Source organism: Cupressus sempervirens, chromosome 3, assembly GCF_028749045.1.
Source record: "Cupressus sempervirens isolate cs-2001-9-10 chromosome 3, ASM2874904v1, whole genome shotgun sequence".
In the NCBI taxonomy this organism is placed as follows: domain Eukaryota; kingdom Viridiplantae; phylum Streptophyta; class Pinopsida; order Cupressales; family Cupressaceae; genus Cupressus; species Cupressus sempervirens.
The window spans coordinates 976,324,604-976,393,599 of NC_143120.1; the positions used below are offsets into that span (position 1 = coordinate 976,324,604).

Here is a 68,996-nt window from a genome sequence, read left to right on the forward strand (position 1 = left end):
AAGGAATTTGAAAATGCAAAAGTCTAGAAAAGGTAGCCATTCCATAACTACAATGAGTTATCCTTTATTGTGGGCAATGACATTGCAGAAGGTACTACAACTACCACACCTCATGAAACTAAAGAAGGGAACATAATGGATGAGGTCGTCGATCTCGATGATGATGTGGCTTTTACTATAGTAGCTGATGTTAATGATTATATGGATGATGACTTTGTCCAATCTAACCAATCATCAAAAACTACTAGACAAATAATTTCTCCACCCTCATCAAGGAAGGGCAAGAAGAAGAAGGCGAGCATGGCTGGCTCAATGGATACCATTTTCAAAGCCTTGAATAAGATCCATGAGGGCATGTCAAAGCCTTACATGATCATAGTGGATCAAGAGGATTTTGATTCAGTTTCAAAGAAAATGTATGATGCCCTTAGAGCCATTCTTGTAAGCGAACATATTTTCCTTCAAAGAAATACATATGATATATTTTTATTTGAAACTTGTAAGCGAACAAATTTTCCTTCAAAGAAATACATACAAAATCACTCTAAATGCCTAAGTGAGAAGACTAATCAGCACTAATAGTTGGGTCACTTCACTATTGAAGAGTGTAAGCGCCCTCTGAATTTATTTGGGTACAACTCTCCGTACATGATTTACAATGAATTAAATATGGATGCTTTTAACTAGAAAGCACAAAAGGATTACAAACATCTACCTATAAACACTAATTAGATGCAAAAAAACTAAATGACTACAAGAAAATAGATGACAAATGACACAAGTCCATTTACCTCAACATATTACAAAGGACGAAATCAAGAAACACATTTTCCATCTTCTTGAGAAAGTGCAGAAACAAAGTTATGAAGATATCTTGCAATAAGAATGTATACAAGAAACAACGACAGTAAAGCACGTTTTGGAGAAAACTAAATTGACACAAAGATCATGATTAGTGGAAAGAGGATCGCTCAAACTCTAGGTTTTGATATGCAATCAAGTTCCAAGTCTCCCTTCCCTCAAGCATAAAAGATACAAGGACCTTATTAAACATTTGCAATTACACTCACCATTAAATAAAGTTGACACTCCTTCTCTATATTACATAAACAAATCAAAACTCTCCTATTTTCTAACACATAGTTCAGAAAAGAGAAAATAAACACTAACTCTGCTTCCCATAACCTTCGCAAGAAAAATGGAATAAATCTAAAAACCTCTCCTCTTATTGTAGCCCACAGTCTGCAATCTTAGACAGAAAAGATGGAACCCCCTCTTTTATCCTTTGTTTGCATATTTATCATCTTCCCTTTTCCTGTGGCTTTTTAGTTACGTAACTGATTCTTGGAAGTATCTTATTTTCATGTCTTTACATAATTTAAAATAACATTACATATCTCATCGTTAGGGAAAACCAAAGATGTGAAGGATAATTATAATGTTTTAATAAAACATTATAACAATAAGATTCTCTCCCAATTTTATTCACGGGCTCCTATGGTTGATAAATTTATACCTCACGATCTGCATTTGAACAATGGGTTTGATTTTAAAAAACTAAATTCATTTGCTTCATCTAAGAAACTTGAACTCAAGCTCTCCCTTTAAGCACTTCACATTCTTGGCTTCCTGAATTGGAGGGACTCGAGCCTATGCTGAATCTGAAAAAGGTGCTTCTTGAGTCTTTGTTGCACTATTGCTTAAGTATGGTTGATCTTAACTTGGACTAGAATAGTGGATCCTTGTCTCCCTGAATAAGCAAAACCATTTTATTATTGGAGTCCAAAAGATAATTTATCGGAAAAGACAACTTGAGGTCAATTATGCTTTCCAAAACAATCACTACATTCGGATCATATGAAGATCTTGAAATTTCTCCAAGAAACCATTCATCTGCTCATTCTAGATTCATTGGATAGTACTTTTTAAGCAGGCTTCTAGCCATGATCCCTAAGTAGAATAGTAAATAGTGAGAACCCAATAGTAAAATTGTTGAATTGGAAATAGGCTTCATTCTTTATTCATTCTTTCAATCATGAGAGTTCCATACCATTTGAAGTATACTTATAAAATTGAAAATATGTGATTCAAAGGAATACTTGGATGTTATTGTCTGTGAGGGATGACCCGTGTGCCGACATCATGATCCATTGTTAACCATCCACACCCACACCATATGCAAGTCAATTAATTTGTGACCTTGATATTTCTATGCCTCGACATGTGTGGTATCTCGTGGACTTTGCCCAAGCCTTCAAGAATCTTTAGTATCCTTACAAACACTTTGCGTATATTGTCGTCACTACAGCAACAAGGATCAGGCATCACATGACAAGTGTATAGGCTCGACTCTTTTGAATTTGAGTTGACACATTTCAAACTCATGTTCTATACACTTCTCGCTTCTTCTATTTTTTGAGACAGTCTTCTTTAACAGAGCGGAGCTCGATTAAAGAAAATCAAGGTGCCTCTATTTCATGTGGATGTTGATCTGGTAGTCTTCCATACTTTCATTGGCTTCAAGAGATTGATCTTTTAACTGATGGAGGCTTGAGGTTCTTAACTAGTTCAAATATTCATGATGTCTGTTCATTGGCATTTGGTCAAACAACTTTCATACACACTATCGATGCTCCAATAGTTAAAACTCTACTCTTACCCATGTATGTTGATAATTCACAATCGACTATGAGTCTTATCATTCCTTAGACAGGAGGGGATAAAGGCGAACATTCTCCCATATTTGAAAGAATTGGGAATCTGATTGAGAGAAGGTTCCCGTGGTGGTATCACGAACCATGTAAGGATATGTCATTTTTAATGAGTTCGACACCATGTTGTTCTTCAAAATCGATTACGAGGCCACAAATGCTCTATAGTGAGAAATATTTGCCATGGGAAGCCCATGTCTTGCAAATCTTGAGTGCATGCATATTGTTCCAGCTCTACATTAGACATGAAAAATGTATACTTTCATACTCCCACCACTGATATGAAAATATTTGGAATTCATGATCCCCTAAATCATATTTATATTATTAGCGTAGTATTTTGATGAGGCCATGAGAAATTTCAAGTGATGTGCTCACCACTGACACCTACCTCACCCAGTGGCTATGTTTTGCATGTCATGCTTACCCGTGGTATCTTATCAAGGTATTGGAATCATTGCATTGGAAATAGGTTATGAATCCTCCCTTTAGATGCACCGATCTTATTGAAAACCTCTACACAATCATAAAGAGGAAGTGGATGCTTGATACATTTATTCTAATAGTTAGGAGAGTGCCAAGTTTGTTGCTTTTCTATGAATGATATTGACATTCTCTCAAATACTTTACATGTGTCTCTTACGATATATATGCTACCATCATTTTGACTCTAGGATCATACTCTACTTTTATTTGGATCCTATTATGCATTGAATTTTGGCAATTGTCTTTGAGTGTGTATAATTATTGCATATGTGTCACTTGTCTCTGAGTCTGCATATGGTGATTGGTAGGCCATGAAGAATGAGTGCAATCAAACCTTGAACAACTACACATAGAAAAGAAACCTTCATATACCATCTTTGTGGTCAATCACATTTGGCCTTGGGTGTGAAAGATTTCCTTCTGTACATAGAGACATTCTGTTAAACAATTTGTGCATAACTGAATGCTGAGCCTGGATCTATATACTTGGGCCTTAAACATTAGAATTGTGAATACCGTCTAGATCAAATTACACCGATCAAGTTACTAAACTCAGCCTTTGAATTTGTGAATTGATAGATTGCATCTCTAAACTAGAAATGAATCACTAAAACCAAGCCATTAAATTGTACATGTGAACCTTTCAGAATAGACCATTAACCCTGTTTGAGCAAGTTGAACCAATTCGAACAGCTTTGAACTATTCTGAACCACCTTGAACTACTTTGAATTGCTTTGAATCTTAGTTCAAAGAGATTCAAAGCTTGAAACTGAAAGGTTCAAGACTCCAAACTAAAAGTTTAAAATTATGGGTCCATATGTGTACCAACAGGGGCTCTAACTGTAGGACTAATTTTGATGCAAAAGCAGAGCACTCCAGCGATCTCTGGCAAAGACAAGTGCCTTAACCATTGGGCAATAGAGTCCACCAAGAAGAGAAAATTGGGAGCTGCTTGCAGAGAGGGTGAAGGGGAGTAGGGAAAAACTGACAAACCAAATACACCTAAACTACCAGCAAGCACTAAGCTTGCACATTATTCCAACTACCACAATGCACAAAAAAACATATTTACAATATTTACAAAGGTAGGAAGAGAACCTACCATGAGAACCAAAAGAAAGAAGAAGTCATGTGAATCCATTCACTGGTTGGGAGAAGTAGGAGCCTTTATGTACCAACAAATAATACCTTAATAGAGTAGCTCCATGCCATTGATTATTGATGACTCTTTCAATGCCAATCTTCAAATTGAAAGCACACATGCATATGTTGATCCAATGCCCTTTTCTAAATAGCCACACTTCATCATAACATTTTTCTTCACTCGAGAAATGATCCTTCACATCTACACGGTAAGATTTCACTTTAAGTTGAAAAATGTAAAATGTAGACACCTCACCAAGAGATGATGCACGATACCTGGAAATGTTGTCATGAAGATTCAATCCTTGCACATGGTCTTTGATATCATGATCAACTTGTAGCCATAGAGACACATCATCGAACATGGGATCAATCCTTGGATATATGTTTTCTTTATTTCTTTCAAGGAACCAGCTGTCATCAAACATGCCACAAATTCCATACTTTTCTCTTTCCAAAATGCCATCACATGTTTTAGCATTTCTCCCACAATCCAAATCAGCAAAACTATGCATAGATGAATGAAAAGAAAAATTATCAATGAATGCTTAATTCTCAATCTGATTTGAACAAATACCTGAGATATCATCAAAGAAATGATCCAGCTTGAGTGATGATAAGAATGTATCTATGATTTATTCTTCCTTATTAAGAGGAGTATCTTTCAACATCTCAACTGAAACACCACTATATTGGAAGCCAACTTCATACCTCTTTTCTTCAAGAAGAAAATCAGCACAAGGAGTTTCATCCAAAGGCATTCTCACCTCATCTTCATGAAGAATTGGATCATCATCAAATGGACTGACTTGAGAGAGGTCTTTCAGCTAAAGAGATAACAAGAATTCATCAATAATTTCTTCTTCTTGATCAAGTGATGTTCCTCTCCATGTTTTAGCTGGATAGTTTACAAACTGCGGATTAATTTCAACATCTTTATCATGAGAAAGAAGCTCTTCTTCATGCACTTTCATCTTGTCATAATTACATATTTCATCATCAAACTGAACAAATCTTTGCATGGGTTGATTACTGGTTTTCAAGCATGAGGAATCATCTTTATTTTTTATGAAAGTGGGAAGTTCACTTTCAGGGTGCATGTTATTCTAGATCCTTTCATCAAGAAGACTTTTCAAAGAAAGATGATCAATATCAAAGGTGAAAGATCAAAATTCCAGCAACAAATTATCTACTTTTTCACCAATAGGAACTTGTGAAATGAGATGACTATCAATATTCTCAAAACTAAAACTTTCAAGATATGGAAAAAAAGATTTAGATGCACCTCCATTAAAATCAGCATTACCTATAAGGTCTATTGGTGCATTATTTTCAAAGTAAAAATATCCTAGAATAGGGTTGTTTTCAGCATTCATGTACAAAGAATTACTATTTTCACGATCTCTTATGACATTTAAAGATTCATTTTCGGACAAAGCATCACTAGAAAGGATTTCAATGGAATTATTAGCAAAAGAAGGATCACCATGATCTTCAATTGGTAAACTTTCTACATGAGGTGAAGAAAGATCTTGAGACAAGATTTCATCATTATTGCTTACCCTTTCTCCATTGTTGACACATATATTCTCATCCATTGAAACAAGACCAACATGAGGCTAGAGAAACTCTGGCTGTACTTCTTGGTTACTCATGATAAGGTGATTGAAGTACATGGGTGAGACTGAGATAATGGGAGGTTCATCATCATCTACCTTCAAACGCTTCTTCAACTAAGCCACTTTCTCTTCAAGTTCTTGCAAGTCTTTCAACTTGTGAAATCTTGTGCAGAGGCCTTTCCATAGTAGCTAAGATCTTGCATCATCTTCAAAGCTTATATTTTTCCAGATATCCCTAGAAATGTTTTTTTTAAAACTATCCACAAAGTCACATAACACTTTATCATCAATTTGATAAAGTTCCAAGAGAGAAGGGTCTGACCTTGGTCTTCTTATGACTTTTGTATCCGGCATGGTCTTTGTATAGAGTCACCAAGCTCCTGCACACAGAGATAATCATAAAACTGAGGAAGAAAATGTTAGGCACTTAAATCTTCTAAGTTCGATCTCCAGTAGGGTTGCCAAAAATTTATTAGTGAACAGATTGTCCTTCAAAGAAATACATACAAAATCACTCTAAATGCCCAAGTGAGAAGACTAATCAACACTAATAGTTGGGTCACTTCACTATTGAAGAGTGTAAGCGCCCTCTGAATTTATTTGGGTACAACTCCCCATATATGATTTATAATGAATTAAATATGGATGCTTTTAACTAGAAAGCACAAAAGGATTACAAACATCTACTTGTAAACATGAAGTAGATGCGGAAAAACTAAATGACTACAAGAAAATAGATGGCAAATGACACAAAGTCCATTTACCCTGACATATTACAAAAGACAAGATCAAGAAACACATTTTCCATCTTCTTGAGAAAGTGCAGAAACAAAGTTATGAAGATATCTTGCAATCAGAATGTAAACAAGAAACAACAACATTAAAGCACATTTTAGAGAAAACTAAAGTGACACAAAGATCATGATTAGTGGAAAGAGGATCGCTCAAACTCTAGGTTTTGATATGCAATCAAGTTCCAAGTCTCCCTTCCCTAAAGCATAAAAGATACAAGGACCTTATTACACATTTGCAATTACACTCACCATTAAAGAAAGCTAAAGCTCCTTCTCTATATTACATAAAAAAATCAAAACTCTCCTATTTTCTAACACATAATTCAGAAAAGAGAAAATAAACACTGACTCTGCTTCTCATAACCTTCGCAAAAAAAATGGAATAAATCTGAAAACCTCTCCTCTTGTTGTAGCCCATAGTCTGCAGTCTCAGAAAGAAAAGATGGAACCCCCTCTTTTATCCTTTGTCTGCATATTTATCATCTTCCCTCTTCCTGTGGCTTTTTAGTTATGTAACTAATTCTTAGAAGTATCTTATCTGCTTGTCTTTACATAATTTAAAATAACATTACATATCTCATCGTTAGGGAAAAATAAAGATGTGAAGGACAACTATAATGTTTTAATAAAACACTATAACTATTAAGCTTCTCTCCCAATTTTATTCAGGGGCTCCTATGGTTGATAAATTTACACTTCACGATCTACATCTAAACAATGGGTTTGATTTATAAAAAACTAAATTCGTTTGCTTCATCTAAGAAACCCAAACTCAAGCTCTCCCTTCAAGCACTTCACATTCTTGGCTTCTTGAATTGGAGGGACTCGAGCCTATGTTGAATCTGAAAAAGGTGCTTCTTGAGTCTTTGTTGCACTACTGCTTAAGTGTGGTTGATCTTAACTTGGATTGGAATAGTGGATCCTTGTCTCCCTGAATAAGAAAAACCATTTTATTATAGGAGTCCAAAAGATAATTTATAGGAAGAGACAACTTGAGGCCAATTATGCTTTCCAAAACAATCACTGCATTCGGATCATATGAAGCTCTTGAAATTTCTCCAAGCAACCATTCATCTACTCATTCATTGGGTAGTACTTTTTCAGCAGGCTTCCAACCATGATCCCTAAGTAGAATAGTAAAAAGTGAGAACCCAACAATGAAATTGTTGAATTTGGAGTAGGCTTCATTCTTTATTCCTTCTTTCAATCATGAGAGTTCCATACCATTTGAAGTATACTTATAAAACTGAAAATATGTGATTCAATGGAATGCTTGGATGTTATTAATTGCCTTCGAGGGATGACTCATGTGCTGGCTTCATGATCCACTGTCAGCCATCCACACCCGCACCATATAGAAGTCAATTAATTTGTGACCTCAATATTTCTATGCCTTGACATGTGTGGTATCTCGTGGACTTTGCCTGAGCCTTCAAGAATCTTTAGTATCTCTATAAACACTTTGCGTATATTGTCGGCACTATAGCAATGGGGATTGGGCATCACATGACAAGTGTATAGGCTCAACTCTTTTGAATTTGAGTTGACACATTTTGAACTCATGTTTTGTACACTTCCCGCTTCTTCTATTTTTTTGAGACAATCTTCTTTAACAGAGTTGAGCCCAATTAAGGAAAATGAAGGTGCCTCTATTTCATGAGGACGTTGATCTACAGGTCTTCCATACTTTTATTGGCTTCAAGAGATCGATCTTTTAACTGATGGAGGCTTGAGGTTCTTAACTAGTTCGAATATTCATGATGTATGTTCATTCGCATTTGGTCAAACAACTTTCATACACATTGTCGATGCTCCAATAGTTAAAACTCAACTCTTGCCCCAGTACGTTGATCATTCACAATCAACTATGAGTTGTATCGTTCCTTAGTTGTATAGTGAAAGAATTGGGAATCCGACTGAGAGAAGGTTTTCACGACGATATCACAAACTGTGTGAGGATACGTTATTTTTAATGAGTTCGACACCATGTTGTTCTTCAAAATCGATCATGAGGCCACAAATGCTCTGCAGTGAGAAATATTTTCCATGGGAAGCCCGTGTCTTACCAATCTCGAGTGCATGCATATTGTTTTGGTTGGACATGAAAAATGTATACTTTCATACTCCCACCATTGATATGAAAATCTTTGGGATTCACGATCCCCTGATTCATATTTATATTATTAGTGTAGTATCTTGGTGAGGCAATGAGAAATTGCAAGTGATGCGTTCACCACTAACACGTAACTTACTCAGTGGCTATATTTTGCATGTCGTGCTAACTCGTGGTATCTTATCAAGGCATTGGAATCATTGCATTGTAAATAGGTTATGAATCCTCCCCCTAGGTGCACTGATCTTACTGAAAACCTCCATGCAATCATAAAGAGGAAGTGGATGCTTGATACATTTATTCTAATAGTTAAGAGAGTGCCAAGTTAGTTGCTTTTCTGTGAATGATATCGACATTCTCTCAAATACTTTACATGTGTCTCTTATGATATATATGCTGCCATCATTTTGACTTTAGGATCATACCCGAGTTTTATTTAGATTCTGCTATGCATTGAAGTTGGGCAATTGTCTTCGAGTGTGTATATTTATTGCATATGTGTCACTTGTCTCTGAGTCTACATATGGTGATTGGCAGGCCATGAAGAATGAGTGCAATCAAACCTTCAACAACTGCACATAGAAAAGAAACCTTCGTATACCATCCTTGTGGTCAATCGCATTTGGCCTTGGGTTTGAATGATTTCCTTCTATACATAGAGATATTCTGTCAAATAATTTGTGCATAACTAAATGTTGAGCCTGGATCTATATACTTTTGAGCCTTACACATCAGACTTGTGAATACCTTCTAGACCAATTGGCACCGGTCAAGTTACTAAACTCAGCCTTTAAATTTGTGAATTGACAGACTACATCTTTGAACTGGAAATGAATCACCAAAACCAAGCCATTGAATTGCACATGAGAACCTTTTAGAATAGACCATTAAACCTATTCAATCAAGTTGAACCAATTCGAATAGCTTTGAACTATTTTGAACTGCTTTGAACTGCTCTGAATCTTAGTTCAAAGAGGTTCAAAACCTAAAACTAAAAAGGTTCAAGACTTGAAACTGGAAGTTTAAAATTATGGGTCCATATGTGTAGCAACAAAACTGCAAGAGCAAAAGACTTTTTGAGAATGAGTGACATGAAGTGAGTCAAATACATACTACTTAAGTATGGAGGATTCTAGAGTCTAGATAGAACACAACATATGTTTTGTTATTGTTAAAACTTTTTTGATTAGATACATTAACAACCAATTTTTATTGGTTGATTATACTATTTCAGTCACCTTTAAATATGGCTATTTTATATCATGCCTTATGACAGTTCTCTATTATTGTAATCAACTTTAAATATATTTTCCTTACTTTATGAGATTTCAATATGGTTGTTCTAGAACTTAAGATGAATTTGTGTTGAATAAAATTATGAATGATGCTACTGTAAATAAGAAAATTATGAATGATGCTACTATAAATAAGAAAATTTTGAATGATGTTGTTGTATAGACCTTGCTAATCCACATTATGGAGTAATAGACTATTACACAAGCTGATGGGACTATGTGAGAATTTATCTTACATATGTTACTTATCAAGAAAATGTGGAGGATGAATTGTTGAAGTTGTTCAAACATGTGTGTGTAAATGATATGTACCTAACCATGACATGCACACACATATGGTTTGAGCATGTACTATATAGCTTTTTGTAATAAATGATTGGCTTTGAATTGCCTCAGTGATTGTAAATGGGGTCGGTAAGTTTTGTTTGGTGCTGATGTACACAAAGGCATAATTTGCTGCAGATGAATGATTTGGCATCGCTTGGGAATTAGTTTTGATAGCAATTGGTATCTTAAAAACTGGGGTTGTTAAGTTTTTTTTGGTGCAAATGTGCTTGAAGGCATAATTTTCTACAAATGACTGATTTGACACTACTTGGGAAATAGTCCTGACAATAATTGGTATCTCAAGTTATTGCCACTTCTTGGTAACAACACATGATCATTTGATTTCCTTTGGATTCAATGAAGAAGATTCATCACGATCTGTGGATTTTCTATAGTATCAGCCAAATATTTTAGTAAACACCATGACTGTCTAATAACTCATTTATGGGAGTATTAAAAAATGTTTGAGCATACACTTGGCTTGATATAGGGCAAGACTTTGCAAAAATCAACTAATGATTATGGCATTAATTATTGACAAAAGAGTTATGCACAAAGGGCATGTGGTATTGGTGTGTAATGCCACTCAAGGTGATGCTAAGAGGGTAAAGACATTGAGTCATTCTTTATTAGCCCATATTTGATGAGTAGTGGTTAATTAGAACCCATCTTTGATGAATATGCATGGTCCACTTGTCAGTCATTGAAGTGTAGTGATGCCTATAGAGTTGAAGACTAGGTCTTCTTTGTTGGTCACTCATTCTTTTGCTACTATGACTCAAACACACTTAAGAACCATGACTTTTTCTAAATGATCAAGCTTGCATAACTTGATATCAAGTTGTGAAAATGAATTCACCTTCAAAATTGTACTACTATCTAGAGCTACCAAGCAAGGCTCATTTGCAGGCCTAAAGTTTAATCAAGGGTCAATGCCACTGAATGGGGCTATTACCAAAAAAAAAAGGGACTTTAGATGGGTTTATTTGAGATGCCAAATTGCTTTCCAATTCTCATGTGGCCTCTTCAATGCACAATAAAATACTCTTCAGATCCTCAAATTTGTCTTGAAAGATGCATCCAATTATCTTGATTAAATTTGGCTTCAAAATGGGTCATGTTGGGTTGATCTATATAGTAGTACAACTAAGGAGGTGAATTGGGAATGCCTTGAGCCTATAATACCCCAAAATTGGCACATTGCCATATTAACCAATTTTGGTCTATTCAATTATTCCTAAGTCCTATTTTACTAGGCAATTCTAATTCTAATGATCTCTACTCGACCTAAGTGTCAAATGAAAAAAATTATTAATCTATATTAGTCACTTACTTTAATTAATTCCTGAATATTCATTAAATTGGCTAAATTAACCTTTTAATTGAATTAATATAAGTATAAGTGTTCATACTTTAATTAAATTAAATTCACCCCTTTAGCTAATGTATAAAGTAATTAAATATATTTGATTTAATAATATATTTCCTCTTTTTAAATTAATGAATTTAATTATTCAATTAATTAGAGTTTATTCATTTATGAGGTCATATTCTATTTTTATAAATTAAATATTCCTCCAAATCTTCTCTTCAGTTCAGAAATGGAAACCCTAGGAGAACTAAAATTAGAAAAGGGATTAAATCAGTTAACTCTTTATTTCACTCCAAATTAAATCAGTTAACTCCTTATTCCACTCCAAATTAAATTAGTTAACTCCTTATTACACTCCAAATTAATTCAATTAACTCTTTTTTACACTTAATACCAACCAATTAACTTCCTTTTCTTAAGGAATTTTCCATTATGACTGAGTCTCACCTTCAATCTGGATCATCCATTCCAATTAATTTTGACCATCAGTTGATTCTGGGGTTTTATTTAAGAAGCCTTCAATTCCTCATTATGGAGGTTGATTTGAATTTGCATTGAATTTATGCTAGAGTATCGACTCATTTTCTCTTACATTCTTAGCTTAATATTTTCTTATATCAATCTCATATAGTTTAATGATGCATCCATTTAGATTAATTGTTCTTTCTTATTTTTAGAATAATCTTGCATACATTTAGATTAATCTGCAATTTCATTTAGTTATAAAATCCTTCGTTCCAGAGGTCTGGTTGCTTGCTTCTCATTCTAAGAGCAAAGAAAAAATCCTTCTAGTTAGAAGGCAATAGGTCAAACTGTTGGATTATTCAGTTGAATAATCTCATATTCATTCTGGGATGATCTTTCAGATAATAACAATGTTGAAGTGTGTGAGAGGAATTGAGGCCTGCATTTCACATATACCGATCTCATTTCTTGATCTATGCTTCATACTTCTAATATGTTTGAATTGAACGTGTTGCTCACACATTCATTCAAAGAGGGGAAAAATGTAATACCCCAAAATTGGCACATTGCCATATTAACCAATTTTGGTCTATTCAATTATTCTTAAGCCCTATTTTACTAGGCAATTCTAATTCTGACAATCTCTACTTGACCTAAGTTTCAAATGGAAAAAATCATTAATCTGTATTAATCAATTACTTTAATTAATTCCTGATTATTCATTAAATTGGCTAAATTAACCTTTTAATTGAATTAATTTAATTATAAGTGTTCATACTTTAATTAAATTAAATTCACCCCTTTAGCTAATGTATAAAGAAATTAAATATATTTGATTTAATAAGATATTTCTTCTTTTTAAATTAATGAATTTAATTATTCAATTAATTAAAGTTTATCCATTTATGAGGTCATATTCTATTTTATCAATTTAAATATTCTCTCCAAATCTTCTCTCTAGTTCAGAAATGAAAACTTTGGGTGAACTAAAATAAAAAAAGGGATTAAATTAGTTAACTCCTTATTCCACTCCAAACTAAATCAATTAACTCCTTAGTCCACTCCAAATTAAATCAATTCACTCCTTATTGCACTCCAAATTAAATCATTTAACTCCTTTTTACACTCAATAGCAACTAGTTAATGTCCTTTTCTTAAGGAATTTTCTATTATGATTGAGTCTCACCTTCAATCCGGATCGTCCATTCTGATTAATCTTGACCATCAGTTGATTCTAGGGTTCTATTTAAGAAGCCTTCAATTCCTCATTACAAAGGTTGATTTTAATTTACATCGAACTTATGCTAGAATATCTACTCATTTTCTCTTGCATTCTTAACTTAATATTTTCCTATATTAATCTCATATAGTTTAACAATGCATCCATTTAGATTAATTGTTCTTTCTTATTCTTAGATTAATCTTGGATACATTTAGATTAATATGCATTCTCATTTAGCTATAAAATCCTTCGTTCTAGAGGTCTGGTTGCTTGCTTCTCGTTCTGAGAGCAAAGGAAAAATCCTTCTAGTTAGAAGGCAAGAGGTTGAACTGTTGGATTATTTGGTTGAATAATCTCATATTCATTCCAAGATGATCTTTCAGATAATGACCATGTTGAAGTGTGTGTGAAGAATTGAGGCCCGCATTTCACATATACAGAGCCAAAATAATTTGTAAACAAGTCTCCAACATTCTGGTGTGAATTCTATTGGAAATATTCAGGATGAAATGTGTTACTAAGAGGGGAGGGGTGAATCAGTAACATATAAAATTTTATGCATTTTAACCATTTATCATTCATTCATCTAATCTACTGCATAAATGAAAGATCAATCATTCATAACACATGAACACAATGATTTGGTGACCCAGAAACCTTCCAATTAGAAAGTAAAATTGGGGTGGGGATGATGCCCACAAAAATTCGTTACTGCAGTATGAAGTTGGCCGGTTAAAGCTTACAATGATCACTTCTGGTGATCTGCCCTGTTAGGAACAAGTGGGACTGCTAGATCCACCTTCTTAGAGGATTTACAAACATACAGAGAAGTGTGCACTCTGTTAGGAGATTTACAAAAGACTGTTAAGTCTACCTTGTTATAGGATTTAAAAACTGATTCACCTATTAGGATGAAACAATGGATCTACTTACAACGTGTTTTTCGATAAGATCCTTTTACATTGATCACCTGATGTGATAGATATAACTTTTCTGCTCCTTATGCTGACCTTGTTGTATTCTTTTTGCTCTGCTGCTGATAGCAATACCTTCTTTTCATGTGAACAATACTTTCTTATTTCATGCCAATATATTCATATTCCAATTTTTTTTATTAATATCTATACCAAAAATGATATCATACATTACATATATACCATTCCAATATTTACAGCTATAGGGTCGTCCAAAACACAAGTGAACAAAACATTACTGAGTCAGCCCATTAGTAAACTCGAGTTCACTAAACTGACTCGGTGACCTTATGATACTCGGCATTGTCATGCACTCGGTAGAAGTAGAGACTCGGTTCATACTACTCACAGAACATTGCTTGGAACTCGGTAGCCATTGGTGACTCGGTAGATGTAGTGTTACTCGGTAGAAACTATCTTCTTCGTTTACCTTGCTTAGCTCAGTAAACACTGAATCCTTTGTTTACCTTTTTCACTCAGTAAACTCTGCTAATCTTTGATTACCTTTTTTCACTCGGTAAACTCTGCTGATCTTTGATTACCTTTTTCACTCTATAAACACTGCTGAACTTCCTTTACCTTTTTCACTCAGTATCTTTTGGAATGCTCGATGAGAACTGTTTGCCTGTTGAACTTATAAGGTAACCACTGAATGCTTGGTATATACTTGAGACTAAGTGATGAGCAAGATAAGCATTCAGGATAGAATAAGTGTTTTCACTAATGACAAATATATCATAATTCCAACAATCTCCCCCTTTGGCATTAGTGACAAAAATACTTATGTACAAGATTTGATGTATTGATTTACATATATCTCCCCCATACAATATGCTCGGAGTATTTACAAATATCTCTATCTCCCTCTCTAAACTCTATCTCCCCCTTTTTTGACAATAATGCCAAATTAAGAAATATATATTTACACAGAGATACCAAAATGGGAGATGAATTCAGAATGTACCTTGAGAATAAGAGCCAAAGTCTTATCCCAATTTTCTTGCAAAATTTTGTAGGAGGAGAGTGCTATTTGAACTTCTGCTGAAAGTTCAATCATATGATCTGCAACTGAGAAATTGTTGTCATGGATCAATGTTTTGGAGTGGACAATGTGTTTCTACATTGTGTCCATGATAGGAAGGATCATGTTCTGGATGTCTATTAAGGTAGACCTGATCCTTACTTCCTCTCTCAACAATTCTGTCTGCTTTTCTGACAAAAATCTAATTCGAAGATGATGGGATGAACTTGAATTGGGATCAAGTTGCAATATTTGGGCACTACCCTTCATATCCTCATCAATTTTATTCAATTTTTCTTTGATCTCCTTTGTGTACTCGGTAACATCACAAAGTTTGGCAAAAAGTGAAGTTACATTATTAAAAGAATTTTCAAAATTGGCCAAAATTGTAGACAATTCTACCTGTTTTATTGCAATGTGCTGAGTAATGTGCTCAAGCACCTTATTATCAAATTTCCTTTCAGCCTTTTCAATCAATTTTTCTTGACCAAAGGTGTCCTCGTTGAATTTATTTACAGCCTCTTCTAATTGAATCAAAATGTGTTGAGTAGAATCTACTTCAACACCTATAGCCTCTATAATAATGTTCTTGGTGTCCTCTATTATTTTGTATTCCTTATCCCTTTCAGATCTTAACTACTTCTGCGTAGCCTTCATCTCTATTAATCGAGTAGCATACCTCATTTCTTCAATGGTAGCATTTTCATAGTCAATTTTTGGAATAACTATATTTGTGTCTAAATCAATTTCTTTTGGTATTTCTTTTCCAGTTATCAGAAGTCTTAATGGTTGCTTTTGTTTGACTTTTGTGGCCATTGGTTTAATCTTAGGAATAGACACAATAGTAGATATGGAAGGGCTAGCAACAAAAACTAGGATAGGACTTGAAGAATGAATGCCAATAGAAGTATTTACTGGATCAAAAATTGGAATACTTCCCAAAAATGATGATATACTCGTTATAGCAGTATCTGAACTAGTTATACTTGAAGTAGATGCAAATAATGCTGTCAAAATTGCTGGAACTGACAAAATTGTAGAACTTACTAATGTGTCGCCTGATGATGTTGGAATAGAGGAGGTTGGCTCGGTGACTGCAGAAGAGGGTTGTAGCTCGGTAGTTGAAGTGGTAAACACTTCCACTAATAATACTTGGAGCTATGAAGTGGCAGGTGCAGATGATAAATCTGATGAAGATGCTATCAAACCTACGGAAGCTGACTCCAACCTTGATGATGTGATAGTTTTAGGTGGAGAGTGAGGAAGAGATGAAATGACTGCTGCTGCAATTTTTACTGGATCATCTTCCTCCTTATTTTCCTCTTCAGCTTCTTCCTCTTTTTCTTCCTTGTCTTCCTCCATTAATGCATGCAACTCTCCTGGTGAGACTGTGATGGATGGAGAGGTAGTTATATCATCACTGTCACTGCTGTCATCATCTTGGATTTCTATTGGATCTTCACTGGGCTTATGCAAATGATAGATATTTTTCCACATGTTTGTTGCATCATTTGCAACATGTTCAATGTCTTTGATTAAAATCAAACGAGTGTGGAATTTGATCATCATTTTGCCTTCATGATTTTTCATTACAGCCTTTATTTCTGCTCCAGTGAGATTTGGTTGAAGGTTTTTCAGAGATTGCTCATAGATATCTTTCACCATTTTGGTGGCTATTTCTCATCTTGGTTGTAATCTTTCCAGTAGTTCCTTGGAGATTTGAGAGACAAGCTGGTCCGAGGAGTATTTCCATTTTCCCATCTTGGAGAGTACTAGTTCCTCTATCTGCATTTTCTCAGCATCTGTTCTTGTTTCAAATTTGAAAGCTTTGAAATTTGTGATGCCTGCCCCTTCTTCCAATTTTTTGAGCCTTTCCTCAAATGTGAGTGAAGGTCTGACCAGTACAGGTTCTTGTTTGCCTTTCCTGGTCCTCCTTGAGAATACTGCAGTAGGAATCTTCTTAGGTTTGGTAATGGTTACCTTACCTTTCTTCTTTAGAGGTTCTTTTCCTACATATTCTTTTTCTTCTTCTTCTTCTCCTCCTCCTCCTCCTTCTTCTTCATCATCTTCTTCATCCTCACCTTTACCTTCAATTAGCATAAGAGGACCAGTAGCAGTTTTCATTTTGGCTATCTTCCTCTTGCCTTTGCTTATTGCCTGAGGTAGCTTGATTTCAAGCTCTATTCTGGCCTATGCTGCATCATAGGTTCCAAAGGCAGGAATGTTAGGGATAGCTGGTTCATTGACCAGTGCCTCAATGATATCTCTTGCATCATCAATATTTAATTCATAAGGCAATGGTTTTACCCATGCCACTCGGGGTATGACTGCCTATATGTACATATGATCACAGTCAACCATGAAACAGATATCATCTTTGTAATCCTCAACAAGCTTAGGAGGAATTCTGAATCTTTTATTCATCCTTTCCTTGAAATCTTCAAAATAGTTATCCATGACTTTGTCAAAATTTTCACCCATTTCTGCTATGAACTCATTAATCTTATATAAAATTGGAGTGTCTTTCCTCCATACTACAAATCCTTTTGATGGAAAAAACTTTTGTACATAAAATAATAAACAAATTAACAAAGAACCAAATTTACAGGGTTTATTCTTGGAAGTCCTTATGCTTTCCATATTTTTATTCAGCTGTCTTAACAGCAATTCTGACAAATCAAATTCAAGATTTTTCCTTACAATCTTAAATGCCAAATCCACAACTTCACACAGTACACTATTTAATTTTCTGGAACTATATAACTTATATGCAATCACATAAATGCCAAATCTGAGTTCCACATCAGATATATTGTTAAGCTTTAGTCCTCTACCGTCCTACTCTGCTAGGGTTATCTTCTGTAATTCATCTTGACCTAGGGTTTTAGTGGTTTTAGCTTTGCTTAGCATAGGAAAACCCATGATTTTATGAATCATCTTTTTGGTTATCAATACGGGTTGTTCAAACCACAATTGACTATTATGAATATGGCTCAGAACATATCTAACCCATTTAACCTGGAAACTTCTTGGTAGGTGCAAAATATGGGTCAAGCCTTTTTCTTCTAAGTGTTTGTGCTCAAGTTTTAGGGCTCCATCAACACATAATTGACCTAGGGCATTATCCATATCTAATGTACCAATTTCTTGAACAACACATTTGAAATGAGCGCGAATATCATTAACAAGAAGTACCTTAGGAGGGATTTTTGATTGAGCTCCGTGAATGTCAAGTGATTTTGCAATTGTGGGCACTACCTTGAATTTTGGGGCTTTCCATTCGACTCCTTTTACGAGCATTTCAGAACCCTTCTTCACCTTGCGGATGCCATTGTTGCTCGGTGGATGAAAAGATTTTCAAACAATTACTTCGTAGGAATTTTGCTTCAAATCTCTTGGCATGCAACTGGAAATCCTTTTGGCTCTGAGAATTTTAAGTCACGGTGAAAAATGAAATCGAATTCTACCCTTTTAATGAAATACTGTCATTAAGGCTCAGTAGGAAGGTAGATGAGATGACAGTGTGTGCCAGTCTGTCATTGAAATACTCGGTAGAACCTTGCAACTCGATGGACTAATAGAATCTTTGATACTCTTGACCTAGCTCGGTAAGGTCTTCAGTCAGCCTTGCTTGGTACATGCAACTCAATGATTGATACTATTTCTATGATCCATGTATCTGAAATACTGTATTGATCATTTGCACCCATTTTTATAATCTGGAACTGTTTAAGATTTGGCTAGAAGATACAGTTCCTGAGTCTTCTTAAGTCTCAATTGGAAATGATGGAGTCACCCACTTCTTGAGTGACATGATCATTATTTGAACTGTCTTGATCGGTAGATTTAGGAATCCACTGTTGTCTCATTTGCTTCCGAATGTTATCAACTTTTGCTTTCTTTTCATTTTCAATTCTTTCAGTATTCATGCAATTCTTAGCTATATGACCAAGTTCAGTACATGTGTAACATCTTATGGTTGTATCCTTCTTTCTTAGGTGATGTCTTGCATAGTTTATCCCAATGTGTCCATATTCTCCACAATAGTGACATCTGTACGAGGTATTGTAGTCCCAACCAAATATTGCTTTGATAATTTGTTCTACTAGATTAAATATCTTTGATTTGCATTGAGATGCCTTGTGACCTAGTTTCTTGCATTTGTGACATTTGCCTTCAAATTTTGGTTTTTCTTTGCATTCATTTGCTTTGTGACCATGCTGATTGTAGTTGAAGCATTTGCCATTGAATTTTGCCTTTCCATTACTCCAACATTTGTTTGATGTATGACTTATCTTACCACAGTGATTACAAGTAGGCCTTTGATTTCTTTGTGCACCTTATTTGGAAGTTTCACCTTCTTCCTTGTAACCAAGTCCAACTTTGCCTTTTTGTTTATGAAGATTTTGCTCACTTAGCTGATTTAATTGAGTTATGTCTTGTAATGATCCCATCTTTTAGCTCTCACGTTCTCCAAAGTCTAAGTGGAGGATAAGAAGAAATTAAATTAATTTCTTATAAAGTCATTCAATTAAAGATTAAAAGGTGACTTTGTATTTAATTAATTAAATTAGTTATTACAAGGGAGTAGCTTCTAGGGTATGTATTAATTATTGGAAGCACAGAAGCCTCTCGTGATTTAATTAATTATTGCTAGGGAAGAATTTCTAGAGAACACATTAATTATTGGAAGGAGGAAGCTTCTAGCTCTTGCAATTAATTAATGTTTTAGTTCCTTCCAGAAGGATGAAGAAAAGGATAAATAGGGGTGAAAGTCTCATTATTGATCATCGGATGATTATAACTTGCATTTGATAAGAGATTGGATGTGTGAATCACACTCTTTTTTGGCAATAGGGGACGTTCATTCTCTGTTGTAACATTCTAGACATCATTCCCTTAGGGTTTGGCCTTTGGAATACATCTCTTTGTACTTGATTGCAGCATTTTTTAGAATTAATATAATTTCAGTAGTTGGTTCAGCTTTTGGGCATTCCTGGGTGCCCATTACAGTGGTACCAGAGCTATAAGTCCTACCATCTTGTGGATATCATATAGATAGCCGGATAAAGGGAAAAGTGTTTGAAAAAATGTATATTAGTCCAGATCAGGATGTGATGTTTAGACAGCTATTGGGTACATTGGACAAGGGGCAACGTATGCAACAAGAGCAGAATAGGATGCTACAGGAGCATAATAGGCAAATGGATATGATGTTGCAGCTTATGGCTAGACAGATGGGCATCAACATTGATAATTTGTATGTTGCTCCAGAGCAAAAGGTAGTTGATTCCTCAAGTGGGATCGAGACACGTATGGAGCCAGCCAGTTATGATGTTGGTGATATGGGTGTTACAGTGAAATCAGTAGAAACATGTGTGCAAAGTCAGGAGACCACATATGAAGCTTTGTCGGGAGATGGTGTTGCAGTAATAGAGGGATTAGGAGAACATGAGGATACTATCATATCAGCAACCACTTATGTGTCAGTTGAACCATCCAATGAGGAGTTTAATGGTATAAATGCAGTGGTTGATGTATTTTCTAATGAAGCCACACATGTTGATGATTATGAGTTTTCACCATCTACAAAGATTCAGTTTTGTGTTGCAGCAGTTGGGAGGAAGAGGTTTCATAGATCTTCTATGGAGCCGCCTTCTAGTAACATCCAGACTTATACTTCATCAACACAAGTTTTGGGAGCTAACTTGAAGGACATGTGGTTGGTCTTAATGATGTTCATTTGTAGTTTGTTTAATGTCCATATGGATATCACATATTACTTCAATTGGGATCCAGGTGGAGGTTGGAGTTCATTATGTTACTTAATTGCTTGAGGACAAGCAATTTCAAGGAGGGCAGATTTGTAATGATCCCATCTTTTAGCTCTCATGTTCTCCAAAGTCTAAGTGGAGGATAAGAAGAAATTAAATTAATTTCTTATAAATTCATTCAATTAAAGATTAAAAGGTGACTTTGTATTTAATTAATTAAATTATTTATTACAAGGGAGTAGCTTCTAGGGTATGTATTAATTATTGGAAGTACGGAAGCCTCTCGTGATTTAATTAATTATTGCTAGGGAGGAATTTTTAGAGAACACATTAATTATTGGAAGGAGGAAGCTTCTAGCTCTTGCAATTAATTAATGTTTTGGTTCCTTCCAGAAGGATGAAGAAAAGGATAAATAGGGGTGAAAGTCTCATTGTTGATCATCGGATGATTATAACTTGCATTTGATAAGAGCTTGGATGTGTGAATCACACTCTTTTTTGGCAATAGGGGACGTTCATTCTCTGTTGTAACATTCTAGACGTCATTCCCTTAGGGTTTGGCCTTTGGAATACATCTCTTTGTACTTGATTGCAGCATTTTTTAGAATTAATATAATTTCAGTAGTTGGTTCAGCTTTTGGGTATTCCTGGGTGCCCATTACATGTTTGCTTGTGATTTCATCATTCTCTCATTGATTTTCTTTTCAGTGTTTAGGTCATTTTCCAAATTTTCATTAATTTGTCTTTCAGATCTCAAGTCACTTTTTAAGCTTTCATTAATTTGCCTTTCAGTGATTAGATCATTCCTCAAGTCTTCATTTTCAGATATCAAATTCATAATTGCTTCATTTGCATTGGAAAGTTGATTTATAAGATCTTGATGCTGAAGGGATTGACTATTTCTTACCTCTAAGTCTTCATTTGCCTTGTTTCTTTGTTCCAAGACTTCACATAGCCTGATTGATTGGATTTCTTGTTCTCTTTTGATTTTTCTTACTTCATCCTACAGGGAACCATTCTTTGCCAGGAGTTCCTTGATTGCCTCATTAGCTTCATTTGAAATACTTGAAGGTAAAAGGTCTTCAATTCTTTCTTCAACATACTGATGATCATTCATTTTTCTTGCAAGTTCCTTCCTTCTTTTTAGGGATTGAGAAAGATGCTCCTTAGCTTCTTTGAGTTGAGCCATGATCATTTCCAGATCTAACTTTTCATTTTCAATAGCTTTGTCAAGTTTGAATATCTCCATTGCTCTTGATTTTTTCTCAAGTTGTCAAACTTTGTCCTAGAACCAAATGCTCTGATACCAATTGTTGGAAATATTCAGGATGAAATGTGTTACTGAGAGGGGAGGTGTGAATTAGTAACATATAAAATTGTATGCATTTTAACCATTTATCATTTATTCATCTAATCTACTGCATAAATGAAAGATCAATCATTCATAACACATGAACACAATGATTTGGTGACCCAGAAACCTTCCAATTAGAAAGTAAAACTGGGGTGGGGATGATACCCACAAAACTTCGTTACTACAGTATGAAGTTGGTCGGTTAAAGCTTACAATGATCACTTCTGGTGATCTGCCCTGTTAGGAGCAAGTAGGACTGCTAGATCCACCTTGTTAGAGGATTTACAAACATATAGAGAAGTATGCACTCTATTAGGAGATTTACAAAAGACTGTTAAGTCTACCTTGTTATAGGATTTAAAAACTAATTCACCTGTTAGGATGAAACAGTGGATCTACTTACAACTTGTTTACTGATAAGATCATTTTGCATTGATCACCTGATGTGATAGATATGACTTTTCTACTCCTTATGTTGACCTTGTTGTATTCCTTTTGCTCTACTGCTGATAGCAATACCTTCTTTTCATGCAAACAATACTTTCTTATTTCATGCCAATATATTCATATTCCAATTTTTTTAATTAATATCTATACCAAAAATGATATCATACATTACATATATACCATTCCAATATTTACAGCTACAAGGTCGGCCAAAACACAAGTGAACAAAACATTACTGAGTCGGCCCATTAGTAAACTCGAGTTCACTAAACTGACTCGGTGACCTTATGATACTCGGCATCGTCATGCACTCGGTAGAAGTAGAGACTCGGTTCATACTAGTCACAGAACATTGCTTGGAACTTGGTAGCCATTGGTGACTTGGTAGATGTAGTGTTGCTCGGTAGAAACTATCTTCTTCGTTTACCTTGCTTAGCTCGGTAAACACTGAATCCTTTGTTTACCTTTTTCACTTAGTAAACTCTGTTGATCTTTGATTACCTTTTTTCACTCGATAAACTCTACTGATCTTTGATTACCTTTTTCACTCAGTAAACACTACTGAAATTCCTTTACCTTTTTCACTTGGTATCTTCTGGAATGCTCGGTGAGAACTGTTTGCCTGTTGAACTTATAAGGTAACCATTGAATGCTCAGTATATATTTGAGACTAAGTGATGAGCAAGATAAGCATTCAGGATAAAATAAGTGTTTGCACTAATGAAAATATATCATAATTCCAACAATTCACATATCAATATAACAAGGATAATTTGTTATAGTAAGTTTCAGAATCTCATTAAATATAAAAAGCCTACATCTTGATGTGGTAATTTTACAAAAGAGCTATTGTGAGGAAAAGGGTTTTATGTTCTTCGATTGTAGCTTCAAGGAACAAAATTACTTGTCATTGGTAATCTTTCACTAATTTGCATGTATTTCATATATGCTATTTACACTTATATATATTTAGATTAATTTTTAATATTGAAATTTTCAATAATATTTGTAAATATTGGATGCTTGTATGTCAATATTAGATTTTCCATTAATATCAATGTAATATGAATATTTCTTAATCTGCAAAGTTCTAAATATCAATATTAATGAGAAGATGGTTTAATTTTGATGCTTTTGAGTGTGTATTTTCATATTAAAAACATACTTTTAATGTTGCAAGCTTTATGACTTTAATGCATGTGCCAACATGTCGATGTGGTGCAGGCCCATGTTTGTTAAAGAACATAAACACACCAAAAAATTCTAGACGTAAATTTTGGTGTTGCCTGAATAAAAAAGGGTTGTTAATAGAATAATTTTTTTAGCTAGCGTAATAAATGGTTAATTATTATACTAAGAACTAATGAAGATTTTCTATTGTAGGGCATGATGGGTGTGGATTCTTTGAGTGGGCCAATGGTGCATAATCAACAAATATAGTGTGTGACGATGTGTGTGACCAAGGAAAAGATTGCAAGTTTTGTAAGGCTCAAAAGGCTGAAATTAACTTGTTACGATGTCTTTTTTGCCTTATAATTGCATTTATTTGTTGGGACCATTTGCGAAAAAGTACATAGCTACAAGTTGTATAAGGATTTATTTCTTTGTTTAATCATAACCGGACCAAAATTGGATCACAATTCTCTAAATTTCTTAAATCTTCTTTAAGAAGAAGATTTCCTATGGAACCCCTATGTGAAACATCTCTTTAAAAAATAGAATAAATGCATTAATGATTCAAGATTATATATATATATAATTTAATTGATATGGTTGAATATAGTTTGATTTAAATGTATGATTTCTATAAAATGACAAAAAAAATTAATACCAGATTTGATATATTTTGTAATTAAATATAATCAAATTTTATAAAATTGTATGAAATATTTATAATTACATTTAAAAATAATAATAAACGCAATTTTTTAAAAAAATTGCCATTAGAATTTGTGAGAAAAATAATTTTAAAACATTATATTTTTTTATAAAGAAAATTATAATTGACAATATAATATGTCCTTCGAATTTCAAAAATTGTTGTATATCTAAAACTATAGGAAGGCCAATAAAAATAAAGAGAAAAAAATGTAAACACGTGCTTATAAGGGCCACATCCTCCAAAAAAATTAGAGGAAGTCAAACCCTCTAATTATAGGACCAAAGAATGAAAACAATCCCCAAAACTATAAAATCATCAATAGAAGTAACCACTAGAAGGCCTTGTACCACAAGAGGAAAGCTACCAATAATTTACATCATTATCATCAATTTATCTTCCTCTGCATGTTCTTCTCACTCCTCTTCTCACCCAAAGCTTCAAACATGTTACATTAAATGTTATATTACATTATAAATTTTATAGACGTTGGTTCTAAGCACCAAGGGTCCAGGTAAAATCTCTCTAGTGTTTACATAGTAGAAAGCTAGGTCCTATGGGGATCTGAGCCTTGGTTGCTGGCACTACAGGCAAGAAGTTCAGCCATTTCAAGAAACAATGCAATATAGATTTTGTAGTCGATCAAGTAAGAAAATATTCCTTATTTACAAATATTTTATTCTCATGTGAAAAATAATTCTAATGTTATTTAAAGAATTTTTATAAGTAGAAATATTTGGATATTATCTTTATCATTGGATTTTCTAAATTTTATAACTTTTCAATCTATATGTCAAAAATAATTTTAATAGTGAAGACAATGATTTATAAAAGATTTTGGATTTTTATTTTTATGGATGCTAAAATTTTAATCAAGATAAGTTAATTTTTATAAATAAAAAATCTTTTCTATTTAAAAGATTATCAAGTTTTTAAAAAAAATTACAAAATTAAAATTACAAAAAAATACTTATTCCAATTCCCATTTCAATGTTGCAACCAAACATAGAAGATGCACCTATCGTCTCTTATTCCAAGTCAACCAAACAAGTCTATATGCTATTCCAAAAGTTATTTTAAGAATGTACTAATTTCAGAAGAGAGCCTTTTCCAACATAATTTAATTAATTTAATTATAAGTGTTCATACTTTAATTAAATTAAATTCACCCCTTTAGCTAATGTATAAAGGAATTAAATATATTTGATTTAATAAGATATTTCCTCATTTTAAATTAATGAATTTAATTATTCAATTAATTAAAGTTTATCCATTTATGAGGTCATATTCTATTTTATTAAATTAAATATTCTCTCCAAATCTTCTCTCCAGTTTAGAAATGGAAACTCTAGGTGAACTAAAATTTAAAAAGGGATTAAATCAGTTAACTCCTTATTCCACTCCAAATTAAAGCAGTTAACTCCTTATTCCACTCCAAATTAAAGCAGTTAACTCATTACACTCTAAATTAAATCAATTAACTCCTTTTTACACTCAATAGCAACCAGTTAACTTCCTTTTTTTAAGAAATTTTTCATTATGACTGAGTCTCACCTTCAATCTGGATCATCCATTCTTATTAATCTGTACTGTCAGTTGATTCTAGGGTTCTATTTAAGAAGCCTTTGATTCCTCATTACAAAGGTTGATTTGAATTTGCATCAAACTTATGTTGGAATATCTACTCATTTTCTCTTGCATTCTTAGCTTAATATTTTCTTATATCAATCTCATATAGTTTAACAATGCATCCATTTAGATTAATTGTTCTTTCTTATTCTTAGAATAATCTTGCATACATTTAGATTAATCTACATTCTCATTTAGCTATAAAATCCTTTGTTCTAGAGGTTTGGTTGCTTGCTTCTCATTCTGAGAGAGGCAAAATCCTTCTAATTAGAAGGCAACAGGTTGAACTATTGGATTATTCAGTTGAATAATATCATATTCATTCCAAGATGATCTTTCAGATAATGGTTGTGTTAAAGTGTGTGTGAGGAATTGAGGCCTGCATTTCACATATATAGAGCCAAGATAATTTGTAAACAAATCTCCAACATTATGATGTGAATTCACAGATAAGTATAACAAGGATAATTTGTTATAGTAAGTTTCAGAACCTCATTAAATATAAAAAGCCTACATTTTGATGTGGTACTTTTACAAGAGAGTTGTTGTGGGGAAAAGGGTTTTATGTTCTTCAATTGCAGCTTCAAGGAACAAAATTACTTGCCATTGGTAATCTTTCACTGATTTGCATGTATTTCATATATGCTATTTACACTTTTATATATATATATATATTGTTAATATTGAATTTTTCATTAATATTTGTAAATATTGAATGCTTGTATGTTGATATCAGATTTTCCATTAATACCAATGTAATATGAATATTTATTAATCTACAAAGTTCTGAATATCAATATTAACGAGAAGATGGTTCAATTTAGATGTTTTTGAGTGTGTATTTTCATATTAAAAACATACTTTTGATGTTGCAAGCTTTATGGCTTTACTGCATATGCCAACATGTCGATGTGGTGCAAAGACCTCAAACACACCAAAAAAATCCTGGACGTAAATTTTGGTGTTGCCTATATAAAAAAGAGTTGTTAATAGAATTAATTTTTTAGTTAGCGTAATGAATGGCTAATTATTATACTAAGAACTAATGAAGATTTTCTATTGGAGGGCATGATGGGTGTGGATTCTTTGAGTGGGCGAGTGGTGCATAATCAACAAATATAGTGTGTGACAATGTACGTGACAAAGGAAAAGACTGCAAGTGTTGTAAGGCTCAAAAGGCTGAAATTAACTTTTTATGATGTCTTCTTTACCTTATAATTACATTTATTTGTTGGGACCATTTGCAAAAAAGTGCATAGTTACAAGTTTTATAAGGATTTATTTCTTTGTTTGATCATAACCGAACCAAAATTTGATCATAATTCTCTAAATTTCTTAAATTTTTTTTAAGAAGAAGATTTCCTATGGAACCCCTGTGTCAAACATCTTTTTAAAAAATATGATAAATGCACTAATGATTCAAGATTATATTTTTTATTTATTTAATTGATATGGTTGAATATAGTTGATTTAAATATATGATTTCTATAAAATGACAAAAAAGACTAATACCAGATTTGATATATTTTATAATTAAATATAATCAAATTTTATAACATTGTATCAAATATTTATAATTACATTTTTTTTAAAAAAAATGCAATAATAACAAATTGTCATTAGAATTTACAAGATAAATAATTTTAAAACATTAGATTTTTTTTATAAAGAAAATTATAATTCACAATATAATATGTCCTTTGAATTTCAAAGGTTGTTGTATATCTAAAAATATAGGAATACCAATAAAAATAAAGAGAAAAAAATGTAAACAGGTGCTTATAAGGGCCACGTCCTCCAAAAAAATTAGAGGAAATCAAACCTTCTAATTATAGGACCAAAGAATGAAAACAATCCCCAAAACTATAAAATCATCCATAGAAGTAACCACTAGAAGGCCTTGTATCCACAAAAGGAAAGCTACCAGTAATTTACATCATTATCATCAATTTATCTTCCTCTGCATGTTCTTCTCACTCCTCTTCTCACCCAAAGCTTCAAACATGTTACATTAAATGTTATATTACATTATAAATTTTATAGACATTGGTTCTAAGCACCAAGGGTCCAGGTAAAATCTCTCTAGTGTTTACATAGTAGAAAGCTAGGTCCTATGGGGATCTGAGCCTTGGTTGTTGGCACTACAGGCAAGAAGTTCAGCAATTTCAAGAAACAATGCAATATAGATTTTGTAGCCAATCAAGTAAGAAAACATTCTTTATTTACAACTACTTTATTCTCATGTGAAAAATAATTCTAATGTTATTTAAAGAATTTTTATAAATAGAATTATTTGGATATTATCTTTATCATTGGATTTTCTAAATTTTATAATTTTTCAATCTATTTGTCAAAAATAATTTTAATAGTGAAGACAATGACTTATAAAAGATTTTGGATTTTTATTTTTATGGATGCTAAAATTTTAATCAAGATAAGTTAATTTTTATAAATAAAAATCTTTTCTATTTAAAAGATTATCACATTTTAAAAAAAATAAAATTACAAAAAAAATACTTATTCCAATTCTTATTTCAATGTTGCAACCAAACATAGAAGATGCATCTTTCGTTTATTCCAGGTCAACCAAACAAGGCTAAATGTTATTCCAGAAGTTATTTTAAGAATGCACTAATTTCAGAAGAGAGCTTATTCTAGCATAATTGAATTCTGCATTCAGCAATTCTTGTAACCAAAAATACCATAGTTATTTTAAGAATGTACTAATTGGGGAAGAGAGCTCAATATCTAGTAAGTCTATCTACTCTAATGCCTACTAGAGCGAAGATGAAGTTAGAAGTCCGCAAACGCCAAATAATACGTGCAACCTCCTTTTTATTTCCGGAGTCACCGCTTGCACAAACCTTTTTTTTTTGCAACCCATGATTTTAACTTTGTAAGCAATCCAAAGATCTACCTCGTCTCTTGAAATCGGTTTTTAAATATTAAATACATTTTATATTAGATGAATTTACCAACTGAATTCGTTACAAAGTTCATTTTTAAATAACATATCGGGAGTGACATGCATTTCTACGTAATCATTGTATTGAGAATCGAAAAGGTACATTTTCCCCTCGTTTTGGCTGTACACACGCTATCTTCTCTTTTACACAATGTTGTCTTCCCTCCCGTTTCGACGTGGATAGTTTTATTTACGGAAATTCAATGAAATTTATTTTTACAATTATACTAGTAGTTTAATAATAATAAATGTACTTGTATGAGTGAAGGAGTAATTTCCAATTTGATGTCATTAATACGTGTATGCATTTTTAGATCTAAAGTAAAATAGTTTATTATTATTATTATTTATTTTGAGATTGAACTTTTTTAATAATTAAACTCAAAGTTTACAAAGTAAGTCAATTTCATATTATAGACATATATATGTCTTATGTTTTAAGGGATTTGATTAAGGGATTTGTTTCATCTTGATTTTTATAGTTAATGATTTGTTTCAAAATTAGAGAATTATTTTTTGTGAAATATTAAGCTCACAAATTAAGTTAATTTCATATTGTAAAAATATCATATTTAAGGAATCTTCTTCAATAATTTGTTCCATCTTGATTGTCATATCATTTTTATTTCTATTTATACATTTCTTTTAATATATGAAGGCTATTTGATATGTAAGAATAACTTTGGAAGATTATCATTCATTTTATAAGATGAATTATTATTTTTGGTTCAACTATAACCACGCATGTATTCTTAAAGCTAAACTCAAATATACAACTTTTCAAAATAAGAGGATTTCTAAAGATCATGAAATAAAATTCAATGATGCTAATACTTAACATCAAACAACATAAATGTATGCCTATTTGATTTGAAGAAAGAAAGAAATTGTACATTTGAACTAACTTTGAAAGTTATAACCATCACTTAACCATCTAAACAAGCTTGTGAAAATAAGGTAAAAAATGAAGATGGTAATATTGCTTTGATAAGGATAATAATTATTACTATAAGAATACCATAAAAGAAAAGCTTGACAATAGAGACATAAAAATATATCAAGGCACTCTCAAAATAAGTATAAAATTAAATAAGAAATAATATGAATATAGAAATTTCAACATTATGATAGAAAATCATGTTTTAATAATTAGTACAATATAATACATTTTTAAACATTCTTCATACTACCTCTTATATTAATATTTTTAAATTAAAAACCTATTTTAATTATATTTTAATTAAAATGCCAAAATTTACACCAAGAGCATACCTAACTTTACAAATCAATGCTAGAGGAAGCGTACCAACTGTTATAGCTAACTTTGTGCATGTACAACACAAGTATATGAAATTGATCAATTATAGTGTCCCTCAAAAGTTTCTAATACTTAGTTTACAAATTTTGAAATCAACTAAATTCATGTTAATGCACGTTAACTATGCTCAAATATCATAAAAGTGACTCGCTGAACTATTCATATGTGATTTTACAATTGAAACCAAATTTCTTAAAAGTGAATAGTTGAGTTGTTTATATAGGATTTTATAAAATTGAACCAATTTTCTTTAAAGTGGCTAGCTGAGCTATTTATGACATTTTACAATTGAAACCAAATCTCTCTTAAAAGTGACTAGCCAAACTCTTTATACGAGATTTTACAATTGAAACCAAATTCTTAAAAATAACTAGTCGAGCAGTTTATATGGAATTTCAAAATTGTTGCTAGTCGAGCTGTTTATATCGAATTTCACAATTAAAATCAAAACTCTTAAAAGTGACTAAGTTAAGTGTTTATATGTAATTTTAAAAGTGGCTAGTCGAGCTATTTATATGGAATTTTACAATTGAAATAAAATCTCTTAAAAGCGACAAACAAAAGTGTTTATATGAAATATTAAAATTGAAAAAACAAGAACCTCAACATTGGTCTTTGAAAATAAAATAGAAATTCAATTACTTTCAAAGAATCTACAATTTACATCCCTTTTTCGACAATATTTACAAGATGGCTATTGTGATGACTATGTGGAGTTCATTGCACTCCACTAATTCAGGCGATGGTATCATATCTCCTGGCTAATCTTGGATAGTTGGAGCTTCTCTAGTGAGATTCATGAATACATACTTCTCACAAAAAATGTATATAGCCGTTCAACTTTATGCATCTAGTTTCGCAAATTTTTTTTTTTTTTTTGGTCTCCACTAGAAATTTTCTTTATGGAATTCAAACTTGGTAGTAGTGGATTTGTAATTGAAATCTTTGGCTATGGCTCTTAGTTCCTTGGCTAAAATTAATGGTCCACAATAGAAAACCCCTGCACTCACCAAAAGCCTTGTGGTTATTAGAAATATAAATGTTGAATATAAGTAATTATTGTTAGACAAAGAACATGTTCAATAGTATGGACAGTCCATTATGCATTAATAGACAAAGAGCATGTATGGTAGTTATGATTGACATTAATAGACAAAGAACATATTTGGTAGCTGTATAGATGATTCAAAGTGCATGATAGCTGTATCGTTCATTGATAGGATCCATGTGCCCTCTACTTAAATATTAAGTTCAATAGTCAAGATAAATGAAGTTTGAAAATACAAAAATTTGTGTCGAATCTAAGCAAAAGAAAAGAGACAGAGGTGTTTTAAAAGTCAAAGAAAGCACCATTACCGATTTTGGTGCCACTATGAGAAGCAGCTACGTTTGAGAAGACTTTTTTCCAATTGGGTCTTGCAAAGTGTGTTTTGACCTGAATCAAAATTAAAATTCAGTCTTTGGGAATCCACATGTTATTGATTCCTTTCTTGATTTTAAAGAAAATAGTTACCCTGGTTCCTGAAAGAATATCAACACCATCTTTGGCATGATTCAGAGCTTGTAGCATTGTAATCAGAGCGGATCTTGCATCTCCTTCTTCATAAACACTCGTCAAATAATTGTGCATTTCTATGGCTGCCTAGAATTCACATTCAGATTTTAATCAGTTTTCCTACAAAATGATCTCTCCCAGAAGAATTTGAAGTTTGTGTATGATACCTTGTGATCTAGCAGGGCAACTTCATTGAGGACGCCCTTAAACCAATCGAATGAGCCCTGTTCTCTTGTGACCCAATAGAAATGAGCGGATGTGTGATCTCTGGCCTTCTTTCTTTTATTAGAGCCACTCCATTCATTACATTGCTTCGTATTATTTAAAATGTCCTTGAGAACACTAATGAAAGGAGTAGCCCCAATTCCAAGGCCTATCAGGAGAACGACGTCATATTTCTTATAATTTTGGGCTGGAGCTCCGTAGGGTCCATCGATCCTGAGCTTCGGAAACCTGCCATTTTTAGCCGCGTGCTGTTAATTTTTATTTCTTTCAAAACTAGATTCTGTTTTTAAATCAATATATTTGTACGCTCAGCTTATTTTACTCCTCTTTTCCCTTGGCTTTTGGTATGGATATAATTGTATATTTGGGGAACATGGGCCTAATTCTGGATGATAATTTTTTTAAAAAGTTTGATACTTGGGCCTATAAACAAGGTACGTGAAAGATGCCTGAACCTTAAAAGATGAAGTACGTGATGTTGCAAGAGGCCCAAAATTAGACTTTATCTGAAGTAGCACATTTTTCAAACGCAAAGTAGTGATTGTGTAAGTCAGATTTTCTTGAAAAAAGTGGCACATTTGTAATTCGAGAAGCTATATCCAGATACAATGTAGAAGCTGGGAGAAGTTTCTCCAAGCATATTTAAAATATTCTATATAAAATATTGAATCATTTAGATTTTTTTAAGAAAAGGATTAAAACATTAAAAAAGGAGCCATTAACCGGCAATACATGTTAAAGAAATGGTGTTTTTCTTGTTTACCGTAATGTTGCGTCATTTGGTGAGACGCGCTCTGCTCTGAGAAGGCCACTCTTTCCAGCAAGAGGCGGTTTCATTATCTGCCATGATTGAAGCATTTTGTAATTAGAGCTTAAAATTAATGGAATGGAAGATTATAACGTGGGATTGATGAAAGATAAAAACTATTTTTTTACCTTTGAAAATACCGTCCTCATCTCTCGAGTCCAATCCCCAACTGTTCTGATATGCACGCTAACGTATTCATCGTCGGGAGCAGAGGTGATTGAAAATGGATGCCTATGAATGGAGGAACAATTTTAGAAAATCTGCGAACGTAATCTTTTATGCGGAATTGATCATATTTAAAACAAGCTTCTGCTTTTAAGAGCTTACCATTCGAATGGGGAAATTTTGGGGCATTGAAGAAATAAGTACATTCCACTCTTGTACTTAAAGCCCACTGGTTTAGACATGTGCAAAGCTAGAACATTTCCTGGATAAATTGCAGCCTGAAAAACGCCCAAAACAAAAATTATTACTATTATTAGTTGTAATAGCTGCTAATCTCAGACAAGGCAGTTAAAATATTGGCAGAATTAGTATACAAACCTTCAGAATATTGACGGTATATTTGCCTGCTCTGAACGTTCTTAACGTGCGTTCCCCACAGTATAGAATCAGAGGAATGGCAATATACATCCAAGTCTGCACATATAAACTATTAATAATTATGCACAGATCCTTGTATTTCATTAAATTTTTAAGCATTTATTTTAAAATTATCGAAGGATTTAACGTGAGATGAAGCATTCTTACCGTTTTACGCATCCAATCTTTGGCCAAGAAGAGGAAAATGGAGTGAACAATGAGCAGAGCGTAAACCAAGACAAAACAATGATGCGAGTACCAAAAGGCGTTAAATCCAGTTAATTTATTAAGATGCCATGGAAGCTTTACTAAATTTCTTCTGAACCAGGAGGTTGCGAGTACGAAGGCGATTGTCATCAGAACAACCATAGCAATGCCTGTTATTCCTGCTACACTTTCTAAGAAAAACTTATAATCAGGCTTTGTATTTCCGAAGTATTGCTTCAGATAAAGATTATAGTTCTCCTCGGTGCTGCCAACAATCCTTGGAAAATCACAGGCCAGATGATTCCCGACATGAAGAAGAACGCCTACAGCGATGGCTCCAGCGATTGTCTGCATGAATTTTAAGTTTAAATGCTAGATCAGGATCATTTTTATCTACAACTATTTAGGCTACTAAGCTGAATTTGAGATCTATGAGAGAAAGTATACTTCGAATTATTTTAGAGATCAAAAACCTTGTGAAAATTGATGTTGTCGTCGAAAGGAATAATGGATCCTAAGAACGTGGAGCGAAGCCATGTAGTGGTGTTCCTGCAAACGGGGAGCAAAATGAGCGCCATATTGAATTTGAGCGTCTCCGCGCTTGCTTTGGCTGTACACAAACAGTATCCCATTACTTTGAATGCTGCTTTGTTTCTGTACTGTATAAATTTCCATACGAAAAGCAGAGTCATAGCGGCGAACCAGAGAACCATCACCCATGCCCGCTGCCAATTCTCGTCCACTATATATTTGGCTCTCTGCAGTAATCTTTGTATCGGATTCTTCTTTGGAACAGCCAATGCATCTGTGAAGCTCCGATTGATGTCACTGTGACTTTCCTTACCGTAGGCCGAGCCTTGCAGCAACAGTGTTTGCAGTTGCCATAGCTGAAAAAAAAGGTTTTAAATGCAAAATTGTAAGGCTTTCACAATAGTAATATCTGGATGAGGGATTTCTGAAAAGGCTTTACATGGAAATAAGGCTTTGGAGTCCATAATACTCGGATACATCTTTTGGGAAAATAGTTTCGTAAAACTGTTATAGAAGCTCAAATTTCGTTTCTCCTCTAATGGTTCATGGAGAATATTGTTCGTTGGTGTAACCGAAGCTCTAAAAAAGGCGCCTAAATTTTTGTTTAAGCTGAAAATTAGTTTGTTATTTAGAAAATCAAAGCTCCAAATACATTATGCCAGCTGCTCACTTCTGGCTTAAAAATTAGTTATTATTTCTATGCCTCCAAAATTTAGTTGTTATTTCAGCCGAATTTTAGAAAAGCTCAGAAAATTAGTATAAGCTACCTCAATGTAGCCCCTATCGTCTGGATCCAGCTCTTCCATTATCAAAGCAGCATACTCTTCTGCTCGTTCTTTAATTCTTGAAAGCTTGTTTGCAGATGCACTCAACATGATAATCTGTGATAAAATAAGTCATTTAATAACCCCTTTGGCCAATTTTCGACGTTCATACGAAAAGATTTTCGAAGAACGGAATTTATTACCTCTTTGACTTCGTCTTCCGATATTTGTCCGTCGGCATTTTTGTCACACCTGTACAAATTTCGATCTTAATGACCTTTCGTGCTTTTCTACAAGAAATCTAAAATATGCACCAGTATTTTCAAGTACGTTGAGAAAAGTTAGAACATAAAGTTTCCAGATCCATCCTAGTGATTCGTGTCTCAGAAAGTTAAGATCCACGGGAAAAGAGCCTAAACTTTTGAGACTTCGGCTCCTGGAATCTAAAGCAAAACCTTTACGCTACTTTGCAATTCGCTGCATCCTTAATCCACAAATATTAGTATTTTTTTGCATTTAAAATTTTAACTTAATTTTCTTACATATCAAAGAAAATTTGCAGTCGAGAATCGAAGCTTTGATCGGAAATTTCCAAACAGAAATTATGAAGCTCCTCCTTATTGATCGACCGAGCATGTAAGCCCCGTCTTCGTGCCAAGGCATCAAAAAGCTCCAATGCGAACTCCTTCGAGTCTTTCATGCCTGTTTAAAAACGAAAAAATCCAATCACATAAACGAAGGAACCAAAATTCGACGTCTGAATCACATCCAATTCATGAAGCCTCACACATAACAAAACCCCAAGCCATACAACATTCATTACCAATGCAAGCCCCGAAATCAGCTCTGCAAAGCAATCCATCCAACCCAGCCAGCTTCTGAAACCGCGCTTCAACACCTTTCCAGAACACATTAAAATCCGCATATACATTCCCAAACACTTTCTCACTCGTCTTACTTATAAATCTCAACCCGTTCAAAGCATTTTCCGCTCCAGATTTCTGATGCCCGAGTAATTTGCCCTGAGGAGAAGCTCGAGGAGGCTTAGCACTCCCATTCACAGGGCTCCCAACCGACAAAACCTTAGAACCCACAAAAGTCGCAGTTTTACTCAATTTCTTCACCTCCGTCCTGACAAAATCCTGTGAAAACGTCTTCACCCTCCTGAGCTCATGTGACAAATTCTTGACCGCCTTCAATTCCTCCAAAGGCTGCCTCAATTTAGGTGAAAATAAACCGACATTCCCACTACTTTGCTTACCCAAACCATCCAACTCCTGCTCATTCAGAAGAGTATTCTGATCATTATCAACATCCACCACAATGTCTGCTTGTTGACCAGCTCGCGCCATAATTTGCTGCAACTTCATCGGCCAGTGATGAAGATCAGCTTCCTCAAACCCTAAGTCCAATGCAAAGCTCCTATTATTTGAAATTTCATATTCCGCCATGCGTATTTATCACAGCTACATTCAACACATTTGCAGAAGTTGGATGACTCGTGGCGAGATTCGATACTTGGACGCCTCAGCACCAAAACGCTTAGCTTAGTTTAGCTTCCTCCTTTCTTTCTTCATTCTTTTCCCGTTTCTTTCGCTTTAGCCGCTCATGCTAAAATTACGAGTATAATCGGTTGCGGGTAACCGACTCTGTCGGTATGCGCTGCCGATGGGAGCCCATATTAACGGCACCTGTCTGTGGCCTTCCAAGGTGTCTCTTCTTCAACTCTCTCTTATGCGATTCAGCTCATCTTAGGTGTGATTTTAAACTAGACGAGTGTTAGTTACGTTACTATCTGTTTACAGCCCATGTTTGTTTCAATTTTAAATTGTTTGTTTGCTACCACTCCTTACCCCTTTTCCATTGCCCATTGAAATTTGACTATTGATATCAGATATTGTCAAGGAAAACCAAAGCTTTCATAGAGAGTTGAGAGTAGAGGAAGAGATCCATTAGTTAGTTGTCTAGACTAATTTTACACATCTATATTTTCTAAACTAAGTCGAACTATGTCAATTTTACTCAAGAGCTTAAAGCTAAAGTTTCAGCATTTGGGTATTACAGATTTCTTTGTAGAGGTAATTAAGTGTGAAGTGGTCGACAATTGCCCACACACCCGATGCTTGTTATGTTCACCTCCCAATACCACTCACCAAAAAATATAGTACTTTTGGCACAAATGAACCAATCAGCAACGAAGAAAGCTAAAAAAGGGTCAACTATTAATACATGTGTGATTGGTTATTAGTACATGTGTTATCGGCTATTAGTACACATGTTATCATTTTTTGGGGCTTTTTAAAACTGATAATTAGGGGGTATCTATCATGAAACCCTCACAGTCATTGGACCCCTTAGCAACTATTGGATCTCTTCCCTTAATCCATTTCATTGTCTATCTTAAAATATTGAATTGATAAACATATCATTGATATGGGAGAGGGAAGTCTACTTATTCTTGATTGGATGAATGTTGGAGGAGATTGTAATATAGTTAAACATCATCAAGATTGTAATTGTTTTTGTCGTCAATATCAATGAGGGAGAGATTTTATTGTTAGAATTTTATTGAAGTAACTAATTTTACTTTTCGTCAACTATGTTATTAATTAGTTTATATGGTCCAACAAGCTATCAAAATGAAGTAGGAAATTGAGTACATTGTATTGACTTTATATTCAATTGAAAAATTCTCCTTTGAATCCTTGCGTGCAAATGCATTATTTAGTGATCTTATTTGATCATTTCTCAGGTTAAAAGTACAAAGTTGTGTCACCTTTTAGGTCGACTTATGAAAACGACTAAATTTGAGTATAAATTTCTATCTAAAAATCAATTTTGTTCAAACATATGATCTATATAAATTCATTGCAGCTAAGTTATATATGGTCTCTCACTTTTCCAATTGGAAATATCTATTAAATGCATGGTTTATACTACTTTGTATCCAATTACTAAAGAAATACAATTATTTTAGAAAATTGACATTTCAATAACTCTTACTATTTTTTATGATTTTTTTTAATAATATATAAACACCATTTTATAGACCTCAAAGTCAAGAATATTCTCTGATAGAGTTTATAGTGTTTTAATTAGATATAGTATATCGTAAGTAGAAATTTCTACAAGTACATATTTGACACTTAAGAAGATGTCAATTTTGGAAAAGAAAAAAATATTAAATCATATCAATATAAAAATAAAAATCATATGACATTCTAGAGGAAAGAGTCATCTTCCAAAATGTATAATTTTTATGTTGATTATAATAGATTTACTTTGAAAAATGTGGTGGGAGATAAAAACTATCGATTTCAGGTGAGTTGAACTTTAAATCGTTATAAAAGAGAAAATATAGGTCTAAATTAGCCAATTTTTCTTTTTGATTGTTATTCCAAATATTTATTAAAAATTATAATACTAAACTTCATACATTTCTACTCACTTCGTTAGTTCACTTTATTTTCAAATTCTAAATAATACTACCAATTTTATGTCATTGAAGGTGAACAATTATAGTTTTGTTAGCCTTTTCCTTTACAAAAGGGTGACACAGGTTTGTGCATTTATCCCTCTCTCTCTCTCTCTCTCTCTCTCTCTCTCTCTCCCCTTTACACATAAAATGGATCCTTCTTTTCAACTCCCATTCAAACTTAGCACCTCTCATTTGAAAATCATTGACCCCCCCCTATATAGAATTCCAAGATCGATCAGTTGGATAACCCCCCGAACCCCCCATCGATAAGTTGGATTGCCTGCCCCCCCCCCCGAACCCCTCCTTTATCTATCCCTCCCCCCGATGTTCTCATTTCCCTCGGACCCCCACCCCCCTTCTATTCCCAAGATCGAGGAGAACTTGTATATGAACTGCATTTGGATTGTGTGTAGCATTATTCTTCTTTATATTGGAATTGTTGTGGTGCATATGTGATATTGTATATCAATCTTTTATTGTGTGGATATTAGTTGTAAATAATTATAGATAGTTATACATGTAGATTTAGTAATGGTTGTACCTATGATGATATAATGAGATAATCATATGATTATATAGTAATTATATTCATGGTAGTTTCATTGTGTTATTATGTATGACTATATTTTATTATGTTAACCCTAATTGTAGAATGTTTATGTATGTGCTTCAACTATAATTTTCATGTCAACTATACATCTGTTTGTTGAGTGATGTTGGTACCAAATATCAACTATGATAGAAATTATTGGCAAATGATGATGTATATAATAAGTTTTGCCATTGATGTCAAAGAGCCAAGTAAAGGAGCCTATAGGTAAACAAATCTATACTATTGGCATATAGAGGACACTATCAACAAGAAGGAAGAGTTATCGAATAATGAGATGGTTATTAGAGTAAATAGGTAAGCTATTAGAAGATAGCAGCTATCGGTCAAAGAGAAAATCACTAAGAACCCAATAGAAGGAAGAGTAAGAAAAAAAATTATGGAAAGATTGAGATTAAGAAACCCTAAGATCTAAGGTTAGAATTGCATGGATCAATGAACAAGAAGTCTGATTGAGGATAAAAGGATAAAGGGAGAGAGAGAGAGAGAGAGAGAGAGAGAGAGAGAGAGAGAGAGAGAGAATATTAAGCAAATAAGTAAACTGAGAAGCAGAGAAGGATTTTTTATAGTTTGATTTAGAATAATTGAGAGGGGGGTGAATCAGTTATCCTCAAGTCCAGATGTACTAATTTAACTTTTAATCACTTCAAAAAAATTAATCAATCTCAAATACTCACTCAATCTCTATACCATATCATCAGCAATTTAACATTTCATGCAATATCTCAACCCTTAGTCTCTATATGTGTCGATTGTCAGTAAAAAAACTACTATAGAATATAACATGCAAAAAAATAACATCCACACATGAAAATAACACTTTGACACCATGATTTAATGTGAAAACCCAATTTGAGAAAAACCACCAAGTAACATGCTACCAACTTCTCACTCTACTGAAGTGATCTCGATTAAGAGCCAACCCTATTAAAGGTTATACAACACATTGTTAAATGTGACCCTATTAAAGGATTTAATCACCCTATAAGGAGTGGCCTTGTTAGAGGACTTTAGAACATTCCATTATCTAATGTCACTTTGATTAAAAGATTGACAAAATGATAATTAGGCTAACCTTGATTAAAGAATTTTGGACTAATACAATGGTTAGAATGTAACAATAAGTTTGATCTGTAAAATACAACTCACTTTGCAAATTTAAATCTTGATTCACTTATCTATTGGTTCATTGGCTAGCCTCCATTAACATCTCCATTACTAATCTGCTTGGCATCTCCTCAAGCAATCACTCTTCACACTTCACCTCTATTTTTCTCCTCTTCACAACTTCTCCTTAAGACTGCAAATGAACCATGAACCAACTTTTAAATTCATTCCTTATGCCTCCTTCAATAGGTAATATCAATTTTTTTCTCTTAAACATCACCGTTGATCTTAGGGTTAGGTCAGATTCATCAAACCTTTCCATCTTTTTGTTCTCTTTCTTCTTCTAGAAACTTTTGATTGAATCCTTTCCTTTGATCATGTAATAAACTCTCCTCATGCATTATAATATGCCAACTCATCATTGCTTATCTTCCACTTGCTTTGACCAATTCAAAATTCCATCTATGTCAGCCTCAAAATCAAAACTTTCTCAAAACGTAACTTTTAATGTCACTTGACAATCATTGTGTTCTTCATCCCAGTCATTACTATGTAGCTCAACAATCACTATACTTTCTTACTCAATATCAACATGCTTTCTTGACCATTACTACACTCATTCATACATTTTCTTAGAAATAACTAACATTAGGCTTGAACTATTTCATTCATCTTCTACTTAAGTTCCTTAATCATTTGCTTCAGCTCCTTTATTGATTTTACAACACTGATACTCAGTCAATCTTATCCTTATGACTTGTTTCAACTCTTAACTTTATCCAACTGTCTTCTTTACCTCATGTATTGGTTGAACAACACATTATCTTGTCAAGGAATAACTTATCAAGTGCCCATTGTATTTCTGTGATACTTAACACATCTCAACTCAACCTCACACTAGGTCATCTCATGATATATCTTCTTTTCAAATCATCTTCATCAATCAAATGATATGACACTCTACACTATTAGTAAATATCTATCTAGTAGCTTTGACACTCTATCGTACCAATAAGTTTGATATTAATGACAACATAACAATTGCTCCAATTGTAGTTTCCAACAATCTCCCTCTTTGGTAGTGATGGAAACACCAGTCATACTTCACTAGTTACCATGCAATCCAAAAATATTCAATATTTTACTGTTAGCTCCCTCTATGTCTATGTTCTCCCTTTCTTAGTTTCATTTTGAATCTCATCCATGCAAGATCAGGATGCTCCCTCTATCAATTCAGTACACATTCTTTTACTGTAGCAAACTTAACATAGGTTCAACAACATATATCATTCTCTCTGATCTTACCAGAAATATTCTCCCTCTCTATATGTATCAATATTGTATGGTAACTCAATGTCATATTCCCTCTCTTAGTTGATCAATGTTGTATGGTAACTTGATAATACTTTCACTCCCTCTTTGAAAATAATGCCAAAGACATACCATACACACATCATCATGTTACTAATTTGATTGATTTAGAAATGTCATCTCAACATTAACTCATTGTAGCTTCTTCTACGCATATGTCAGTTCCTTGATTTCCCTTTTAACAACTTTAGGCAGCTCCTAAAGTGTGACCTCCTACATCAATCTATAAGATATTCTTCTCATAAAAATTGATGCAATGCAACATCTCTGCTTAGTTTTCTTTAGGTAGGGGGATGACCCCTAACTTTCCTCTTAGATACTCAAATGTTTCCTTAGGTAGTGCCTTAGAAAATATGCCAACTAACTACTCCTTCATGTTTATATTTTTGAGTCTTGCATCTTTGTCTTGTACCAACTCTCTCAAGTAATGATACTTGATGTCAATATGATTAGTCTTTGTATGCATTACAAGGGTCTTTGATATGTTTATAGCACTTGTGTTATCACAATAAATCACAATAGGTTCAGTGCTCTCTTCCTTCATGCCTTTCAACAATTGCTTGATCCATACAATGTTTGAACAATTTACTGTTGCAACAACATATTCAACCTATGTTGTAGACTGTGAAATACAATTTCACTTCTTGCTTTTCCATGAAATCAATCTTCTTCCCAAGAAGAATAATCATCCACTTGTGCTCTTTCTGACATCAACATTTCTTGCCCAATCAATGTCTGCGTAAAATTTCAATTCAAATTTATCACTTGTCTTATATCATAGGCCATGGTCTTATGTTTTGTTTAGGTATCTCAATATCTTTTTTACTTTCATCCTATGATTTTCTTTGGGAATAGCAGAGAATCTAGCAACAATTCCAATAGGTAATGCAAGCTCAGGTCTTCTATGTACAATATATTGTAGTTTCTCAATCATTGACATATACAATGTTTGACTCACCTTAGCAGAATTGTCATTCTTTGACAATTTGTGTCCAATCAGCATTCATGTTCCAACTAGTCTTGAGTCTTCCATACCAAAATTCTTCAAGTTTTCTTTGATATTCTTTGATTGTGTAACGCCCCGCCAAGGGATCCAAAAGAATTAACCTAAAATTTTACTAAGTTTTCCAAACAATTTTTTTTTAATCATGAAAGATAAACCATTCATATTAAACACATAGTAGCGGAAGTAATAACATACATACAACTAAAAACATTCATAACAAGTTACATTCCTTAAGGATCCCAAGACGTTGAGTCACATTTGATCTAATTAATACTAAGTCTAACCACTACCACATCCACATGAAAGAATAAATAGAAAGTCCAATGTCCATAATATACATTTGTTTCGAATGCCTCTTGGCAACTAAATGTGAGATGCTCAATCATCCACTATACATGACACAGGGTATGAAAGGCTTAAAAGAATATACATGTGTGAAAATGAAGTACATCATCCTATTCTAATCCATGATGTAAGTGCAATAAAGTAAATGAAACCAAATTCCATACATGATACATCATCATAGAAGATATATACATCTATCATAAAAGATAACCATATATCATAAAACACAATTAACTAAGTGCATGGTTCCTCCCAACCGTAAATAGCATCATTAAACCATCATAGGTCCTAGCCATCCCTCCGTGCGTAACATCCCAAGTCACTGAAGAGATCATCGGTATTATCATAGTAGGGTCATCACTCCTAAAACATACTGCATCATATGCAAAAAGCAATCTAACATGCTACAACATATGCATCAGAAATCTAATCATGCAAAATAAGGCATAAGATAAGTAAACAACATCATCTATCATATGCTAATCATCAATATAAGGATACATGTCCATCATCATAATCCAAGAATAGAATGAAGATAAATACCAAGCAAGAATACTTCAGCCACGGTGTCTCAAACGGATCTCAAATGGTAAGAGTGAAAAAGCACTACCACCTGACCAGGTGGAGCCTAAATGGTCCACTCCCACCGTGCTGAGGAGATAGTCTCAAGTCCCAAACAGGCTAACAATCACATATCACAAGATAGTAAATCACATAACACAAGTACTCTCTAAGTCTAGAAATCCTAAAAGTATACTAACTCAAAGGTTCCAACACAAACTGACATCTAATCCCAAAGGCACAACAAAGACATGTAGGAAACCTAATATGCAATTGGGAAAGTGTCATCGCACGGATCACGCTAGAGTTACCCTGGCAGTCTCTCAATAGACCCCGACCCCCTAGTGATCCCTATGTGGCCACTAGTATCCTCTCGTACTGACAAGGCATACTACGGAATGCAAGGTCGCAACCAAGCGTTCTCTCTACTCCCATCCTAGTCTGTACTAGCACTCAAGGCATGGGCAAGAACATACAATTATCTAGGTTCATTTAATCTCCATTTAGTGTAAATGTTTTCACTTATTAAAAAAACTTACAATGAGTTACCCTGGCAGCCACTTAGGGCCCCAGCCCCCATTGCAAGCCACTTCTCGACACTACAAGTAGATAACCTACCCTAAGCTCATCGAATCATAAATCAAAAAATCACCACAATCCTATACAAGCAACTGGAAAAATACCAAAAGATAATCTACAATAAGAACATGAAATCTCCATGAGCAAAAAGAAAAGCATCCATAGATAATCATGACCACAACAGTTCTCTATTGGCAACTGAAGGTATCATTGATAATCACAATAGTCATAACCAAAAAGTATTCTCAAAGTAATACTGATCGAAGACTCCAAAAATGGTCGAGACAAAACATGTCACAACATGACATCATCAAGATCAAAACAAACACTTTAGTCCCATTAAGGCGACTGGAAAGTAATCCAAGTATAACTGATCGATGACTCAAAAATGGTTATGTCAAGTATCTCAAATGCATACACCTTAGCTTCACACAAGAAGACTAGAAAGCAATAACAATCAGTAAATACAAACATCTCATAAAGCATACCATCACATTACCATGGTTGGATTTTAAAAAGATTGAGACCAAATAACATCAACATGCCATCACATTTTCATAACTCCCAAGCCTCTAGTAAACATCCTAACTAGTCAACACTCTAGGACCACCCAAACCCCAAAAAGAACAAGATACAAACACATATTTTAGTTTGCTTTCGCAATCACATGATTAAGCCAAATATTAGATTTCAATTTTCATTTCAAGTATACTTCAAGTGTATAAGATTCTTCGATTAATCTCCTAGGTTAAACATAGAATTATCCCTCCATTAATTTAAAATGATTTTTTAAAAATAACTGAAGAATAATTATTTACTTATTTAAATCATTGAACTAGTTCCCATTGACTTTTAGATAAAATCATTCACATTATTCAAAACATTAGAATAATACTTAACAACTTTCAAATAATTAGTTTACAATTTCCTTTAAACACTCCAAGGACAATCATTTATTTAAAATAATCCTCATTGATTTGAAGTAAAATCAATCTCATTAATAATTCAATTATTTAATTCCACTTATTAATATCTCTTTTCTTTTAATTTGCCCTCATTTAAAAATCCATTTACTTAAATTGACTAATAATTAATAACACTTCTTCCACTATTAACTAGTCTTAATTTAATTTAATTTAATTAGATTAGTTAACAAATCATATAAAACTAATTCATAATGATGTAGGGCTATCAAAGTTTCATACAATACCAAATTAAATTCTCTGCAAAGTCCTAGCTTGCTGCCGTAAGGGCACAGTCCACTTTTTGTATTGAAAAGACTTCTCATTTGGATAAAATCTTGAGTATAAATGTCTTAGATCTATGTTGGTTTATTTTTTTATTCATTGCATGCTTTGATAGATTATTTTTGTGAAGTTTAAGCACAAAGAACTCCTGGTAATGGAAAATGGAGGAATGACTGTCATTGAATAAAATAGTCCAAGTACAGGGGCCCTATCTCCCTAATGAATTGTTGGATCGAGCTAAATTTGAAATATGTTGGAGAGGGCCAAGTTGCACCACATCTGACTGGAGCGATCGAATAAATTTGGTCTAGATAAAAAGTTATGAATGTCTCTATTCGGGTCTATGTAAGGGACAGCGACAGGGCAGTTTGTGATGAATTTCCTTCATAAATAAAACTAGAGTTTCCTAATGTTTCTTTGTAACCAAATAAAAATTAACATACATATCTAGATTCCAATTTCAAGATTGAAGATTCGTTCATGGAGTATATTCAGACACATATAACAGACACGATGAAGACAGGAAGAGAAAGAGTGCAAATGGAATATGTGAAAATCACAAGTGCACCTAGATACTTATGCTAATTTTCTATGCCTCAGAAGTCCATAGTAAAATCTCTTCCTTCTCCAACATTCGCCATTCCTCCAAGAATCAAACCAACTAAAACCCCCAAGTGACTAGAAGTGCTTGTAGAAGCATATGAGCATGTAGAAGCATATGAGCTTCTCGAATGCATGTAAGCTTGTCCATACACACTAGGAGAGCCTCTATATAAAGGCCTCTAAGATGCATCTAGAATGTGTCTAGAAAGAACTAAGAGATAAGCATGACAACTAAGCACATAACTTTCACAATAAGAAGATAAACATGATGAGGTGTCTAGAATGTTGTAGACACCATGTGCTCAAATAATGTGCTAACTCCTAAGTGTAGACAACATGTGCATAATTAGAGTGCAAACTCTTGTGTTGTCAACATGACAACTCCCAAGAGCTCGCATACTCCTATGTGAATAAATATAATGCACATTAATTTATTAAATATTCGCTTTATTTATTTTTATTAATTTATTAATTTTAAATCTCATGCACTTACTTTAATAAATCCACTTGTTTTATCTTAATATATTTTAATCACATGCACGCATCATGCAATCTAGAATCTTTTAATAATTTTAATATTTTTTCCACTTTTAAATTTATTTTTTGAAACTTAATTGATAAAATATTTACTAACTTAAATAATAATAATATTATTTAACATTTATTTAAAATGAACTCTAAATATATTATTATTAAAATAAATATTGTCACGTTCCAAATTTAAACTTATAACTTTCATCTCCAAATTAATTCTTTTTATTTAATTAATTTCTCAATTAATTAAATAAAATAAATATTAAAATATCATATTAATTTTCTATTGAATTAAACCATTAATTAAATCTTTTAATTAGACTTAATTAATAGAAAATACATCAAAGACTCATAAAATAAAATATGAAAACCCATCATAGCAAAACACATACAAAATCAAACCAAGGGTTAATATCATGAATTACTTCATTCGACGCATTCGGAGGGTACTCAACTCAGATATTTGTCCTAATTTTCAATTAGGACAAATGGCTTAAAGGGTTGGAATTTGGACTTGAGAATTTTATCTCCCCTCTCTTACCATTGAGATAATGCAATAGGGTACGCTCATACTGGCAATTCAAGAAAGTCGATACCTATACCTATAACCTGCATAAAATTCATGCATGTACAAGCACAATATATACTAAGATAAATAGGCAATGGAAGGAAGTGGTGCATCGTGTAGATCCCAAGTAGCAGGTGACTACGACTCCCTTCCTTAACCACATCAGAAATGCCATACATAAAGAAAAAAAACACACACACCATACACATGCAAGTAGTATCCATAAGGAAACACATATGATAATAAATCATCTAACTAATCATCATTAACAACTACAAATATTGTAATAATCATCATACATACATGAAATATAAAGTACCAAGTAATCTCATCATATATCAACTGAATCTAAAACAATATCTGATAATCTCAAAATAATGTTACTAATAATCATCAACATAAAACTAGCCCTAAAAGAGTTCGGCAATGATAACAAAAATGCGACCTAGGGGCAGGCACTACATCCACCCCCCCTAGAATTAGGTTTACTCCTGGAAGCCTAAATAAAAGATAATACTGAAGAGCTCATTGTACAAGTCCCATTGAACTCTTTCCCCCCATAAGAGGATATGACTCCACTGAGAACACTACAATACACTTAGAGCAATATGATTATGGTTTAATGATAAACCAAAAACCAAATTGTTCCAACATTCGTTCTTTTAACAAATACTGAAATATATTACTCCAAACAAAGGATCAACATAATGCTTGCAAAGATGATCAAAGGCATAGATGAAAGATACATGATTTGAAAACGGAATAACTTTCAATTTTTTAGTTTTGCTCATGTTTAGGTTTTAGTATAATTTCAGGTTTGAAACCTAAGTGTTCAAGTATGAAAAAAATATGCAAGTAACAGTTTAAGTTTTCAGTTCAACTAGTTTCAAGTTTTAGTTTGAAAGAGATACACATGATAGTTTAAATTTTTTTTGTTCTATTCAACTAGTTAACACTAGTGGTATTCAAATATACCCAGAGCTCCCAATGTTGAAATTCGGGCTCTGATAGATTGAGTGATGAAAATACCTTTATTCATCTGATAAACTTGCAAACTAACAAAGAATTTAATCTCTCCTAACATTGACATTTTAAACTCCTTTTTCATTTGATAAGAAAATGACTTTCTTTGAGTCCTTTCCTCCAAATATGATGTCATCAAAAATAAATTTAGCTAACAATATCTTATTTTCAGCTTCACTTTTCAGATATAGATTGTTGTTGTCATTAGTTCTTGCAAAACCAATTTATACCAAATAATTGTGTAACCTTTCATACCATGCTCTAGGGGCTTGTTTCAAACCATATAAATCTTTATGTAACTTACATAGCATATTCCTTTTATTTGGATCAACAAATCCTTCAAGTTGTTCAATGCAGACTTCTTCTTCTAGAATTATATTCACAAATGTATATTTTGCATCCATTTAGTGCACTTTGAATTCTTTGCTAGCAACATATGCAAGAAAATTCTTCACTCCTTCCAACCTTGCAACTGTGAAAAAAATTTCATCATAGTCAACCCCTTGCTCTTGTGCATATCCCTTACAAACTAGTTTTTCCTTGTTCCTTGTGACTTCATCTTTCTCATTTAGCTTGTTTCTAAGCACCCACTCAGTACCAATCACATTCTTATCTTTGGGTCTCGGTACCAATGTCCATGTTTTGTTCTTCTCAATTTGCTCAATTTCTTCATTCATTTTCTTATCCAATTTTCATTCTCCAAAGCATCTTTTGTTAGAGTAATAAGATATTGCCTTATTAATTAAATTATTTTAATTTAATTATTAATCCACTTATTATCTCTAGTTTACTTAAGCTAAACTTTAGGCATATAATAATTAATTATTTTATTAATTATTATCATGAAACCTAGGTTTTACTTGTTAGGGTTTTGATCTCCTTTTATAAGGATTGATCTCTTTGTAATTTATTCATTCATTTTTATAATAGCAATCTCCTTTTTGCTCATCAAGAATGTCTCATCTGGGGATCTAGGAACTCCAACCTCTACAATTTTTTTCTTCTCTCTATTTGTGATAAGTGTTTGCGTGCAAGTGATTCTTGGGAGTTGTGGCATTGATATTTCATCAACTTCAACATCTTTGACAAATTTAGGTTCAAATTCACATAATAAGCATGTGTTATTCTTCAATCTTCTTCTTCTCACGACTCTTGAATCTTTATCTCCAATAATTTGATTTGGCTCCTGATGTCTTCTCACATACTTTTCCAATACATGTCCAAGTTTGGGTTCCTCTTGTTGTTGTTCACTAGATTCTACATGTTCAACATCCTATGTTGTCTCTAGCTGCAACTTGGCTTTCTCTATCTACTGGTTGCCAATCACAGTCTGTGACTCAGCTCCTATAGCCTAATGCTTGGCAGATTGATGATGCTCAACAAAGTTTTTTGTAGAATCTTAATAGTATCTGGCTGTTGATGCTCAACAACCACCTTTTCTGGTTTAGGTAAGGTTCTAGGTTCACCTTAAAAGATGTAGACAAACTTTCTACAATCGTTAGGTTCTTTCTTGCATTCTTCTTCATTTTTCTCTACAAATTCATCAACTCTAACATTTGCACTTTCCACAATTGTGTTAGTATTATAATTCAAATACTTATAAGCTTTTCTCTTCTAGTGGAATAACCTAGGATATACCTTCATCACTTTTTGTATCAAGTTCACCTTTCCTTGCATATTTCAATATGTAACATTTTCTTCCAAAGACTTTAAAATAATTCACAATTGGTGCATATCCATACTAGAGTTCAAAAGGTGTTTTATTTGTTCCTTTCTTCAGTTGAACTTAGCTCAAAGTGTAGACTATGGTGCTAACTTCCTCTCTCCAATTCTTCTATGAAATATTATTCTCCATCATCATTATTCTTGTGCAATCCATATTTGATCTATTTTGTCTCTCATCTATACAATTCTGTGGTGGTGTCCTTGGTGCACTCATTTGCCTCTTGATTCCTTTATCATTGCAAAATATGTTAAAATCACCTAAAATGAATTCATCACCTCTGTCTGGTCTCAAAAATTTCAAACTCTTACCTATTCCTTTCTCAACTCTAGCCAAATACCACTTAAACATTTGAATTGCATCAATTTGTTCTTTAAGAACACTACAACATTTGGGGTCAAATTACAATGACAAATTGTGACATTAGTGTGATTTGTTTATGATTTTTAGGTTTTTTTTCCAAGTGTCCTTGACACTATCATTATATCAATGTTAGTGTCATAATTGTGATGACTACCTAGTGATTCTAAACAAAAAAAGGGGAAAACATGGCATTAATCATTCCCCATTTTAACAATTGTGGAGAGCTATGCATGAAAGAGTGTGGAGAGCTCTGAACAAGGGTGGAGATCAGTTGTGAAAGAGTATGGAGAGATATGAATGAGGGTGGAGATCAATTTCCTAGACGTGCATGTGCTCTGCATTTCATTTCTATGCCATGCTCTTGCTCTGTGATTTTCTTTCCGTGTCACATCCTTGTGATCTCCATGCCCTTGCTCTACATTCTTCATATACAAAAGATTGAGGAGTCTCTAATTGGTAGGTGTCTTTGCATTCTCCCTACACAAAACATTAACAATTTGCAAAACCATACAATTTTAGAGCGAATCTTTCAGGTTCAAGTGGAGATGTAATTTACATACAGTAAACATCACAATAATATGTGAGAGGATAATGATATTTTTTTTGGAGCTTCCTTTTACTTAATGCACATATACATTCTAATTAAACCCTAAGTTGAGCAAATAATATACTTAATGCAAGTCATTTCGAGATTTATTTTATTTTATCTGGCTTAGTGAATTGTGGTTGGATTCGGTACATTTAAAAAATGTTAGTTTCTTTCAGGCCAACCAGAACCGTAATGCCAAGTATTAGCTAGAATATTCTTTTATCTTTGATTCATGGCAATAATCACTTAGTTATCTTGGAGATTAGCATAGCAATTCCTTGCATCCATGTTTAGTTTGCTTGAATATTCAACTCCAGTATTTTGTTGCATTGAATGAATTGTTAGTATCAACCCCAAGCAATGCAAGATTGATTATGCAGAGCCAACTCCAAATATGAGAAAAGGGACAGCAATTTGTTAAATTTATTTTAGGAATAATCCATGTTTGAGAAATTTATCTTGAAGCTTGCATAGACAAACCATCCTTGAGCTTTGTTGAGCACCTCAAATAAGTTCACTTTTTTTTAGTTGTTAATAATTTTTGAAGCCACTATTTTTTTATATGAAACAACATATAGAAGGTTGTAGTCATGCTTGTTTGATTTGTGTCTACGTTGATATGTGTAAATGTAGGATTAGTGTGTGTGTTAAATGTTTGTTGATTAAATAGAGGCATGTTGTTGAGGTATATTTTTTTCTATTTAGAACATACATCAAAGAATGAGAGAGATGATACGTACTTGACAACTAATGAAGCACATCAACTAGCTCTTTTTTGTAGGTTATTGTTACTAGAATTCAGTCATTTTCTCCAAATCTATAATTCATGTTAAATAATTTCAAATTTATTGTAAATATAACCTCCAAAACATTTAGTCATTTGTTTAATTAGATCCAACCCTCTAGAAAAAAAAAAACACTTGACTACATATTTGAAACACAAGTGACACTTCTATTTGTTACTTATACAAACACATCTTATGGTGAATTCTAAATCATTTTATGAAAAAAACTAACTTCATTAATCCAAAACCAATAGCATCTCAATATCATCACAATAAAGGTACAACCACATGATTCAAAAACTTGTAACTAAACCCAAATACCTCATCTTCAATAGTCTAGTGACTTAGATTTATTCTCATCAAAATATCAATGCTTTGAATATTCTATTTTTGCACTAGCACACCCAAAAGAATATATCTACATATACAACTCACTCAAATACTTTATGAGTTACATAGTTAATTTTATATTGGAATATTATTCCTTCAAAGGGTTTCATCTATGGTTCATCTTAAAGCATATTCATAACAATAATTTGAGGCTCTAGAAACATAGAATATGATTTCTAGCTACAATTCAACTATTTTCCTTAGCACATGTGATGCTAATTCAACTTAATTATGTCTTACCATACTAATTTATCTCTTCAAAGAAAAACTCTAGACTTTCAATTGCTCTTCAAGTTCAATGTTTTTCTACATTTGGAATGCATGCATCCAATGTAGTAATGTACTCAACCAATACTTATAACTACCACTTTGAATTGGCACTAGTTACAATGAATCCAATCTGGGTGTATCATGAAACCACACAAGTTGACCCTAGAGGTAATTTCCTTGGCAATTTACCTCCACATCAACCAACAATAATACCAATCATCTCATGCATCTAATAAATGTCTTTCACCTCTTCTCTAACAATATGAAACTTTGGCTTTAATATCAAATCATGGGGAGATAGAGCATGTAGAATAGATTAAGTAGATAAAATATAAAGGGTGTTTCCTTCAAAATATTTTCATTGCACTTACTTCTCATTCATTGATAATATTTGGTTTGATACATAATATTTTGTCTTGGCCACTTGCATACTATGACAAAGGGTAACACCAACTTTACCAACTTATAACCAAAAACATAACAACATGGAAATAAAAAGAAGATAAAATATTTTACAAAGAATACATTAATACTTGAGAATCCTTACAAATTATCCAAGATGAGAGAACTCTAATTTCTTACAATATGAGAAAGCTTCCAATATAAGATCTTAAGTAAATGAAATGGCCCTTTTCTCTTTTTTTCCCTTCCATTTTTGGTCACTTTCTCTGCATGATATTGTTACTTGGCCTCTCTATGCCTCTCCTACTTAGGCTTCCAATGACTAAATATAACTAATTTAGAAACAAAACTTTTTTTTTCAGATACCAAAATCTCTCTAGCTAATCCTATTTAAATCTTACTATGATTCAGTCCTAGAATCTCATAGGTGTATAACAAGATAAATTCATTACAACCAACTCTATCCATCTAGACCCATAACTCATCCTCTCTAGAAACTATTCATTAATATATAGAACACAATTATTTACATCAAGAAATTATAATTCCTCATAAGTGCCAAGACCTCATTTTTAGAGCTTTTCCCTCCAAAAGATTGATGACTTGGAAGCTAAGATGCTCCTGCATTACATAGACGATCATCCTACCATTTGTTTTATTTCTCAAGTTTTTGAAGGCCATTTTTTTTACGTGGTTGAACATATTCAAACATGAATTGGTTCCCTCTCAAGAATGTATGATTGGCCTTCTTTCTACTTAAGTGTGGAGAAAATAGAATGGATAAGCTTATGTAAATTGAAGTCAGATTGATTTTTTTATAAATGCATATAAAGATTGAATTTTAGAAGGAAAGTAGAATATTATTTTTCTTTTATATTTTCAATTAATGTTAGAGGATTTCAAAAATATGATTTAAAACTTAACTAAATTAAATTAAACATAAATACATACATGCATGCATAAATACATACATACATAAATCTATATAATATATACATGCATACATACATATACATACACACATGTAGTTTGTGTGTGTGTGTATGTATGTATGTATATTTGTATGTGTAGATGTATGTATGTATGTATGTATGTATATATGTGTATATATACATACACATATATGTGTGTGCCTATGTATGTATATATACAGAGAGATCTTTTTTAAGGCACTTACTACATCTTAGCACAACAACAAAATTGATCCAGTAGCATACATATTCTACAATAAAAATAATAAAACAATAAAACTCACTCAACCCGTGCTAAGCGACTTACCTTAAGATCCTACACAAAATTAATGTAGACCAAGAAAAGTGGGTAGAATTTGCAAGAAATTTTACAAAAACATATCATAGCAGATATTTTTAGAAAGAAACAAGCCATAAGCCAGTTAAATTGGTCTAGTTTATGATTAGCTAGGTTGATTACAAATTCTTGTAGAACTATCATTGGATTAGGTTCAATAAAACAAATAATTAGTTGTTCTCATCTAGCTAGATTAAATACAATTTTCCAAGGCGATAAAATTGTATATGCAGATGCATCACTTGCATGCTAGGCATGAAGTATTCCCCAACTTATAATCAATGGTTGGATATAAAGGCTCCATATACTGACCCAAAAATGGAAGCCAAAGATGTAACCATGCATGTATTGGCACAATCTCCCTGTGAGGATCCCAAGTATCTACTATTGTTATAAATTTGGACATCACTATATGGTCCAAAACGTTATGAAGTATTGAAGCCAGTAGTAACTTATCCCATGTCTCCATAAAATGTAGCATAGATTTAGGTTCCCTTGGCTCCCAGGAATTTGTAGCAACTATTCTCACTACTAGAAGAATAACTTCAGTGAAGAGTTGAGTGTAACGAGTTGAAGAAGCAAGTTCTTCTTTTGTGTAAATGCCACAATCACAAGGCTCATTCCCTTGTAGAAGCCTCTACCATAATGATATTACCTTTAGACCATGGAAAGGATCTTGAAGTGGTTCCCAACCTTGAAACACTCTTATAAGAAATGACAAAGCAAATGCAGATGCAATACATGACAAATTGCACATCTTATAGTCCTCTCGATATTTGGACTATAAATTCTCAAAGACACTTGAAAGTGATTCCAAAATCATAGTACCTACCACAACACTTTCCTAGATTCTATCTAGTACTCCCATAATATCCTCTATGTTGTCTACATGTTGTTTCTTTTGTACAGTCTCTTTCTAAAGCCACTCCTCCTTTTGGTATATTGCCACAAAATCTCTCTCATACCTTAAATTTTGATTAAACTTCTAAATATCTGCCTCTACCATATCTAAAATCAAATTCACATTGTGTTGTAACTCTGGCATAGGTGTTTGATCCTTGATAGATTTCATTTCAGTATTCAAGTTTTCATGATTGGTCAACACCCTCACCTGCAGACCTCTTAGGTCAAGCACTTTATGTACTATTTCAACACCATGTTCTTGCTTCTGAGCTAATAGTTCTTCAAGTGTATTTTCTTGTAAAACATTAATTTTGTTGAACAATTATAAACTCGTAGAAAGTACATTTTTGTTTTCTATCAACATTGACGAGCTTCCCTTGAACAAAATAAAATGAAGAGGCATAAATGAAACACAAATTATGACATTTCCTTCATTGCACCCATATCTTCTCTTTGTGTCCCTAATCTACAAGGAACATAACTGAAGAGGTAATGTCGACTAAAATGTTAGCAACACATATCATGGCCACAGATGTGATGAAAACACCTATTAGTAAGTAATCTCCTCTTTTTATCTATCAATTTTCATGTGTTTATTTCACTTGAACTATTATTTCTTAGGGGGCATTTTGTAATATTGGATTCATTTTATACAGAAGGTGATGAGGACATTCCTAGATGTACCTATGTTAGATGTACATGAACACTAAATAATTGTGATGAATTGCTCGTGAGCAATGATATGGACTTCCCTTGAGAGTAGCCCAACTTCCAAGGTCTTCAAAGATAGATCCTTTCTTAAAGACTTTAGATGTTAACGAGGAATTTAGATGCTAGGTGGGGGGAGGGAATGAGCTTCCACCATCACATGGTTGGCTTTGATTAGTAGAGAATATTAAACTATTCTCGAAACTAAGTGAATCTCAACATTAACCTATGATTACATGACAACTAACTATGTGAATCTCTTGATTTCAGCCAATGTAGAAGTTCATAGTTCAATATGCAATCTCAATTCATATACATACGACATCAAGTGGAGTTGAAAAATGCAATAGGTTTTCATTTTTGTTAGAGGTATTTTAAGTTATAGACCATCACGAACATTGTAACTTTGACCCTTATAGGAAAGGGTAATGTCCTCAGCATGCAATAAAACCAAGAATTTCTATTTGTTGGCTTCCTGAGGACATTCTCTGTGCCATAGCAAGTAGAGTTCTAATGTTCATGATGGTCTATAATTTTAAAAACTTAATAGACCTATTAAATAAATGTAAATGTGGTGCATTTTTTCAGCTCCACCTATTGCCCATGCATATAGAACACAACTGCACATGCATTCTTAATTCAAAGTGGTAAAATCTTATTTTGGATGTGATGGAAAAATGACATGCACCAGAAGATGGGAAAATGATGTCACTTTTGTAGGTCTATAACCTTTTTTTGTTATATTTTGTCACACGTATCCACATGAATATGAATATTTTGTCACATATATCATTTGAGAACATTGTTTTCTTCATATTTTAGGTTGAAATAGGTGTATTTTTTCCATTGATAATGGCATAAGAGGTTTAGAGAAGGAAAATGGTGCAAGAGGACTCATTTTAAACATTGGTTTGATCCAAATGAATGAGAGTTTATTGGTTTATTTCATTTTTTTAAAGATTTAACAAGAAAGAAGCATCTTACATTGAATATTGAGCAACTTTGTTTTAATTTTGAACTAATTATTTAAACAAAGGGTTTAGGTCCTAGGGAGATATTAATGTCATTTTAGGTATGTTATACTTTGACCCTTCAAATTTCTAGTTTCTTCAACTAATAGCTTCCCTAAATGTCAGGTTGTTTCTAGTTTTACACAGTTATTCTCCCTAGAAAGAGACAACATTGAAGAATTAATGAAAATTTCCTGGATTGTTTTCTTGTTTTAGTTTTGAATATAAATTCAATTTGAGATGATTAGTCCTTAATGACTGGTGATATGGAGATCATATGATGTAACATTATATGATAGCATCTTATGTGGCTTCTCTATTTTTTTCCATAAATTTATTTTCTATATATTTTTTTCAATTAAACCATGACCAACATATACCATATATGATGCATCTACCCATTCAATCAACTACACCTACCATGCAAACACTTCTAGTTCTTTATATTTGGTGATCATATGTTTCTAGATCACCTTCTAGTGGCTCACTTCAAAGTTTTGCAAGTTGCTACTAGATTTATTCTTTGTAGGGAAATAGTAAAATAGATTTATTGCTTTGCATTAACATGCATACTGAAATAAATTTTGTCCATATACTCATTTTAAATTGAAATGCACAAGAAAGCTCTTAGTGATGAACTACCCAATATTTGTTAGGCTTATTTATGTGATTTGTTATGAGAAGTTGACTGTACAACTTTGTGTGGTTACTTTTATGGAGCTTGAGATTACTTTTCTCGGTTTGCACCATGCCTCTATATTTGAGAAACTATAAATGAATTCTACATTAGTAATTCTTTGAGGATAATTTTTGGTCAATATGACATTTCTGCAATTTTAAATACTGCAAACATAATAGTTAAGAATGAGCTTTAGATATTGAAAGGAAAATTAATGTATGGTTGCTACACTTGACCAAGAGGATAAGTTTGTACCTAGACAAAGTAGACCAAGTAACCTTTCAACAATTTCATCATCCCAAGATCACCAATTAGACTCCCACATGAGTATCTTTGTTTGTCTTTAAATATTTAATAGTGTTATGGGTTCCTATCTTGAAATGGATACATGTGATCAAGTGTTGTTTTAACTCTTTGTTGGTCGATGTTGCACTTGCAGTTGAACTTAGCAGCTGGAGAGGAATTTGAAATAGAATATGAAGTAGATGGTTGGTTCTATGTGAGTAAACACATTTAATAAAAAATAATATATTGCATCTCTAGAGCAACCTATTTTATTGGCTAACCTTTTATATATCTAAATTATTGCATGTAAAGGAAAACATGACCTGGAAGAGATGGTAAAATGGTTGGATTGGTCCATGTTCTTTATGTGAGCCCTTCCTTGAGCAATTTTTATGTAGCAAAGAAATAGACATGTAACCCTTCTATCCCAATCTTATCTAAATTTAGTCATGATCTAGCCTTGCCTTGTGTGCATTATCACCTGCGTTTTGGTAACCTTGTTTGAAAGTAGATGTGCATTTAAAAAATAATGGTTTTCTCCATTGGTTTTTAATTCTTTTATATTTTATACTCAAGTCATCTATCTTCATGTTGTTTTCTGCAAGTTGATGTGCTTTCATGCAAGCGTGAAGTAATAGTTACTTCAAGTAAGGCATTCTCCCACTTTATATGTGCTCATTTTTTTGGTCTAACTAAAGGATACTGATTTTATTGTAGATATAATCCTATATTCTATTGTAATATTTTCATTACTTTTTCTATCTCAACCTTTGCAAAACATTTTTTAGAAGTAGTCACACTAATGTGGTAGTTTGTTGCATGACACTCTTATGTATGTTCACTATATTTTAACACCAATTTGATACACATTTTTACTCAATGTTGTTCTTGGAACTGTCTATTATTGTAAAATTCAAACATCATAGTATCAATTTATTATTTTGATTAGATTTATTTCTAGACATATCAGGAATGATTTGATCTATTTGTTGTGAGAAGTTTGAATGATCATTAACCAAATAAACTATCTTTAAGGGTGTTATACTATAGAAAGATTAACTTAGTGTGAGGTTGGTAAATGCTTCTTGTTAATGCCTCCATTGGAATGATATAAGTGAGGCTAACAATTTTCTGATATGCATAGATAGTTGTTTTTGTTCTGGGTTGTAAGTATTAAGAGAGATGATTCTATACATCAATAACAATTATGGGTGTTATAAATATGATGGAAATAATTATGTAAAACCTTATTGTTTGATATAGGTTTTCTTAGAAACATGTTGGTATGATCATATTCATAATTTTATAGCTATGTTAGAGTTCTCAACTAGTAGTTGACTAGAATGCTAGAAAATAATTAATTAGCTTCACCTCATAAGCCACTAATTTCCACAAGAAATAGTGTATGTATTAGGTACATACATGTTTCCTTTACTGGAAAAATCTATGGAAGATTGGTAAGACTATTGTTGGTATTCCCATTCTAGATCATGTACTAACATTTTTTCTATAAAGAAGGTTTCTTGTTCATTTTAAACATCTAATCTTAATGTATGACTTTTCATTTTTCTTGTAAGTACATTTAAAAGAGTTGGTTACATGTGTAGACACCTAAATTTGATTACACTATTTTAGTAATCCTATTTAGTTATCTAAAAAGGCATTATTAATTAAATTTCTATTTAATTAATCTTTTTTCATCCCCTAGTTGATTAATTTAATTAATCATCTATAGTCCTAATTGATAAATCAAATAATCTATTATTTATCAATTAAATCCTATTCTTCTATCTAATTCCAAAAATCCCCATTTATTAAATAAATCTATTTGATAAATGAAATCCTCAAATTCAAAAACCCCTAACCTATCTCTAATCCTCCATTTAGTCTAATCCACCCCATCCACCCATACTAACCAAGCTTAGCCACTAACTCACCCACCCTCATTAATGCCATCCACTTGCACATCTCTAACATCCCTAATCTAATCCTAAACCCAAGCCTAATCCACCCCCTAATGTTTTCACATTCCTTAAACAAGTTTAAGACTTTCCTAATCCAAACCAAAGTCTCCCCTCAAAAAACCCAACCACTAAGTCATGAGTGCTCTTACAAAACATAAAAGACTCTTACAAGCCCACTCATGACTCTTACATCCATCTTACACACTCTTCCCTCTTCCACAGTCATTCCTCTTACATCCCTCTTACATACTCAACCCCACTCATCATGACTTTAACCAAACCTTAACCCTACCCTCTCACACTCATCCTCCTTGTGACAAGTGTCACCTTCCCATTGGTGCTAAACAAGCACAATCCATGTGCTCCCCTTTGAGTGCATCTTAGCCCTCCTTAAGCCTTCATCCATCCTTGCATCTAAGCCCTCCATCCCTCTACCCCTTAGCCTATAAATTGAATCCCATCCCAAGCCATTCCATCAACAATCTTTGAGCTAAAGTTACCATGCTATTTTGAGAACCAAAGCCATCAACCATACCCTTATAATGCCAAATTGAGAGCTCACAAAGCTACCAATTTTCCATTACCCATCTCCATTGAAGCAGCTTTTGAGCATCTTGAGCATACATCCACAGCAAAAGGACACATCTACAGAATCAAGAAAGCATGGAGTGTTTTCTCTTGTGAGGTTTGCACTTCTTATTTTCTTTCTTAGTCTAAGCATATATGTGAATTTAGTTTTTGGTTTGTGAATGTTTACTTCATTTGTTAATGTTCTTTGCATACTGATTCTGGTTCTACAACATGACTAGTAGATGATAAAATGAAGTGTTAAAATGAATAGTGATAATATTTTTATTACAATCATGAGTCATGGAAGACTGTGACCAATAGTGGAGGACATCCAAATAATGAGAAAACTATTGATTTTCATAGTTAAAAATTGAAGTGACAGTGTGAACAAAACTAAAAATGGTGATAAGTCACTCTTGCAGGAGAACATTATCACATGAAGTTCAAAGTTAAATGAGAAAATGTTTTCAAAAAAGGGCATGAAAGTGACTCAAAGTAATCCCTGTTATAGTGAGAGAAGTCAAAAAATAATGGAAAATATGTTTTGTTCAATACATTAAAAATAATGAATGCATATGATAAAACACGTAAACTATTTTCTCAAAATCTAACAAGAATTTACTACTCATAACTGATGTCACTACCTATTTCTATTGAACTAATGGAATAAATGATTTCACATTGCATAATATGTTTCTTGGTTTCTAACTTATCCTTACTGAAATATGGCTTGCAAATCTACTACCAGTTCTTACATTGGGTCTTTTTGAATCTTTCTTTCTGACTAATGTGTTGAAAACAATTGATCAATTGTATATTATCTTTGATGTTATACAAAATGTCATATCTTATTTAGTCAGTGTATGCCGAGCTCACTCAGGTGATGAAGACAATTTCTTCTGTCATCCAAGCATTCCAATGTTTGTAAAGTTCAGAAGACAGTGTCTATCAGGTTCACTCAAGCACCAAAGAAAAGTTTGCAGAAGTTCAGTGTTAAGTGTCTACCAGGTTCACTCAGGCACCAAAGAAAAGTTTGCAAAAGTTCAATGTTAACAAAGGAAAAGTTGGATGGAACTAGTGTTAACTGAGATCACTCGGTTACCAAAGGAAGTTTATGAAGATGTAGTGTTAACAAAGTTCACTTGGTTAACATAGGAAAATTATTTTAGTGTTAGTGTATACCAAATTGGGTCAACTAACAAAAGATTTTCTTGTTTTGGCATATTGAGTTCAATTAATGAATTTGTTTGTTGGTTCTAGCCTACTAAAGAGATGAAGAATTATTGTTATAAGTTGTATTCAAGTCAAATTGACAATGTATATGATATAAGTATAAGGTCAAGTTGAGGATTTAATCTGTGTGGGAATGTGTGGAAGATAAGAAGATGCTTAGAGGAAGTTTCAAGATTCAATGGATTCAGGTTGCAACTGCATAAAGGTAAACCACAATAGTTCAGACTCGTATGCTTCTGCAACTTCGTAGGGAGTCAAGCTTAACTCATGTTTAGGGTGGAAAAGCTATGATTGCCTCTTATACACATGTTCATAGGTTTAAATGCTTAACCCTAGTTTTAGGTTGTGAATAGGCGACAGGTGAACATGTGTCATAGTGGGCCAAGCCAATTCCAATCCTTCAATCACAGTGTCACAAAGGCCAACTTTGAGGGAGTTATTCATCAAATGAAATAAGATTAGTTGAATCAATGCACTTCATCAATGAGCTTCAAAATTTTAAGTTGTGACCATGTGAAAATTCAAATAAACCATGGTCAGATTGGTGATGCTACAAATTGCTCTTTGTTGCTTGGCGCAGGAGGTTAGGTCTAACTCAAGGTTAAAATTTTGATACAATGATTTCTTTGGTCATGGCTTCGCAAGGTTAAATGAAGGAAATTATTTGTAGTTACAATTGGGCGATCATAGTTATGGGTTGTCTTTGCAAGGTCGTAGGCATTTCATGTTAGTTAGGGTTCAAGTTGTGATGACATGAATGAAAATGCTAGTGGTTAATTTCTCAGCAATCACAGGGTCATTGACATTTGATGTCAACTAGGAGATAAGTCGCAACTTGGAGAAAACAACTAAGAATGCTTGTTCGTCTAGTCATTGGTTTTAAATGCTAAGGCATAAATTGATCACAAAGTGACGAATGGAGTCATTTGTTGGGTTACAATGGTTAAGAGGTCAAGGTGAAAGAAAGCTACAATGAGGTCACACGATCAAAGATGGAGGTCTCGCAACATCATAGGAAAAACAAATGTTAAAACCTTAGATGTTGCGAAGATGCAAAGAGGGTAATTTTATGATGTCATGAGGTCACAACACTTAATAGGGTAATGGATAGATAAGTTGCGACATAGTGATCAAGCATGAAATGAAGGGTAGTCATATTTCTCATGGTCAGGTAGACAAATAGAAAAACTAATTGTGAAGCCACGAACAAGGAAATCCACAGGTCAAACATAAGATAAAGAGTTGGTGAGGTTGCAGAATACTTAAATGACGTTGGGCCATGTGGTAGGGCTAGATGATTGACTTCTTTTGATTGATGATATAGCTAATTTGGCAATAAAAACATGATCTGATACAACTCTTTAATGGCAAATGGATCTTTTAGATTGTCTACAACCACTCCTAGTGTTCTCCATACTTATTCAATGTAGTTCCTTTCTTCTGTCACTCTAGTTATCCATCTACCCATTCTGATTCATTATGACCATTGTTTTTGTCTTCTCAGAACTAGATTTGCATGTAAAATATTAGATTTCCTATATGGGGACATGCACCTGATCATGATCTCTTCTAATCGGTAGTTATTTCTTTTGCAACTCAAATCCAACTGGTTGGAGTTTGAACTCAATGTCATATCAAAGTAATGCCTAAACTCTATAAAAGGTCATTGTAAATTTTTTTTTGGGTTCCTCTCTATTTTATCATGTTTACTTGTAGTATTCATAGCCTCTATAATTGTATTCTTTTCCTTCCATTAATGAAATAGCTCCCTTCTTTACCTCTTCTTTCCATTCACTATTCGTGCATGTATTTTACCTTGTTTTGAATGTTTATTTCTATTTTTTGATGTTTGTATGTAGTGTCCAAACTGTTGATGATTGTTGTATTATGAAGATGTATTTCCCTTTAGCATTTGATTAGTTCAAAACCTGCATGTGAATTCTTGGAGAATAGAATAGAGTCAAGACTAGTGTATGTGGAGTTTTCATTGATGTGTTGTGCATCCTAGAGCAAAGTTGCAACCATCTCAATTAAGTACATCACCCCCTTTAGATTAGATTAGGTAGATTTATTTCATGCATCTCCTTCTCCCTTTTCCTTCAAAGGGTAGCTAGGTGCATCCTGATTGTAAGGAAGTCAGACTTCTTTGGAGATTTGACATCAGAGCGCAAGTCCCATACTTGGAGGTCATTTTCATGTTACAAGAGGTCACTTAAGGGTCATACCTCAAGAAAGGGTGTAGACTTTCATGTCAACGGTATCCTCTTTCCAAAAAAAATTATTTGAAAGCATATATATATATATATATATATATATATATATATATATATATATATATATATATATATATATATAGACATGTATGTATGTATGTATGTATGTATGTATATGTATATGTATATGTATATGTGTGTGTGTGTGTGTATATATATACATATATATACATATACATATACATATACATATACATATATATATCTATATACATACATATATATATACATACATATGTGTGTGTGTGTGCGCGCGCGCTCTTGGTTGTAGTATCTATACATATTGTAGAACATATCCTCAAGTACACATAAGCTGATCTTCAATCCATGAACTGCACCAAGCACTTATTCCTTTGTAACTCTGCTAGTCTTCACAGAATAACCAGTATATTGACAGCAATAACAAATATTATCATGAATGTAATACATGAGCTCTAAATCATGTCTCCAATGATGCTAATATACTCTCTTATAGGAATATCATCACCATTCATGCTAATAGTTCTAACCTCAAGGCTCAGCAAGAAGTCCTAGTAAATATCCCAAAACTTATCTCCCCTGATCAAAATAACTTACTTATGCAAAAAAATATATAAGTAGGAGGTTGAAGAAACTCTATTCAAATGAATCTAGAAAAATCCCCAAGCTCAGATGATTTTCCTTCTATCTTTCTTCAAAAAGTGTTGGGATTTCATAAGAGATGACATAACCTTAGCCCTAGAAGGTGTTAGGAATTTAGGTGAACTTATAAAGGAAGTTAATAATACTTTTATTGCTCTAATTCCTAAAATAGATAAACCAACAACCTTTAATGACTTTAAACCTATAGCTCTCTACAATACCCTATATAAGTTTTTTACCAAGATCCTGGCTATTAGACTTCAATTAATCCTACCAAACCTTATCAGTGAGGAATAGAACAGGTTTGTCTCAAGGCATTTATTTATATTAGATTATCGTAGCTCAAGAGGCTCTACATTCAAACCAAATTAACAAGACACCAAGCATGCTCATAAAATTAGACATTACAAAAGCTTTTGATAGGATAAACTAGAGATTTTTATGCAAATGTCTAGAAGCCTATGGATTTTTGAAACAATGGATTATACTAATCTTTGAATGTATCTCAACTTTGAACTCTCTATCTTAGTCAAAAGTTCTCTAGTAGGATATTTTAGTATCTCAAGAGGATTAAGAAAAGGAGATCCAATCTTTTCCTTCTTCTCTATCTTCATGAAGACGGTCTAGGGAGATCTATCTCTAGGGCTAGTTCCTTAAGGTTTGGTAAGGGAATTCCCATCACTAGTACTCTTCATCTGACTACACACCAACATTTTGAAGATGATATTATGCTTTATGGACATAGTACAATTGAGGAGACCACTACTTTGTGTAACATTCTGACACAATACTATGTGGCTGCGGATGAAGAAATCAATAAAGATAAATTGGATATATTATTCTTTGATACCCAGCATATCATGGAAGAGAGAATTTGCATGATTTTTTATTTCAATATAAGTCCTCTTCCCTATAAATATTTGGAATTATCTTTAGATGTTGGGCAACAAATTACCAAGCTTTGGGACTCGATTATAGATAAATTGATGAAAAAAATTATAGTTTGGAAAGGGAAATGGCTCTCTGTAGCTTTAAGGAAGACCTTGGTTCAATTAGTTCTATCTTCTCAACCTATCTATCAACTTTATTGAATTGACCTTCTAAGTTGTAAACTTAATGAAATTAATAGCAACTTGAGAATGTTCTTCTAGCAAGATAGTGCTGAGAAAATAAAGTTCCCCCTTTTAGCTTGGGATTGGGTTTGTAGATCTAAGGATTTAGTTGGGGGGGGGGGGGGGGGGGAGGTGGTGGGTGCTAATCCAGTTAATTTATTTAGGAAGGCTAATCCTCCAAGGGGTTCAATATTCTAGAATTTTATGATCAAATGTAGATCTATCATCTAAGATAAATTGACTTGGAACTTGGGAAATGGAAATTCTTGGGTAGGTGGAGGGCTTATAAGGCCCTAGATAAATTCCCTTCTCTCACTAATTCTATAGAGTATTTAGAAGTGAGATGGGGATCAAAGGTTAAATATTGTGTGGTTTCTTAGGTTGATAGACTTAGATGGCATTGAAAGGATTTAGATGGAGAGGATATCCCCTCAAGAAATAGGGAACTTCTATAGAAATTACTTCATTCGAGGAAAGTCTCATTTAGGGGTGTTAAGGATGTTCTTATCTAGGATGATAGTAATAGTGGGGAATATAGTTCCAAGCAAGGTTACATTTTTTTAGAATCCTATAAGGGTCATGTGAAGAGCCCTCTTCCATCAAAATTATGTTGGGGCAAGTTTTTCTTACCTAAAGCTGGTGTATTTACTTGGATTATCCTCCATAAGAGAACCCTCACAGTAGAAAGACTTAGAAGAATGTGCTTCCAACGACCAAGTAGATGTCCTCTATGTTAGTTAGAGGAGGAGAACACTTATCATATCTTTCTTAATTTTCCCTATTCCAACCACTACTAGAAATGGTTATGTTCCCAATTAGGTTGGAGCTCAACTCTCCAAATTTTATTATTAGTTTGCCCATGGCTTGGCCCTTCTTACAATTTCATAGTATCTTCCATTTCATATGGATCTCCTCTCCCTCTATAGTTTTGTGGGAACTAGGGAAGAAGAGGAATAGACAAATATCAAGATAGGAAGATGGAGGTTAAACAACTCATCAACAAAATAAAGGCCTCCATTATTGAATTGACCAACTATATATTATCACATTTCTATCTCAAACGGGTAGTTATGTCTCATTGGGATGATGAGATGAAAGGTTGGTGGATGGGCCTCAAAATTCCTCTCTTTACTAGTAAGGAAGAATCTCGAGGACCACAAAAAAGAAAAGATTGTATATGAAAAGAGCCAAAGAAGGGATGGTATAAGTTAAATTTTGATGGTGCCTCGAGAGGGAATCCTATTAAAAGAGGAATTGGTTGTATTATACATGATGATGTAGGGAAGGATCTTGAAACAATAGCAAAAGATAAAGCTGAAGCTACTAATAATTGGGTAGAAGTTGTAGCTTTAGTGGAAGGACTTGCTCTATGTAAAGAGTTAGGACTTAAGAATCTTGAAATAGAAGGTGATTTGGCTATCATAATTAATTCTCTAAGAAAAGGCTTCTTGATGAATTGGAAGTTAAATGCAAATCTTGTAAAAGCTATAGAACTTTGCAAATTTTTTGATAAGATTTTGATTATTCACATATAATAAGAAGGCAATAAGAGAGAAGATGACCTTGTGAATAAGGGGATTAATAATCCATCCCTTAATGACTTATAAAAATTTGTAGCAAATGATGATATGGTAATAATTAGTACTAATTATTAATTTTTTGTTGCTAAGTATTATTAAGTAGCTGCATGCTAGACTACGTTGAGCTTTAAATCTTTGACATGATTCATACATCCTCCTTTTGCAGTACGCAATGTCATATTCTACACGAGATTCAATCTTAACTCTTCAATTTTAAAGACCTGATGAAAATATGATGGCATTACACATTAATTTTTTAGCAAAGGAAGGAGATGTACTTTTCATTATTTATCTTTGGGCTAGCAATCAGTAGGGAAAATCACACAAATGTCATCTTTCATTTAGTAATTATTACTTCATCATCCCTCTTGCCTTAAATATTTACCCTTCACCTATTTTTTGGTACCATCAAATTCAAGTTGTAGTTTATCTATGAATGAGAGTATGGATACTATCCTACGATTAAGAGGGGAGAAGAGGTAGACTGAAGTTAAGGATTTTGTAACCAGAGAAAGGTTAAGAGGTATTATTTTCTTTGACATTGCCTCTATATTCCTAGCTTTGACTATGTTCTTAGAAAGAGATAAGGAAATTTCCAAGAATATGTGTTGCAATGCATTTCTTAAGAAATATTTGGGTGATTTGGATATAGTTCTACATAATATTGATTTCAACCTCAAAATGCCTAAAGCTAGAAACTATGACAAAGAGGATTTAGATGGGAATTTTTTCTCTAAACTCTTTATTGTATAGGTTGAGAACTGGGATTCCTTTAGGGACAAGGTAAATGTGAGAGTGAGGAGCTTAAATTTTATAATGTACCTATACTATCTTAAAATGCATGCACTATCCTTTTAAGACCTTTTAGCACCCTTTCCATAATGTCTTTCTTGGACCATGGATAAACCTATTCTTGATGTCCTCTTTTCCCTATTTTCTTCCACTTTCTCCTATGTTTCTTCTGATAGTTGTTTGAGCTCTCTATGGCTTCCTTGACCTGACCTCTAGGACCAAGTTGACCTTACCTGACCTCTGGGACCAAGTGGACTAAGGTTGACCTAGACTAGACTAGATCAACTTAGATTGACCTACTCCCCAATGATTTTGAGGCTCAGGGCCCTAAAAGCCTCAGGGGTTTAATTAGTTTTACTCCACTCTCAAGTCAACTTGTATTTTTTTTCTGCTTAAAAACTCATATACAGGGAGGCTTGGAGGTTTCATTCTTACATCTCATATCTAATACCTCACCTATGCTCTCAAGATAAATTTATACATGTCAAGAATTCATATCCTTTTGAAGACAAGAAATCTATTCAAGGAGTTCAAGTATTCAAGCAAAGGATATTTCTATCAAGCATTGAAGGATCCTTTATGGAAATTTCCTCTTTAAGATCTAGTTTATTATTGGCCATCAAGGGAGGAGATCTACATTGAAGCATCCATTATCTTCTACATTGATGCACACTTACATCCATGGAAGCATAATGGGATTATGGTATATTTGTTGTGAATTATGAAGATACCTTACATTCCTATACCTAACTCAAGATCTGCAACACTTTACTAGAAAATTCCTTATTGACAAGGGTTTTAAGCAAGGTGAATCCTAAGATTT

At 33.2% G+C, this 68,996-nt stretch overlaps 1 protein-coding gene across 2 annotated transcripts; it reads right to left on the minus strand.

The window, feature by feature from the left end:
* Positions 1 to 31,517: 31,517 nt before the first annotated feature.
* Positions 31,518 to 37,181, minus strand: LOC149570016 (respiratory burst oxidase homolog protein F-like). Of its 2 annotated transcripts, none has more exons than XM_089822677.1 (14): positions 36,405 to 37,022; positions 36,124 to 36,283; positions 35,785 to 35,833; positions 35,585 to 35,698; positions 34,760 to 35,173; positions 34,248 to 34,634; positions 34,041 to 34,136; positions 33,825 to 33,940; positions 33,626 to 33,728; positions 33,453 to 33,529; positions 32,632 to 32,917; positions 32,423 to 32,551; positions 32,266 to 32,344; positions 31,518 to 31,909 (listed from the first exon to the last, which is right to left on the minus strand). In XM_089822677.1, the coding sequence occupies exons 1-14, from the start codon at positions 36,949 to 36,951 to the stop codon at positions 31,797 to 31,799; spliced, it is 2,670 nt and encodes an 889-aa protein (XP_089678803.1). In that variant the 5' UTR covers positions 36,952 to 37,022; the 3' UTR covers positions 31,518 to 31,796. The 2 variants fall into 2 exon arrangements, 1 of the variants encoding a protein (XP_089678803.1); XR_016362883.1 differs by having other exon boundaries at positions 31,789 to 31,909; positions 32,423 to 32,547; positions 36,405 to 37,181.
* Between the last annotated feature and the right edge of the window lie 31,815 nt (positions 37,182 to 68,996).

What these genes read in the sequence shown, in the direction of transcription:
- LOC149570016 (XM_089822677.1), bottom strand. Translation starts at nt 36,951, where the DNA reads ATGAAGTTGCAGCAAATTATGGCGCGAGCTGGTCAACAAGCAGACATT. An exon ending in CGGAAGACGAAGTCAAAGAG is followed by an intron (nt 35,699 to 35,784) that starts GTAATAAATTCC and finishes ATTTTATCACAG; the next exon opens with ATTATCATGTTGAGTGCATC. An exon ending in TTGCCCTGCTAGATCACAAG is followed by an intron (nt 32,552 to 32,631) that starts GTATCATACACA and finishes TGTGAATTCTAG; the next exon opens with GCAGCCATAGAAATGCACAA.